Source organism: Hordeum vulgare, chromosome 7H, assembly GCF_904849725.1.
Source record: "Hordeum vulgare subsp. vulgare chromosome 7H, MorexV3_pseudomolecules_assembly, whole genome shotgun sequence".
Lineage (NCBI taxonomy): Eukaryota > Viridiplantae > Streptophyta > Magnoliopsida > Poales > Poaceae > Hordeum > Hordeum vulgare.
In genome coordinates this window covers 275,512,643-275,584,731 of record NC_058524.1, presented here as the reverse complement: position 1 = coordinate 275,584,731, position 72,089 = coordinate 275,512,643, and the positions used below count along the sequence as shown (strand labels likewise).

The 72,089-nt window shown below is 48.1% G+C and overlaps 1 protein-coding gene and 1 pseudogene across 1 annotated transcript; both read left to right on the top strand.

Moving 5' to 3' along the window:
* Window positions 1–13,093: 13,093 nt before the first annotated feature.
* Window positions 13,094–54,611, top strand: LOC123406950. The gene is made up of 5 exons (XM_045099969.1): window positions 13,094–13,547; window positions 37,091–37,128; window positions 37,328–37,595; window positions 53,604–53,884; window positions 53,956–54,611. The coding sequence occupies exons 1-5, from the start codon at window positions 13,269–13,271 to the stop codon at window positions 54,386–54,388; spliced, it is 1,299 nt and encodes a 432-aa protein (XP_044955904.1). The 5' UTR covers window positions 13,094–13,268; the 3' UTR covers window positions 54,389–54,611.
* An 8,111-nt stretch (window positions 54,612–62,722) lies between these two features.
* Window positions 62,723–62,820, top strand: LOC123414473 (annotated as a pseudogene).
* Window positions 62,821–72,089: the final 9,269 nt, after the last annotated feature.

Sequence of the window (72,089 nt, the reverse complement as noted above, 5' to 3'; positions counted from 1 at the left end):
AGCACGACATGATCGCCAACAAGTCGTGGAGGCTGCCGGCGGAGGGCGAGACGGAGCCGGCGCCGCAGGAGGGGGAGCGCGTCCTGCTGCTCAGCCACGTGTTCAGGGGCTTCTCCTTGCCTCCCCACCCCTTCTTTAGAGGTATTATGAATCACTTTGGGGCGCAGCTCCATCATTTTCCTCCAAATGCGATAGCCCATCTTGCCGCATTCGTCGCCCTTTGCGAGTGCTTTATTGGATGTCCCCCCCCCCATTGGGGGCTCTTTAAGTACATCTTCTCCGCTAGGTCCCAGACTATCAAAAAGCTTAGCCAGTCGGACGATAAAACCCATCTCCTCTAGCTCTGCGGGGGCTTAGGCTTCCAGAAGAAAACGAAGAGTAGCTACCCCCCTCTCCAGTTGTCCGAGACAGTTAGGAACTGGCAGTCGTCCTGGTTCTATTGCCAGGACATCGCTTGTCCGAATGCCGCGACTGGGTTGCCACCCTTTAGCCTAGACCGTCCGGCCCCTCCCAGGCAGCTTGCGCTCTCAAAGGTGGAAAAGATCCAGATCCAACCTCTGGTCGACGCGCTGATAGCCGTCGTCCGCAAGGGAGTCACCGGCACAGATTTGCTGGAGACTTTTCTGGGTCGGCGCATCCAGCCGCTGCAAGCCCGACACCACGCCATGTGGCACTACACAGGGCCTGAGGATTCCACTCGGACTCATCCAGAATGCGTGACCGGGGAGGTTGTGACAGCGTGGGTCCGCGGCATCACAGGCGCATGCGACAACCCCAGAGGAGCCCGGCGGGTGAAGCCCTTCCGCGCCGATAATCCTCCTCCAAATGAGGTGAGCACCTCTTGTCGAGTGCTTTCAATCTTCTTAGATTTATCGCTTTTCTTGTACCGCCGCCTGACGTCTGACGTTGCCGACTGTGTTTTGTGCAGGAGTGGACCAACTGGTATTCTCCCGTCTCGAACGGGAATCCAGCTGAGGAGGAGGAGGGCAGCCAGGAGGGCAGCGTGGATAGCGCCGAGTACGTCTCCGACAGTGGGGAGACGGAGGAGGAGACTGAAGAGGAGGAGAGGGAGATTGGGGAGCAGAGCTCGCCACCTCCACCATCAGAGCATCGAACTAAGTGCCGTCACGAACCCGCGGCTCCGCCGGCTCCTCCAGCGGTCGTGAGTGCTCCGCCCTCCTCTCCCGTGGCTCCGAGTGCTCGGAGCGTGAAGAGGACTAGGGACGCTGCTGCTGAGCCCACGGACCAGTCGTCCAAGGTGGCAAAACCTAGCGGGCCCAAGCCTCGGAAAGCTTTGCCTCGAATGAGGATCATTGTTCGAGTCGCCTCAGCGTAAGTGTCTTGTTCTCCCATCTTCCTTCAGTATCTAGTTGAACTCATGCTTATCCGTCGAGTGGATTTTACTCGACAGAGCTGCTACCTCCGCCACCTCTCTGCCGCGCCAAGACGATGATCCCATGGACACGGATAACGCTGCCACATCCCAGCAAGGTACGCTGTCATGACTCCGAGAGTTTGTATTATTGTTTCGCGAGCGCTGTCTTTAATCTTGCCCTTTTTCTGTAATTTCATGTTGTTCAGTCGGGCTTCCTTCGGAGGTGATTCACCTGGAGGACGACGACCAAAGGGGGTCAGGGCCAGCTTTGGCGCCCATCCTTGAGGTTGTCCCATCTGCTGCTCCTCCCACCATGGACGTGCCGCCAACCGAGACGATGCCGCCGACTGAGACGGTGCCCCTCGCGACGGAACCGACTGGAGCGGAACTTGGGATGCCCAAGGAGTCCTCTGTCGTGCCGGGTCCGTCGACCGTCCAGTACGACGCCCGACACCTCCCGGAAGACCAAGTGGGGGCCGCCAAGGAGGCCATGGTGCAGGTGGAGCTGATGGTGGGTGACGCCAAGGGAGCGTATGACTCCATCACGTCTTTGTACAAGAGAAGCTTGGAACTCCGGGACGATATCCGAGTAAGTGCGCTAGTAAGTGTTTACTTTCCTCTTGTCACCCACTGGGGGTTGTAGTGATAGACCCGGATACAGTAGGATGATTTTGAAGTGGGTTCACTCCGAGTGAACCCAGTGGGTGTAGTCCCTGAGACTTCTGTCGAGTGCTTGCACCGGCAGTTGTCTTTAGATGCATTTTCTGTTACCTGAGCGGATCAGAGCTGATCTGCCCGAATGGTTCTAGTGGGGGCAGTCCGAGTGCACCCACTAGGTGTAGTCCCCGAGAGTAGTGTTACTCAGGTCGGGTGATAGTAGTGTCATAGATTTGTTTGTTTGTCATGTAGCTCAATAGGGCCGGCCTGTTCGAGCTTCATGCCAGTGGGGTCACTCTTAGTGAACCCACTGGGTGTAGTCCCCAAGACCGCTGTCGATTGCTTGCATCGGCAGGGGTCTGAAGAACTTTGAGCTTTGTTTGTTTTCCTTGTTGAATGTGTCTGATCTTCCCTTTGCGCTGATTTGGCAGAAGACTTGCGAAATGGGATCCGCGTACAATGCTGTGAAGGCTGAAAAGATTCAGCTTGCTGCGGAATTGGAGGCGGCTGTGAATGACATGACTTGGCTGGTGTGAAGGGGGCTCTTGCTGACCGAGAGAAGTCTTTGGAGGAGTCCCGGGAGACCAACAAGGCATTGGTGGCCGAAATTGAGAAAATGGGCAGGCAAAGAACCGAACGGATGGGCCAGCTGAAGTTGATGAACAATCGGTGCATGGCGCACTCGGAGCGAGTTTGTACTTAGGCAATTCTGGGTCGCAACTAAGTCTCCGAGTGCGGCTTTTAGTGCGCACTCGGAGCGAGTTTGTACTTAGGCGATTCTGGGTCGCAGCTAAGTCCCCGAGTGCGACTTTTAGTGCGCACTCCAAACGAGTTTGTACTTAGGCGATTCTAGGTCGCAGCTAAGTCCCCGAGTGCGACTTTTAGTGCGCACTCGGAGCGAGTTTGTACTTTGGAGATTCTGGGTCGCAGCTAAGTCCCCGAGTGCGGCTTTTGGTGCGCACTCGGAGCGAGTTTGTACTTAGGCGATTCTGGGTCACAGCTAAGTCCCCGAGTGCGGATTTTGGTGTGCACTCGGAGCAAGTTTGTACTTAGGCGATTCTGGGTCGCAACTAAGTCCCCGAGTGCGGCTTTTGGTGCGCACTCGGAGCGAGTTTGTACTTAGGCGATTCTGGGTCGCAGCTAAGTCCCCGAGTGCGGCTTTTGGTGCGCACTCGGAGCGAGTTTGTACTTAGGCGATTCTGGGTCGCAGCTAAGTCCCCGAGTGCGGCTTTTGGTGCGCACTCGGAGCGAGTTTGTACTTAGGCGATTCTGGGTCGCAGCTAAGTCCCCGAGTGCGGCTTTTGGTGCGCACTCGGAGCGAGTTTGTACTTAGGCGATTCTGGATCGCAGCTAAGTCCCCGAGTGCGGCTTTTGGTGCGCACTCGGAGCGAGTTTGTACTTAGGCGATTCTGGGTCGCAGCTAAGTCCCCGAGTGCGACTTTGAGTGCGCACTTGGAGCGAATTTTTTAGACCGGAGTGTGCAAATGCGGAAGAATTTTGAACCTGCAAGAAATCAATCTGCTTTGTATTACTTCAATGATACTTGTTCTTTACATTGCCCCCGTCGGCGGTCACGTGTAGAAGCGCTTCAGGAGATCTCCGTTCCATGCTCGCGGCTCGTCCGTTTCTCTGTCGAGGTTGTAGAGTCGATATGCTCCGTTGTTCAGCACCTTAGAGATGATGAAGGGTCCTTCCCAGGCGGGAGCCAACTTCTAAGGCCTCTGCTGGTCCACTCGGAGCACCAGGTCGTCTGCTTGGAATGTGCGACTCCTGACGTGCCGCGCGTGAAATCTCCGCGGATCTTGTTGATAAATTGTTGAGCGAGTCAGTGCCATCTCGCGCTCTTCTTCTAGTAGATCCACTCCGTCTTGCCTGGCTTGCTCTGCTTCGGCTTCGGAGAAGAGTTTGACTCGTGGAGAGTTGTGAAGCAAGTCACTCGGAAGGACCGCCTCTGCTCCCTAAACGAGGAAGAACGGGGATCGCCCTGTAGATCTATTTGGAGTTGTGCGGAGGCCCCACAACACCAAAGGCAGCTCGGTGACCCATGCGCCGGCGGCATGTCCAACTTCTCGCACGAGTCGAGGCTTCAACCCTTGAAGAATAAGTCCATTCGCCCGCTCTGCTTGCCCGTTTGTTTGGGGATGCGCCACACATGCAAAATCCACTCGGATACCTTGGCCTGTGCAAAAACCCTTGAATCTGTCCGAGTCAAAGTTTGTGCCATTGTCGGTGATTATGCTGTGCGGAACCCCGAATCTGGCGATGATGTCTCTGACAAACTTGATGGCCGTAAGGGCGTCAAGCTTCTTGATGGGCTTGGCTTCAATCCACTTGGTGAACTTGTCGACTGCCACCAACAGATGAGTGAATCCCCCTTGGCCTGTTCTGAATGGTCCGACTATATCTAATCCCCACACAGCGAACGGCCAAACAAGAGGGATTGTCTTCAGCGCAGATGTTGGCTTGTGGGACTTGTTCGAATAGAACTGACAGCCTTTGCATCGGTCGACCATATCTTTTGCCATTTCATTCGCCTGCAACCAGAAGAAACCAGCTCCGAATGCTTTGGCGACGATTGCTCTTGAGGAGGCATGATGGCCGCAGGTTCCCGAGTGAATTTCTTCCAGGATTAACTGTCCCTCCTCAGGGGAGATGCATCGCTGAAGGATGCCTGAAACACTTTCTTTGTACAACTGGCCATCAATGACGGTGAAGGACTTCGACCTGCGGACGATCTGCCTCACTTAGACTTCGTCTTCTGGTAATTCTTGCCTCAGGATGTACGCAATGAACGACACAGTCCAATCGGGGATGAGAGCAAGAATCTCCATGATCAAATCCACCACAGCGGGGACCTCGACTTCAGTCGGATCTGTTGAGCTCTTCGGTTGTACTGGTTCCTCTGTGAAAGGATATTCTTTTACTGAGGTAAGGTGTAGGTGCTCGAGGCAGACATCACTCGGGACCGGTCTCCGAGTGGATCCAAGTTTCGCCAATTCATCAGCTGCTTGGTTTTTCAGTCGCGGAACATGGTGAAGTTCTAGACCTTCAAACTTCTTCTCGATCTTCCTTACTGCTTTGTAGTATGTAGTCATGGTGGGGTTCCTTACATCCCACTCCTTCATCACTTGATTAACCACCAGATCTGAATCGCCATAGACCATCAGGCGACGGACGCCGAGTGTGATGGCCATGCGCAATCCATAAAGGAGAGCTTCGTACTCTGCCTCATTGTTGGAAGAATCGAAATGTATCTGCAACACATACTTAAGTTTATCACCTTTTGGCGATATGATCACTACGCCAGTGCCGGAGCCATTCAACATCTTGGACCCATCGAAGAACATGGTCCAATGAGCCGAGTAGATGTGAGTCGGTTGCTGTTGTTCTACCCATTCTGCTATGAAGTCAGCCAGAGCTTGCTACTTTATAGCCTTCTTGGCTTCGAACTTGATGTCGCAGTATAACATCTCCATTGCCCACTTCGCCACTCGGCCTGATGCGTCTCGATTGTGGAGGATTTCCGACAATGGAGCATCAGAAATAACAGACACCGAGTGTTCTTGGAAATAATGAGCCACCTTCTTTGCAGTCATATAGATTCATAAATAAGCTTTTGATAATGGGGATACCTCTGCTTGGAAGGAGTCAGGACTTCGGAGACATAATATACTGGCCGCTGAACCTTGTACACTTTGCCTTCTTCTTCGCGTTCGACTGTGAGAACAGTGTTGACGACTTGATTTGTAGCCGCGATGTACAGAAGAAGGGGTTCTTTACTGAGCGGGGCAGTAAGAACCGGCTGGGTGGAAAGCAGGGCTTTGAGGTCGTCGAATGCAATTTGGGCTTCGTCTGTCCACTCGAAAGTATCTGATTTCTTCATGAGTCGGTACAGAGGTAACGCCTTCTCGCCGAGTCGAGCGATAAACCTGCTCAAAGCCGCTAGGCAACCTGTGAGCCTTTGAACATCATGTATTCTGACCAGCCGCTCCATTCGGACGATGGTCCCGATCTTTTCGGGGTTGACATTGATCCCTCGTTCGGAAACAAAGAAACCGAGTAACTTTCCGCTGGGAACACCGAATGAACACTTGGCAGGGTTGAGCTTGATATCGTACCTACGAAGGTTGGCGAATGTTTCTGCCAAGTCAGTCAGCAGGTCGGAACCTTTGCGTGACTTGACTACGATATCGTCCATATATGCCTCCACATTTTGACCGATCTGGTCAAGGAGGCATTTTTGGATCATGCGCATAAAAGTTGCTCCTGCATTCTTCAAACCGAATGGCATAGTGATGTAGCATAAACACCCGAATGCGGTGATGAAGGATGTTTTTAATTCATCCAGACCATACAGACGGATCTGATGATAGCCCGAATAGGCATCAAGGAATGATAAACGCTCGCAACCCGCAGTCGAATCAACAAATTGATCAATGCGGGGGAGCGGGAAATGATCTTTCGGGCAGACCTTATTGAGATGCTTGAAGTCGATGCACATACGGAGAGACTTGTCCTTCTTGGGCACCATGACAACATTGGCGAGCCACTCGGAGTGGTGTACCTCGCGAATGAAGTTGGCTGCCAATAGTTTAGCCACCTCCTCTCCGATTGCCTTCCTTTTGTGCGCGGCGGACTGACGCAGACGTTCTCGGACGGGCCGAGAAGCATGATCCACATGCAGTCGGTGCTCAGCCAACTCCCTGGGTACACCTGGCATGTCAGCGGGCTTCCATGAGAAAATGTCCCAGTTCTCACGGAGGAATTGGATGAGCTTGGCTTCCTATTTTGGATCAAGGGTGGTGGAGATGTTCGTCGGGGCAGCGGTGTCGTCCGTCGGGTGGATGCTGACTTTCTTCGTGTCGCCTGCCGACTGGAATGCTGACTCCGAAGCTGGCTTGTTCGAACGCATCAAGTGAGCGGGGTCGGCTGTCTTCTTGTACTCAACCAGCTCGAGGATAGCCATCTGCTGATCGACAATCCTCGACCCCTGCTGCAGACACTCCTCGGCCCGCTGCCGATTGCCCGTGACCGTGATCACACCTTTGGGACCCGGCATCTTCAGCTTCAAATACACGTAACATGGACGGGCCATGAAACGCGCATACGCCGGACGGCCCAGAATCGCATGGTATGCACTCTGGAAGTCCACCACCTCAATTGTCAGCTTTTCCTTGCGGAAGTTCTTGTTGGAGCCGAAAACGACGTCCAACGCGATCTGGCCGAGTGACTTGGCCTTTCGTCCTGGGACGACTCCGTGGAACTGCATGCTGCTCTCGCTAAGTTTGGACATCGGAATGCCCATCCCCTTGAGAGTGTCGGCGTACATGATGTTCAAGCCGCTTCTGCCGTCCATGAGGACTTTGCACAGTCGGACTCCTTCCACCACCGGGTCGACGACCAGAGCTTGCCTCCCTGGGGTGGGCACGTGTGCTGGATGATCCGACTGAACGAAGGTGATCGCAGTCTGAGACCATTTGAGGAACGTGGGGTTGGTTGGGGTTGCCATGTTCACCTCCCTGTTCACCAGCTTCAATCGTCTCTTGCTTTCCACGTCAGCAAAAATCATCAATGTTGCATGGACTTGGGGGAACGGATCCTCCTTGTCCTCATCATCCTTCTCGTTGTCCTTTTCACTCGGCTGCCCTTCGCCGAACCCTTGGATCAGGAGACGACATTGCCGAGTGGTGTGCTTCGGGAATATGGCGTTGCCTTCTTCGTCCATCTTCGTGTGGATTGGACATGGCTGATCCAGGATGGAATTCCCGAACTGTTTCTTCTTGGGGGTGTACTGAGCTTTCCCCTTGCCCTTGAACTTGGCATTGGTAACGGCTGCTGCCTCTGCCTGCGGAGTGGACGGAGCTTTCTGCTTTTGCTTCCGATTGCTGTTCCCATCTCCGTCGGCGCCTGCCTTATGCTTGCCGCTACGTATGTGGTCCTCTTCTTCGCCATTTGCATAACATGCGGCTATCTCCATCATCTTGCTCATGGAGATGTCGCCTGTCCGACCGAACTTCAGGTACATATCTCTGTACCGCACGCCTGCCTTGAAGGCGCAGACTGCTTGGTGCTCTCTGACGTTCTCCACCGTGTGGTAGAGAGTCGTCCAGCGCTGGATAAAATTGCGCAGGGGCTCATTCTTCTTCTGGACACAGTGCTGGAGCTCCACGAGACCAGCAGGGCGTTTGCACGTGCCCTCGAAGGTCCAGATGAAGACTCGGGACAGATCTGCCCAGCTGTAGATGCTTGATGGAGCCAACTGGTTCAGCCACGCTCGTGCCGAACCGTCGAGCATCAGGGGAGATGTTTCATGGCGACCTGGTCATCTCCCCCACCGATCTGGACCGCCACTCGGTAGTCGTCCAACCACGTTTCTGGCTTGGATTCTCCTGTGAACTTGCTGATCCCCGTCGCCAATCAGAAGTTGGGAGGGATGTTAGCAGAATGGATGGCCCGACTAAAGCACTCGGGGCCAGAGACGATGGTCCTGCTTCCACTCGGACGGTCTCTATCGTGACCATCACGGTGGGCTCGACTCCTGTCGACCTTCCTCTGGGCGATGTACCCTCTTGCGTTGGGCCTTGGATCATACGCGTCACCGACTGAACGCTGATTATCGTGATGTCGGGGCCCGTAAGGCCCACCCCGCGGAGGAGTGCGTGAATGGTGACGATCTTCAGGATTCATGGAACGGCTGCCCCCTTTGCGTCGCTAATGAGAGTCGGGGCTGAAAACCGACCGATGCGTGTTCGCGTGAACAAAACTGTTATGGATCATGTTGTGCGACTGGGAGACCGCCGAATTCTGCTGTTGCACCGTATGCAACATGGTGCAGATCTGCTCGATCCCTCTACGAGCCTCTGAGTCAGTCGGTTGGAGGGAATCGACTATCTTGGCAGCGGCAGCCAGGTTGAGGACGGGTGTGCGGAACACCTCGACGTTGCTCTGACGAGTGCGTCGACTGGCAGAACGGTGGTGCTGATGACGAGCACCGGATGATTCGCTGACCTCATGCTCATTCCGACCAGTTCGGCGGGGACTTTCATGGGAATCGGCCATGAGAACTTCGGCTGCAGGCCGCGACCCAAGTACTCAGAAGGTAACTCAGTCGGAACTGAGTCCAAGCACTGGGACGGCGGCGCGACCACAACCGACTCGAGGACCGCCACTTGAGAGGACGCGTTCTGTCGCGCCTGGGCGTGTCGCACCCAACGCTGGAGCCGCGGACGGCGGGACCGCTTGTTGCGGCGCGTGACGGGGGCGAAGATCGACACCGGGGCCGATTGCTGGAGAAGAAGGACGCCGCGGGAACCGGCACGGAAGTGCGTAGCCCCGCGACTGGGGAGCGCCTCGATGTCGAGAGGCGCATCCCGAAGCCATGCCGAATCATCGACGATGAAGGAGAGCGCGCCGAAGAGGATCTCATGACCCATGCACAAATCTCCGCCGAACGACATGATGAAAAGATGAAGTTGCAAACTCGCCGGAAGTCGCTTAGACGCCTGCCCCACGGCGGGCGCCAACTGTCATGGGTATAAGTCTGACAGTAGATGTGTAGGGTACGAAAGGATGGGCAGAGCCTTAGCTACGGCGAGGTTGTATGAGTTCAGACCCCTCTACGGTGGAGGTAAAAGCCCTACGTCTCAGTGCTCTTGGGAGCTTAGTGTCGAGTGGAATAACAGATTACAGTAAATGCCAACCCCCGCACCAGTGGGGAAGGGCGGCTTATATAGAGTGCACTGCCCTTCACAACGGCCCGGTGGACAGGGGTGGAATAGTGGCGAATAAATGCCTACGTTACAGGTAACGTATGCCTTAAATGCTAATAATGGTGTATGAAAACGTATGACCGTTGCCCTCCTGGGAGGTTACGATGTACAGAGTGGAATTCAGTCGGTACGTTAAATACGCTCCGAATGCTCGTCACCGACTGGATGATGGGGAAGTCCTTAGTTCAGTCGGAACTGTCTAAGGGCCTTGTCCTTTATGAAGGGTAGTCCTTGGGTAGGACCTATAGGGCAGGCCTATGACCCTACCCTAGGACTATAACCCCATCAATGCCGTTTTAGTATGGGCATAACACCTTTCAAAAGGTGATTGCCTCTTTGCGTATGTTGGCATACAATAATTCGGCGGATCTAGTTGACGATCACTTGGCCATGGCTGAGAGCCAAGCTATCATGTGTGTCAAGCGCTTCGCGGTTGGAATCATGCAAGTTTTTGGTCCGGAATATTTGAGAGCTCCCAATGCTGAAGACGCCGCAAGTCTTTTGGAGATGAATAAATCACGGGTTCCCACGTATACTTGATTCAATAGATTGTATGCATTGGAGTTGAAAAACTATCATAAGACATGGCATGGACAATTCCACGGTTAGAAAAAAGGTTTCACTATAATCCTTGAAGCGGTGGACGATCAGGAGACTTGGATTTGACATGCTTTTTTTGGAATGTCAGGATCTTTGAACGACATCAATGTTGTTCAACGGTCACCACTCATGAATAGTATTACAGACGGTGAATTTCTACCGGTGCAATTTGTAGCAAACGGTCATACATACAACTATGGCTACTATCTTGCGGATGACATCTACCCAAGGTGGCAAACATTTGTGAAGCCATTGTCAAAACCACAAGGTAAGAAAACTCTAGATTTTCACAATGCTCACGCGGCGGATAGGAAAGACGTGGAGAGAGCTTTTGGGATTTTGCAAGCCTAATTTACTATTGTGAGAGGACCGATTTTGGGATCAAAATATCCTTTGGTACATCATGAACGTGATGAGGACATGACTACCTTGGATATTATCACAATCATTGCATATGCGTATTTATTTAAGGTGATTTCTGATAAAAGTCATGCAATAATTTATTTATGTTATCCGAAACAAAAATACTTCACCTGTTTTTATTTTATGCCTAAATGCAGAATGGCCGAACACTTGCATGAACCACGTGTGATGACAAGGGAAGAGGAAATGGTTGGGTGCTATTCAAGAGGTCCTCTCATGTCAAAGGAAATAATTAGTTGCTGTTTAAGAAGTTCTCTCACGTCACTTTTAGCCCAAGAGAAGATAGAGTCCAAGTCTCTCACGTTGTGAAGTCATATTCCGACTACACAGACATAACTGTAGAAAACACTAACAACTTTTACATCCGGACTCCGAATGGGGTGATTCGTTTTGGGCTGCAAAGTAAATTTTATGTGCTTTACAGCCCAACTAGAATCACCTTCAAATTCGTCTCGAGCGTGGAGATATCGAACAAACAATATGATGTTGCACCAGAATCCGAGTCAAACAACAAGTCTAAAGGTGTTGCATCACCTACACTTGGGCCCATAGACCTTGTACGACCTAGGGTTAGTTTTAGGCTGCCTTGAGATGTCCTCCCACCTCCTTGGCCGCCACCCCTTGCTCCTATATAAGTAGATCAACCTAGTAGCTTTTTTGCTTGAGATTTGTTTAGTTAAAAGTTAGTCATTGCAACTTCGTGTACTTCGTTTGTGTCGAACGTCCAGACTAAGACCGCTTTTGGATCTCCACCCTTGTCAATACTTCATATATATTTCTAATATTCAGATTGCTTTTATCATATTCTTGCTTGTTCTTCGATTGCTTGCAGGAAGAGACCTTCGTGGTCAGGTTGATCGTGCTTCGGCGTGATCAATAACCTCTTGAAGTTGGTTTAGCGATTACTAAGGTGCAACGTCATGCACGTTTGTAGTCGGATCGTCAAAGTCGTCTCCACCAAATCGATAGTTATCATCTCATCGAAAGATCGTGACACCCTCGCCTATATCAGAACGCGTGTGTGATCATGCATAACATCATCATCGAGAATGAACATGGCCAAGATGAGTTGATGGGATGTCTCATGCGAGTGCGGAGGAGGGTCGAGATGTTGGGCCGCTTTATGGCCTTCTATCATATCGTTCGACATGGCGAAACACATGATGATCTTTAAAATGATTTAATCGAATAGTGGTAGGCATGGCATGGTCGACAAAATGCATGACGTTTTATGTTTGTTGTACTGTTTATTTGTTTTATTGGTCATAAATTATTTGTTGTATTTCTTTGAGTTGTAATAAATATTTTTCTTTGTTTCACATTGAATGTAAAATGTTGTTTGTGCTGGACCCGTGTTTTAGTTTTCAGCGCGTGTTGAAGCGGCAGGTTGATGCCTTAAAGTTTTTGGACGCGTGGTGAAGCAACTCACTAGTTGTGCGCAACATTGTAATTTTTTTAGCGTGCCCGCCTGCTGTGTTGGAGATGCTCTTAGCGGCAATTTTTGGTTGCCTAAAATCAATCCATTATGTCCGCATCATATCAACACTCAATTATTAAACAAAATATACAACACATCATATACTAACATATTCAATAAAATGCCTCAAAGGCCAAAAAAATATAAAAAATATTAAACAAACCATCTATATAATCTAACGACTACACAAAAATCCCTAAAACTAAGAAATAATCTACTTAACATCACCCATTCTTCATAAATACTCTCAAAATAAGATGTTAAAACAAAAAAAAAATGAAGGGATTGAGGGAGATTACCTCAAGGATGATTGGGTGCTTGGATCCACACACTCTGATGGAGGAGCGAGTAGATGAGGGGAGGTGGGGTGTGAGGATGAAGAGGGGTGAGAGAGAGGGCGGGATGCGTTTTTGGTGAAGGAGGAACAAGATGCACCAGGTGGGGCGACCCGAGCGGCCGAGTGACTTAACTGGGCCAGACGCCAAGGTACGCGGAGTTTGGGTGTGAGACGTCAGGGTCCCTAGCGTCTGAACCTTTGCCACGTCCGATCAAGGAGGGATCGAGCGGGCCCCGTACCAGACGTCGTGGTCCCTGACGTTTCTAGTGCAACCTAGATGTTTTCCATTGTAACCAGACGTCGAAGATGTTAGCATGACGTAAGGAGATTAGATTTGATTTTTTTAAAGTTAAGATCATATCTGGATTTTGTTGATCAAAACACAAAAATTGTCACCGAAGGAATCGTGGCCGATGACAAGGCATCCGCGCGCACTCTGCTCAGCTCAGCTCGAAGAGAAGGACTGTGATTGTCAGCAGTCAATTGGACCTGCCGCTCCGTGACCACGCGTACGAGAGACCAATCCAATCCTCGGGCAAGCCTCAGCTCCGTGCACGCCCACTCCTTCGTGAGGACCATTACCCCGCACGCTCCCATCCGAACCCTAGCCTTAGCAACCCGGCGCTTGCCATGCTCTCCACGGCATCAGCGGCGTATTCCACCTCCTTTGCCGCCTTTCCCACCCTCGCGCGGCACAGCCGCCGGTGCCGCCGCGTTCTGCTCCCGGTCGCGACGGCGACGCACGGGGCGGAGCGGTTCGCTGCGAGCAGCTCCATTGCAGATTACCTCCGGTACCGCCGCCCGGTGTCCGGGGATGTCTCTGTGGGAGGGGGTGGCGGCAAGCTGCAGACGGCCGTGGTGCGGTACGAGAAGCGGTTTCCGGGGTCGCTCCTCCACCCTTTTCTCCGCGTAAGTCCGGCATGGTGGATATCTCTCTTCTGCTGTGTGCTGCTTGCTTTAAGTTTAAAATAATTGTAGTGGAATCGGATTTCTTTAGAAATATTTGAATTTGACTATTACTTTCATGATAACTTATTTTTTATACTAGATAAAAGGCATGGATCCGACTTTATCTATACCTAATAATAAAGAGGCTATTGCTTCCGTCGAAAAACCCACCGCATCATTTTTATAAAAAAACCCCTGTAATTTTTGTTATTCAACCCGCGCTTCATCATTTATCTGCAATGCAAAAGGAAAAACGATTCGCTGCAAAAATTATACCCGTACACATTCCCTCCTCCCGTCGATCCTGGGCCACCCTGGCCTGCGCCCAGGCCGCCGCCACACCACTCGCCGCCGTGGTCGACCTCAACCGCCACCGCTGCCGATCTCAACCCACCCGCCTCCGCGGCCGTACCTCTCCCCGCTCACCGCCCCCGTTGCGGCGCTCGAGCGCATCGCGTCGACCCTGGTCCACCCTGGCGTGTGCCCAGGACGCTGCCACACCACTCGCCGCCGCGGCCGACCTCAACCACCACTGTTGTCGATCTCAACCCACCCGCCTCCGCGGCCGTACCTCTGCCCGCTTGCTGCCCCCGTTTCGGCGCTCGAGCACATCTTCTGGATCAAATCAACATGACATCTACAGTGATTGGGGATGGTGCGTCTGCTCGATGCAGAACGGCGGCGGCGCGGCGGAGCGACGTACTTGCAGGTGGAGGCGGGCCTCCATGGCTCACACGGGGAACTCCGAGGTTATGGCACGGCAACGACGACTCCTTATGACCTGATAGAGGCGCCTAACCCTTGCTCCCCTCATCGTATCCCCTCCTCCGGCAGGAACTCATCATCTGGTGAGATCTCCTCCCCATGCCTCCAACCGTGTGCCAAGCACCGGCAAGAAATTTTGTTTTGTGGGGATTTGTTTGCTGATGAATGAATGTATTGAATGTAAGATTGTATTATTATAGAGACAGAGAATGGAACACCACCTTCAGTTTGTCATCTGATCCCACATTCTCTACCCCATGAGTGAAATAAGATAACAGTCCATTGATCAATTCACGTAGCCTCTTTGTTTTGCTTTGCTTGTCCCGCTCAATTTCTCATCATGGTGTAATTAACAATTGATGGGTTGATTTCTCAACAAAATAGGATAGGATTGACTACATTAGTTAGTTAGCTTATTATTTTAATAAATCAAAATAATTATAAAAAGATTAAAAGCGTGCGATATTTTTTTTCTCCCGTTGCAACGCACGGGCCCTTTTGCTAGTATTAATAAAGCCAACATCATCCAACGTGGTTAAGCGACATTACATGAACATGAAACACTAAAGTCTCAACGGCGACAAGCGGCAATGATCACAACAGACAGGCCGGAAGAAGACCAATGAACCCAGCTAAGGAGGCGCAGTTTGATCCGCATGCAGGATGGAGTGAGCCGTAGCCTTTATCCGTGTGATGAGAAGCTCCACCGCTGCCCGGTCGTCCTCTTTAGTCAATGATCTCCACTGCTGCAAAAGGCTCGAAAGTGCTTCGAAAGAAAGGAGAAGAAACTTGAGGGTAGTGAGGCATTGCATGTTATTCTCCACCAGAGATGATCGTATCATCAACGTACTGAAGATGAGAGATGCCCGAAGGAATGAGCTCAGACACGATCGAAACTATGTGGCCAGCCACTGGGGAGAGGACCTCACCTTTAGAGAAGTTGATTTTGAGGCCCGAAAGTGCTTCGAAAGAAAGGAGAAGAAACTTGAGGGTAGTGAGGCATTGCATGTTATTCTCCGCCAGAGATGATCGTATCATCAACGTACTGAAGATGAGAGATGCCCGAAGGAATGAGCTCAGACACGACCAAAACTATGTGGCCAGCCACTGTTGCGCGATTCAAAATACGGGATAATGCATCAACCACAAAATTGAACAAAAGGGGAGAAATTGGGTCACCCTGACGCAATCCCTTCCATTAGCAAAGTACGGGCCAACAACCCCATTCACCGAGACAACTGTGTGCCCCTCACAGACAAGCTATGCCCCGTCGAAGCCCTTTAGCCAAAAGTACATCTCTAAGAAACGGCCACCTAACCAAATCATAAGCTTTCTCGAAATCCAACTTCAGAATGACGGCCTTCTTATTCGTACACTTAAGACCGTGCACAATCTCATGAAGGGTAAGAATCCCATCTAGAATGAAGCGACCCTTAATGAAGGTACGCTATTGCTGATAGCTAGCCGTGTAATGTATGTCTAGAAGCCGTGGATTTTGTTAATGGTTCAAACACTTTGGTAATGGTAAAACTTTGTTCGGATTCATGAGTTGGAAGTGTGTTAGAGCATCTTTAGCACATCCCGTAAAAGCTCGCCGGGCCGTCTTTTTCCGGCAGATTTACAAGACACACAAAAAACCCAATCCGAACAGGTCATGTAAACACGGCCCGTCCTATATTTTTTGTATGAGAGGCCCGTAAACCGGACCAGAATCCCACATACATAAATACCGGAGTGACCGACGTTTATGTTTTGCGTCCGCTTTTTCCCCTTTCTCCTCCGCCGCATTTCTTTAGCTCCGGCGACAAATCCTCGTTCCTCTGTTCGTGATTTGCCGCGCGCAGGCACAGAAAGCTCGCCCAGATGTCGAGCTTCGGTTGCGGGAGGGGTGGCCGAGGGGGCCGCGGCGCCTCAGCCGCCGTGCAAGTGCCACAACGACAGTGAGGCCGGGAGCTCCTCCCTCTGCCCGCCAATGGAGTGGAGCAAGGAACAGGCGCGAAAGCATGGCGCGCTGTCCCGCAGCTTCGACCGGCGGGCGTGGAGGAAATTTGATTGCCTCGAGCACATCTCCTCCCCCGTGCTCAAGTGACTCCGTGCGGCGGAGCTCGTGTGGTTCGAGGCAAAGGAGGCGGTTACCCCCGAAGACGAAGTCGTGGCGCGTGTGGTGGTGCTGAAGGAGGACTATGATTTGGTGTTCGTGCTCTTCAACTCCCTCGTGGAGTACCACCTCCACATCAAGAAGCCCGGTGATGATGATGATGAGTAGATCTAGGTTTACTTTCATTTAGTGCTAGTGTGAACTCTGTTTTCGTATGAACTCTGGCGATGTAATATGTGGCGTGAACTGCTAATTTAAATTTGCCGTATGTGTTTATGTTTGTTTAAGGGATCTATTCTTGCTCGATGTCCGCGATACAACATATTTGCATCTACGGGGTATCGTAAATGATATTTGCAGGATGGCGTTTTGCGGGATCTGCTAGTGATGCTCTTACACTATTGTTTGTTACATGCACATATGTATACCGCAATGCAACAGTGATGATTTCAACTCACCGAAGCTTGCTGGCTAACTTATATACTATATACTGTTTTTTTTTTCTTGAGCGAAAACAACGAAGGGTGATCGCCCACCTAAATTCCATTACTAGAAAGGCTAGAAATACAAGCAATTACATATACATACAGCAGCACCGGGACACATTTGTGCGCAAACAGAGTCCCTCGGTGGGGAGGTACAACAAGCGCACCACAACATGAGCGATATAACACACTCAAACAAGGTTGGCACACCAGAGGTTGATGGGGAAGGATCAACACGATGGCGCAACAGATTATCCCTAGTTTTAGGTGATTGATGATCACGCGATGAAGATCCTCATTCGATGACCGCATCGTGTTGAACATCATGTTGTTCCTATTCTTCGAAATACACCACAAGATTGTAGCCATGGTGGTTACGGACAGACCCCCCCCCCCCCCCCCTTGAACGTTGGCGAGATGAGAAAGTCTGGCAGGCATCCTTGATGGGATAATGCCCTGAGAGAAGGCATGCCAGGGAAAGCAATACACAAACGTACCAGTGCAAGCTAAGCAAACAAGCAAGCTGTTTGATTGATTTGCCTTGGCCCAACGCGTATATATGTACCCGACGAGGTATACACGATCCTCGCTCCGGCTGTCTACGATCGGATCGATTATGGAACTTGCGTAGCTAGTGACACGGGAAAAATAAATCAATTAATGGATTTGCTAGCCAAAGGCTCATATCTAGCCTTTTATTACTTCTCTCTTTTTGTTGTCTTTGGTGTACAAGGTGCTGGTACATGTATATATAGCAGGCTAGGCTAGCTTGTTACATGACCGACACGGCTAGGAATCCTAATCCTACTTGGACTACTAATCCTGGTTAAACACAAGGTGTGGTTCATAGTTTTTAAGGCGTCCAGGCATAAATAGAGCAGTAGACATAAATAGTCGAAATACCTTGAATTTTCTGGTTGTTGAGCCCACACAGCATCCATTTTTTCCATCTTTCTTCCCATTTCTTTCTTCCACAATAGAAATCTGCATAAAGATGGAACATACATGGTTAAAACATGACTTAAGTACTTAACAGACCACCATTGGTAAGGAAAACAGAGAGTAAATACTAAATAAGATGAGTGCAAAAGAAATAGGTCTAGCTCTCCACAACCACAAGTCCACAACACAAAATAAATTAGGTTCACAGATTACAACATAAAATAGGTTCTAAACAGGCAAACACAATGAACTCATAAGCAAGGCTGTCCACTCTCAATGCTCAATAGCCATCATCGAACTCATCCATGGTAGCATTTGTGTTGTCTTCACCCTTGGTCAGCACTAGTTGGATCTTCTTCATCATCGGTCACATCAACATCATCTTGAGGAAAGTCTGAATCATCATCCTCTCCATTGGGGATACTTGAGTGTTGTTCTTGGTCATCGTCTTCACCATCTTCATTATGAAATGGTTGTGATGGAGCAGACCTTTTGCGCTGCCTCTTGTACTGGATATTGGCATTTGAGTGCCTCCTTTCCATGGTTGTAGCTCTAGGAAAATTGCGACCTCGCAGCGACGAACTTGCACCAACAGCCTCATCAACAAGCCCCCATGAAATGTCATTGGGACACCCTCGAGCACATTGGGCTGGACGTATTGTTGGGTCAACCCACTCATTGCCCCAATCAAAATCCTCAATGATAAGAGGATCATAGCTTTTGTCACTCATCTTCTCACGCCTCTTTTTAAACCTATCCATGTTCTTCCGGTTGTATGAAACAAAGACATTGTCATTCAATCTTTGAACTTGTAAACAGTTCCTTTTCTTTGTGTGGATCTACAAATAGCAAATAGAGTGAATAAAGAGAAAGAAGTTAACTTGCTCAAATTAACTTGCTCTTGCTGAAATAAAGAGAAAGAAGCTACTCACAAATTCAAATGTGCTCCAATTCCTCTCACAACCGGATGATGAAGCACAAAGACTAACAATACGCTTTGCAAACCTTTGTAGCTCAATTGCTCGACCACCATATGAACGCCACCAATCAACTTAAATGGTAAAAAGAAAAAAAACAAATTAGCAAAGGTTCCTTGCTGAAATTAAATTGCTTTTCATGCTGAAACCTGAAATTAACTTGAGTTGACTTACGAGGTTTTTTTTTTGAAATGTTTTGGATTGCCATCACATTAGCAAAGGCTCCCCGCTTGTCCTCATAGAGAACAGATTGTGTATCAATCTTCGTGCGAGTTTCGACATCAAGTATCGTTTTTGCAAGGACATCATTGAAGTTGAAGCAACTTCTTAGCTCCCCAACTAGGGCATCATCACCCCTCTTGACAATAGAGAAGAACTTTCCAGGGTTCAAAAACAAAGCAGCCCCATACAATGGATGATCCATTTGAGTCTCCCAACGTTTATCAACAATGTCAATGATCTTCTTGAGCAAGATCTTCTTGAGCAAAGCTTGCTTATTTTGATGCGGGAAACCCAATTTGATCATCTCTTTTGCATGACGCATTACTGCTGTCATTTCTGGCATGGCTGGAACCTCATCACCATCCGCTATCCTAAGAGCTCGAAGAAGAGGAGCTGAAGCTCTAAGGCAGTCCTCAACTGAATGCCACCACTCTGCGGAAAGTATAATCTCTTGCACATTCAAACCAGCCGCTGTTTTTGCCAATTTGTTTCCAACCCATGCTTGACATGTAAACAGAGATCTCAAAGCTTGCGTGTGGGTGACCAAACTCTTGAGAGCAAGATAGGATGTGGCAAAACGAGTGGCTGCGGGTCTCACAAGATCCAGCCCACCCGTGGCCTTCCTCATTAGACTAAGAATTCTGCCATGCCTATAGATGAAAGTAGTGACTCGTCTACCCCTTGCAATAGGCTTCTTAAATGCCTTTAGCTTCCCTATATCTTCCAACATTAGGTCCAAGCAATGGCATGCACATGGACTCCAATATAGTGTAGGAATCCTCTCCATTAGAAGCTTGCCCGCTGCCTTGTAGTTAGCACCATTGTCGGTGACAACTTGGACAACATTCTCTTTACCGACATCCTCAATTCTCTTCTCTAGCAAATCTGCTATCATCCAAGCATCTTGGCATTCACTTGATGCATCCACCGACTCCAAGAAGTAAGTGCCCTCCGGGCTGTTTACAAGGAAGTTGATCAAGTGGCGTCCCCTTCTATCGGACCAGCCATCTGACATAAGTGTGCAGCCATATCGCTTCCATGCTACCTCGTGCTGCGCCCTCAACAGTTTTGTTTCCTTGACACAATCCTTAAGCAATGTCTCCCGCAGCTCATGAGGAGGAGGCTTGTAACCTGAGCCATATTGACAAGAGGCTTCTATTGCAATCTGAAATTGCCTAGAGCTTGCAACATTGAAAGGTATGCCACACTCATAGAAGAACAATGCCCACTGCATACTCACATAGTGTCTTTCTTCCGGTGTTTTTGTGCTGGACTCCATGGTGCTTTGAGAATGTTAGGTATAAGCAACTTGTATTCCCATGAGGCCATAGGCCGGTATATATACATGTACAGGTGATGGACTATATGCAGGAAACCCCTTATATATTGGGATAAATACAAAAGGGTACATGACTTATATTATAACTCTAACCCCCCCCCCCCCTCAAACTCATGGTGGATGAACAACACTGAGTTTGGAGAGATAAAAGCCATGTTGTGCTCTAGTCTGGGCCTTCGTCAGGAAATCCGCCAACTGTAACTCGGAAGGCACATACTGAAGAGCAATAACCTGATCCTACACAGCAGCGCGCACATAGAAAGCATCAACGCCAATATGCTTGGTGAGCTCATGCTTCACAGGGTCGCGCGCAATGCTAATAGCACGTGTACTGTCAGATGACAGCAGAGTCGGTGAAGTGGCAGAAACACCAAAATCCTGAAGTAGCCACCGTAACCAAGTCACCTCTGCCGTCAAAAGAGCCATCGCTCGCAACTCAGCCTCTGCACTCGAACGGGAAGCTGCAACCTGTTTCTTCGTCTTCCAGGCAATGAGAGAACCACCGAGAAAAACACAGTAAGCAGAAAGTGAACGGCGATCTGAAGGATCACTAGCCCACGTAGCATCCGAATAGGCCTGAAGCTGTAAGGAACTGGAGCGAGGAAAGAATAGACGGTGAGAGATTGTGCCCCGAAGATATCGGAGAACAGGGAGGAGATGACTATAGTGAACCGATGTGGGAACAGAGACGAACTGACTCAGAATATGAACCGGATAAGAGATATCCGGACAAGTGACAGCTAGGTAAACAAGACTTCAAACAAGATGACGATAACGCGTCGGGTCAGGCAGGGGATCACCATCAGTAGCACAGAGGTGAACATTGAGCTCCATAGGAGTCTCAACAATGCGCTTATCAGTAAGAGCAGCACGAGCAAGAAGATCCTGAATATACTTTTCCTGGGATATAAAGAAGTCATCAAAGGTAGAAGAAACTTCAATCCCAAGAAAGTAGCGAAGAGGTCCAAGATCAGACATAAGGAACTGCTCACTAAGACGGGCCTTAACAAAGGCAATATACTCAGGGTCATCTCCAGTGATGACCATGTCATCAACATAGAGAAGAAGAAGAGTCCGACCACGAGGAGAAAGGTGAATAAACAATGCTGAATCATGAACACTGGGTGAAAAACTACCGGCAGTCACCACAGAGGCAAAACGCTCAAACCAGGCGCGGGGGGCTTGCTTAAGGCCATAGAGAGAGCGACGAAAACGACATACCATGCCATCAGGAATAGAATACCCAGGTGGTGGCTGCATGTACACCTCCTCACGCAGCTCACCATTAAGAAAAGCATTGTTAACATCAAGCCGAGAGATAGACCAGTGGCGTGTAGAAGCCACGACAAGAAGTGTACGAACAGTGGTCATATGAGCCACAGGAGCAAAAGTCTCGTCATAATCACGACCATGCTCCTGCTGAAAACCACGAGCCACAAGACGAGCTTTGTGACGCTCAAGAGAACCATCGGAGCGAGTCTTAACCTTGTAGACCCACTTACAAGTGATGGGACGAACTCCGGGAGGAAGGGAAACAAGATCCCACATACCAGTGCGTTCAAGAGCAGCAATCTCCTCTGCCATCGCAAACTGCCATTTAGGATGAACAACAGCCTGATGATAGGTAGTCGGCTCAAGAACAGCAGCACCAACGGTGGAAAATCCAAATCGATCAACAGGCGGACGAGGACGAGAACGCAAGCCATAAGTAGGCTGAGACGAGGATGACGACACATCCACAGAGGCATCCACAGAACGTGAACGACGAGAGTAACACTGAGGAAAAGATGGAACAATGGAAGGAGGAATCGCCAAGGTAGAATCGGGGAGTGGCAACGAAGAAGTCACCGGAGATGAAGGTGTAGAATCTGGTGACATGCTAGGCGAGGAGACTGTGGAAGATGGTGGCGATAAATCGACTGGAGGTGGAGAAGCAGAGGGAGCGGAACGAATATGCAAAGGCGTGATGGGGGTGAGAGGTGTATCAGGAAAAGTGAGGAAAGAGATATCCTTCATTGAAAAGGTCGAGGAAGATGAGCGTGGGTAGAAGGGACGAGACTCATCGAAAGTCACATCCCGAGAGATATGCATCCGACGGCCGATAGGATCCCAACAACGATAGCCCTTATGCTCATCACTATAGCCTAAGAAGACATACTCAACAGACTGTGCGGTCAGTTTGGTGCGTTCGCGGGGGGCAAGAAGAACATAGCAAACACAACCAAACAAGCGAAGCATCGAATAATTGAGAGAACAATCAAAAAGACGCTCGAAAGGATCATCACCCTGTAGAGCAGCGGAAGGCTGGAGATTGATGAGATAGGTGGAGGTGGAGATGGCCTCAGCCCAAAAATGAGGCGGGAGAGAGGCAACAATCATCAATGCACGAGCCGTCTCAAGAAGATGACGATGCTTTCGCTCAGCCACGCCATTCTGAGCGTGAGCACCAGGACAAGAGAATTGAGAGAGAGTCCCTTGCTTAGCAAGAACACCACGCAACATCTTAGAGATATACTCGCCAGCGGAGTCAGCACGAAACACCCGAATGGGAGAAGAGAACTGAGTATGAACCATGGCAGCAAAACGCTTATAAATGGACAACACCTCACTACGAGAAGTCATGAAATAAAGCCATTTGTAACGAGAGAAGTCATCTATGAAAATAATATAGTATTTATGACCCCATTTCGAAGCGAAGGGAGCCGGACCCCATACATCGGAATGAACTAAATCAAAAGGACGCTTAGACACTGACTCACTATGTGGATATGGTAACTGAATCTGCTTGCCAAGACGACAACCCTGACACTCTGAAGAGGCATCTCCTGAGACAGACCACAGAAGCCCTCGGCGAACTAACAATGACAAAAGAGAACCACACAGATGACCAAGTCGATGATGCCACTGCTGGAAGGAACTGGTAGCCGAGGCGACCAAAGCGGAAGAACTGGCGATAGAGCGGGCAGCGGAAGAAGCTTGAAGCCAGTCCAACTCCCAAAGACCCTCAGAATCACGGCGGCGAGGACCAGCCCCAACCAGAGTGCGTGCGACGGTCCTGGACAGAACAAGAGTCAAGGTCAAGGATGACGCGACAACCAGAATCAGCAAGTTGACCAGCGGAAAACAGATTCATGGTAAGTCGAGGAACATGAGCAACATCAGGAACAAAATAAGAAGGGGTGGTAAGAGTGCCTCTATTAACGACAGGAAGGGGAGTACCATCAGCGGTGAGGACATGAACAGGAGAATCAAGCGATCGAAGGGAGGAGAGAGTGGAAGAATTAGAAGTCATATGAAAGGATGCTCCAGAGTCCAGAACCCATGGTGATGTACCTGACTGTGTAGAAGGTGGTTGCTCAGTGCGGGAAGCCTCAGTCACAGAACCAGCAGTACCCGTCGAGGAAGAACCCGAAGCAGCGAGCAGACGCTTAAGTCTCAGAATATCCTGTTCAGTCAAAGCGATGGCTGAAGCTGTCGAGGTAGATAACGAGGTCTCTGTAGATGATGAGCGCGCCTTGCGCAAGTGTTTCTTCTTCGTGTAGCAGTTGGACTCAATATGACCATCATTGTTGCAGTAGCCACAATGTGGACGGGGGTGACCTGAGCCTCCAGAAGGTGTGGGCAAGAGCGGCGGAGCACTCGAGCGTGAAGGGGTCGGTGCAGCAGATGGCTTAGCAGTAGCCTGAGCAGCGAGTACCAAGGGAACCTCCAGCAAACCAGCACCACGTAAGCGAGTCTCCTCAGCACGAATCTCAGAAAGCGCCTCCATGAGAGAGATACGGCCACGAGCAAACAAGTGAGCACGTCGGGGCTCAAACTCCTTACGGAGCCGAGACAGGAACTCGTAGACGCGATGAAACTCCAAATCGGCCTGGACAACCTGGCAACAGGGGCAAGTACGACAACCAGCACTGCGGAGAGAATCAAGCTGGCGCCAGATAGCAGAACTCTGTGCATAGAAGTCATCAACATTAGAGTCACCCAGCTGAAGAGCATGCTCCTGACGGACCATAGAGAGGTATAAGGCATCACCCGAGGGCTCATAGCGCTGACGAAGGCGAGTCCACATCTCAAACACAGTAGGAAGGCCCAAAAACTCAGAGGCAAACTGAAGCAGAACGCTAGCAGTGAGAACAGCTGCAGCACGAGCATCATCATCAAGCCACTGGGTGTAAACAGACAGAGCACCATGATACGCCTGAAGAGCCTCCTTGCTACGGCGACAGAAATCTTCTGTCGTCTCTTGAGCTTGCGTTGGTTTTTCCCTTGAAGAGGAAAGGGCGATGCAGCACAGGAGCAGTAAGTATTTCCCTCAGTTTGAGAACCAAGGTATCAATCCAGTAGGAGAATCGCGTCAAGTCCAGAGTACCTGCGCAAACACAAAAGAGCTTGCACCCAACGTTATAAAGGGGTTGTCAATCCCTTCAAGATTGATTGCAAAGTGAGATCTGAAGGCGGAAAGTGCAACGAAGTAAAAGTGTAAGGCTGAAAATATGACGTGAAGTAGACCCGGGGGCCATAGTGTTCACTAGAGGCTTCTCTCAAAATAGCAAATATTACGGTGGGTGAACAAATTACTGTTGAACAATTGATAGAACCGCGTAAAGTCATGACGATGTCTAAGGCAATGATCATACATATAGGCATCACGTCCGAGACAAGTAGACCGATACTTTCTGCATCTACTACTATTACTCCACACATCGACCGCTATCCAGCATGCATCTAGTGTATTGAGTTCATGACGAACAGAGTAACGCCTTAAGCAAGATGACATGATGTAGAGGGATAAACTCAAACCAATGATGAAAGCCCCATCTTTTTACCCTTGATGACAACAACACGATGCGTGCCTCACTACCCCTTCTGTCACTGGGTGAGGTCACCGCACGGTATGAACCCAAAACCAAGCACTTCTCCCATTGCAAAAATCATAGATCAAGTTGGCCAAACAAAACCCACAACTCGAAGAGAAATACGAGGATATGAAATCATGCATATAATAGATCAGAAGAAACTCAAATAAGATTCATAGATAATCTGATCATAAATCCACAATTCATCGGATCTCGACAAACACACCGCAAAAGAAGATTACATCGGATAGATCTCCATGAAGATCATGGAGAACTTTGTATTGAAGATCCAAGAGAGAGAAGAAGCCATCTAGCTACTAGCTATGGACCCGTAGGTCTATGGTGAACTAGTCACGCATCATCGGAGAGGTCATGGTGTTGATGAAGAAGCCCTCCGTATCCGAATCCCTCCTCCGGCAAGGCACCAAAACGTGCCCAGATGGGATCTTGCGGAGACAGAAGCTTGCGGCGGCGGAAAAGTATTTTCGTGGATCTCCTCATTTTTTCTGGGATTTTTGGAAATTTATAGGCGAAGGAGCTAGGGCAGGGGAGGCCCAGGAAGCCCACAAGCCTGCGAGGGGTGGGCCCCCTGGCCGCGCCATGAGGGCTTGTGGCCTCCCCCGGGACTCCCTTGCCTTGGTTCCCAAGCTTTCTGCGTATCTTCCGTTTCGGAAAAATTCTTTTCGGAAGTTTTATTCCGTTTGGACTCCGTTTAAAATCCTCCTCTGAAAAGGGTCAAAAACACGGAAAAAAAAGGAACTGGCACTTGGCACTGAGTTAATAAGTTAGTCCCAAAAAAGATATAAAAGGCATGCAAAACATCCAAAGTTTGACAAGATAATAGCATTAAACCATCAAAAATTGTAGATACGTTGGAGACGTATCACTCCTCATAAGCCAAAACCTTCTCATCATAAGCACGGATAGCGGCCTCATCAGCAAGCTTAGCCGCATCCTTTGCGGCCTGAGAAGCATCCGCAGGAAGAGCCGGTGGGGTCGGCGGAGTGGGAGCCACAAGAGGAAGCGGACATGGCGGACAGCAGACCTCGCTAGAAAGAAAACCCCATAGGCGGATGCCACGCATGTGAATGCGCATGAAGCCAACGAACTCGGTGTAATTAGTGCCATCAAAGATCACCGGACAACGAGGAACAACAACATAGCCGGATGAAGCAGACTTTTTTTTTAGGAATAAGTCAACGAGCCGCGTCAGACAGCAGGACTCGATTTGGCAAAGGCGAGATCAGATCGAATCCCTGGTAGCTCTTGGCGGCGCGGTGCTGGGAAGAATCGGGGAAGATCGGATCGAATCCCTCGCTGGCGGCGCGGTGCTGGGACCGGATCGCTCGCGGGACTGGATCGGGGCGGACGCTGGCGACCAACTGGATCGGGGCGCGCCTGGAGCCACGGGGCGACTGGATCGGGCCTTGCTGGCAGCAGCCGAGCTGGAGCAGACCTGCAGCGCCTCGGCCTGGAGCTGCGGGGCGACTGGATCGGGATGGGGCGACTAGATCGTGACCTGCAGCGCCTCGGCCTAGAGCCGCGGGGCGACTGGATCGAGACTTGTGGGCAGCAGCCGATTTGGAGCGGACCTGTAGCGCTTCGTTGGAAGGAAACATCAGCGGTTGGAGACGGCTTGGAGAAGGCAGTTGAACGGGGAGGAGAAGGATATCGATGACAGACTTCGATCGGGAGTAGGAGAGAAGGATCAATCACACGAGTTGCAGCGTGCAAATAATTGACCTAGCTCTAATACCATGTTAGGTATAAGCAACTTGTATTCCCATGAGGCCATAGGCCAGTATATATACATGTACAGGTGGTGGACTATATGCAAGAAACCCCTTATATATTGGGATAAATACAAAAGGGTACATGACTTATATTATAACTCTAACAGAGAACACCCGGAGCGTCTTTCATCGACAATATCCTCAGGTTTTCTCCTAAGCATGGAAACAATTGACTTGGCTGCTGTCCCTGCAACAGCTAGACACTTTTTGTCGGTGATTTTTACAGCAAAGGCCTTCTTGTTTCTCTTGGCTGCTATCCCTGAACTTGGCCTTGTAGTGGAGCATTGAACTGTTGGTGCCATGGTTGTTGAATGTACCTCCACTACATCATCATCATCATCATTTGGCTGTCTTATTTTTCTCCTGTTGTTTTCCAAATATTCTGACATCTCCCTCCTAAGTTGTGTGGTAGCATTTGGACAGCCTGTTGCATCCCCACCAGTGGCTGTAAGATGCTCTTTGTGTCTCTTGATCCCTCCTTTAGTTATCTTGCCACAAAGATTGCATACAACCATATTGATGTCCGGAGGTTTCAACCAATACCCATACTTCCATCCAGGATCATTTGACCTCCGTGGCATGCGTGTTGGATCTGTCATTGGATCATAAACGCCCTCATGAGCATCACCATCCCCATCTGCCATGACTGCAAAGTGCAACAGCCAACAACATATTAAAGAAACATCCACTAAGCTACAGCTAACAAGGACAAGCATCAATATTAAAGAAACATCCACTAAGCTACAACTAGTATAAAGAAGATCCACTAACAATATAGTAATATACTAATGATCCACTAACAATATACTAATTATCTACAGCTAACAAGGACAAGCATTCATATTTTAACCACAGGTGGCTCCAAGTTGCAGCAGCTAGCACTATATCAAGGACAAGCAACCAGGCAAGCAACTCAGCACAACAGCAGCACAACGCAGCAGCACAACACAACAGACCATTGGGGACAAGGGGAGAGAGGGCAGTCGTACCTTGTTGCCTTGCCGGGGGAGGGATGCGCCAGGGGAGGAGAGCAGGAGAAGCTTGGCCGGCGATGGGGAGGAAGCTGGATGTGGGAGGACGGGATCTGGAGGAGGAGGCGCTGGTTGCCTGAGAGGAGAGAGCTCTTCTCTCTCTCAGATTGATTTTTCTGCACCGGTGTGTTTCCCACCCTCTCTCCCCTCTATTTTAGCTCAGATTGGCCCCAAATTTCTATCCAATCCCGCCCAATTTCTGTTTCCCGCTCCGCCACTCACCAGTTCCCGTCCAACCCTGCCCAATCCCACCCAAGACGTCCAAATTGGACCAAAGCGACACCTCGCCCGCCTAGGCGACGCCTTGGACGCCTCAAGAAGGGAATCTGGACGCCTTAATCCATGGCCTAAGGCGAGCTCGACACCTCGCCGTCTTTGGGCGCTCTAGGCGACGCTTCAGGGATGCCTTAAAAACAATGGTGTGGTTATGTCTACTATTCACCCCCTAAGCACAACTTCCTCGTTATCACCTGGATCCCAAACTCGACTGTTGCTACTCGTAGGGTTTACCTTCGGCATTGTCTTTGCCCTTTATAGTATCGTCCTAGTCATCGACTGTACCGTGGGCTTGTCCTGAAGAAACTCGTCCTTGGTCGCGTCTTCAACCTTCACATGTTCTTTGGTGCTTGGTAGACTGTCTTTGAATCCCCGAGTAGACACCTTTTGAACCTGTGCAAACGGAACTTTGGTCTAAATTTGAGTTCCAAGCTCTTGGCGCTTGCTCCAACCCGTAAAGTGCCTTCTCGAGCTTGTAAACTTCTTCTGCTTCATCTTCTCATAGCCAAGGGGTTGTTCCACATACACTTCTTCTGTGAGGTCACCGTTGAGAAAAGCGGATTTAACATCCATATGATGAACCTTCCAATCCTCTTGTGTTGCCAAAGCTAGGAGCACTCTTACCTTCTCTGAGTCGAGCAACTGGGCAAACACCTCATCATAGTCAACTCGTTGACGTTGCACGTAGCCCTTTGCGATAAGCCTTCCCTTGTACTTCACAATGGTGTCCTTTGTGTCCTTTAACTTGTAAACCCACTTCAAACCTATGGCCTTTTGGTTCGAAGGTTGGGTTACCAAAGTCCACGTGCCGTTGCTCTCAATCGCCTTTATCTCCTTATCCATTGCGTGCGTCCAGCTTCAAATTTTGCTCGCCTCTACGAAGTTTGCCGGCTCCTCAACTTCGAGTAAACACAATCCGGAATACTCGAGCGTAACTGGCTTTGTTTACTTGTAGACTTTCTTGAGGGTCTTGTAGCGACGAGGCCTGCATGAGTCCGTTGTGGCTTGTGCAAGAGGCGACACAAATTGTGTCGGTGTCGATGCACTTGAGGAAGACGGTTGAGTCTCGGGTGTGGTAGATGTCGTGTTGTTGGCATCCATGTCATCGGCGTAATCGTCGTGACCGTGACCATCATCTTGACTGTTGTCGTCACTATGTGCCTCGTTGTCGATGTCATCATCGAGATCTCCGCCCGTGTCGTGCGCGTCGTTATCTCTATCACCTTGCAATCCATGCGCGTCGTTGTCGGTGTCGGCACCATGGTGATCACTACCATTGTGTTCACCTTGGTTGGGCGTCTTGCCAACCACCTGGCTGTCCTCCCCTGCATCATCATCAGTTGGAAAATCAACCGTGAATATGTTACCGTTTGGAGCATCCTCGACTGCGATGCTCCAATTCCACGCTTGGTTTTCTTAAAACACAACGCCGCATGAAATTCGTAGACGCTTGGTTCGTGGATCGTAGAGTATGCCTTGGTGTCGGAACTTCTCTCGTATCCGATGAACAACATCTTGGTGTTATGATAGGCAAGCTTTGAGAGATGCGGCTCCGCTGTCTTCACATTCATGTCCGTAGGTGAGACACATTCCGCTTACATCTGTAGATGAGACACATTCGGCTTACGTCCCCGAACGTTTGTACATGAGACACATTCGGCTTACGTCTGTAAATTGCTTCATATGGAGTCTTGCCGATCACCGCCTTCGTTGGAGCCTGGTTGAGAAGATAGACCTCCGTCGAGACAACTTCCCCCCAAAATGTCCACGTCAAGTTCTTGCTCTTGAGTGAATTCCTCGCCATGTCAACGACGGTTCGATTGCGCATTTCAACAACCCCGTTCTGCTGCGGCATGTAAGGTGCCGCGAGGAGCCTTTTTATGCCAATCTTCTCGCAGTAGTCGTTGAACTCGTTCGACGTAACCTCTTCGCCGCGATCTGTTCGTACAACACGAACCTTCAGCTTGTGTTCCATTTCCGTTGCAGCCTTCAGCTTCTTGAACACTTCACACGCCTCATCCTTAGATCATAGGAGAACGACCGACATGTACCTCGAGTAGTCATCTACCACAAGAAGTACTTCTTTTCTGCGTGAGTTGCTGAGGTGACAAGGCCACATAGATCCCCATGGAGCAGCTCGAGTGCGTCTCTTGCACGATAGGTAGACTGAGCAGGGAACGGTGGTCGATAAATGGCATCCTGGATACCATCTCGATCTTCAACATCTTCAATGCTTAGAAGTTAACGTGTCCAAATCTAGCATGCCATAACCACGAATCATCATCACTCTTGGCGAGCCAACATTCTGGTTGAGATCGATCAAGGTTGAGGATATAGAGCCTGTTCCGTGTGCGATTAACACGTGCTAGCTCGTTTTGGAGGTTGTCGAAGATCATCATCACTCCGTTCTTGATATCCACCTTCAGTCATTCGCGTCAAGCTTTTCGATAGAGATGATGTTGTTGCGAAGCCGTTGGATGTAGTACACTTCGGTGAGTATGCGATGTTCGCCTGAGACCCTCTAAGAGGACAGATCCTTGCGTGCAAATCTTCACAGCCGAACCATCACCGAACTTGACTGAGCCTTCAACATCACCGAACTTGATCAAGCCTTCAACATCATATTCCTGCTCGAGGAATTTCTCGTTGCACCCCGTCATGTGGTTACTGGCACCTGTGTCTAGATAACACGACACGTTCTGATCGCCAGATAGCTTTGGTGTCACTTTCTTCTCATGAAGCACCACCTTCTGGTTTGGTTTCACAACCGCCGTTTTGACGAGATCACAAACTTCGGCCATCAGAAGACCTGGACGTTCGCCTTCCTGCTTCGCCAAATTTTCCTTGATCTCTCGCTTGTTGGACTTCGAACAATCCTTCGTAAAGTGATCCATCTTGTTGCAGTTATACCACTTGGCCTCGGACATATCCAAGTTTCATGGCTTCCGCTCTTTAGATCGGTCCGCCTTACCATGACCTTGTGGCTTGTTTTTTTCCTTTGCCTTTTCCGGTTTGTCCGCCGCGCTTCTCGTTGTTTGAGCCTTCGCTACCGTCACACCTTCCTTTGCTACTAGGGACTCCCAATCTGCGCGCGAGTACATGAGTTGGTCACTACCTCCTCCTTTGCTTTCCCGACAGCCATGAGCATTCTCTTCCCATGTTCGCACTCGTCCAATCGCCTCCGTTATGGTCATGTCGTCGATGTCGTAAAGCTGCTTGAGCGTGCCGATGATGTACGTGAATTTGTCAGGCATTGAACTGAAAAATTTCTCCACAATCTTAACCTCCTCGAGCTTTGCATGAACCACGCGGATCTCTCCCACCAAAGTAGTAAGACGCATGGCATAGTCGTTCACTAATTCAGTTTCCTCCATTTGCAACTTGTGAAATTGGCGCTTTAGCACTTGTGCCCGAGCCTTGGTGACACGATCTTCTCCAATCCTCATCTCCTTGAGTGCGTTCCATGCGTCTCTTGCTGTCTCGAACTCCGCCAAGTTCATCAGCACGGAATCTGGCACAGACTGGGCTATGGCGGCCATGGCACCTCTGTCGCACTCATCGACGTCGTCGTCCATGACAGCCTGCGACACTAAGAGTTCGGAGAATAATCTCCATCTTCACCGCCCACACGCCATAGTTGGCGTAGGTGAGCATCGACTACTGGATGGGGATGTTGCGATGCGCCTGTACGTTGGTGCCGCCCGTTCCTCCACCACCGATCGCTGACTTGTCGCCCTTCTTGTTCGCCTTGGAACCCCTGATGCTGGGCTTGACTGACTCAGCGTCGCTATCCCCCATCATAGATTGAAGATCGTCGAGACTCTAGATACCAATTGTTGGGTTTGGAGCACCTAGCTCAAACCCTCCCAAGAGCAATACACAAACGTACTAGTGCAAGCTAAGCAAACAAGCAAGCTGCTTGATTGATTTGCCTTGGCCAAGTACGTGCACATATATGTGTAGCCAATGAGGTATACACGGTCCTCGCTTCGGCCGTCTACGATCGGATTGATTATGGAACTTGCATAGCTAGTGACACGGGGAAAAAACGATCAATGGATTTGCTAGCCAAAGGCTCGTATCGAGCCTTTTATTACTTCCCTCTTTTCGTTGTCTCTGGTGTACAAGGGCTATTGCTTCTGCCCGTCCGCCGTTGTATTATATATTTTAGTAGCGACATATATATATTGTACGTTAATGTTTTTGTTCGTTGCTAGACTAGAGGGCTTCGTCCGTCGCTACACTGGGCCGAACCATCAGTGACATCGGGTCGCATTGGGCTTGCTCCTAACTTCTAGGAAAAGTTGATACGAGAGGTGAGGATTCGAACTCACGATCAGCCTCTCCGTCCCTAAGCCAGCAGCCAATTTAGCTACGACTGTTGTTGGAGTGTAGGTTGATTAACTCATTAAATAATACCACCCCGGTCCCTTACATTAAATCTGTCTTATTTATATATGTGTTTGAGGTTCCAGGGTTTCAAGGAGGCATCTCGAGAACAAATAAAGGAAAGTGAGCCGTGGGTTTGGTTTATCCTTAGTGAAGAGGAATTAAAGAGGATTAGATGGAAGGACATACCTAATGGTTGGATAAAAAGGAAAGAGGAAAGCTCTGGCCCGACAAGAGAGGGATAACGCGAAGGAAGAGATCTATACATATGGTTGGCTCATTAACGTGATGGAGGCACATATAATGATTAGCATATGGAAAGAGATGGTCGGCTATAGGTATAATAAAATATCCTCTATCAATGAATGAAAGAAGAGTGAAGACCTGGAAAACGCTTACAAACAGCTGCCCTAAAAGCGCATCATTCGTAAAATAAAAAAATTGCGATGAAAGCCCCAGTCCTCAAAGGAGGAGAGAATCACGCCGCATGGCCCGCAAGTCCAACAATGCAACTAAGACTTTTTGCAAACATGGTCTACTTCAAAGAATAATTCTTATTCATGTTATGGATATTTGACGTGGGTTATAAATCAAATCATCATTATGTTTTAGGCCATGCTTATTGTCATCACACTTGTGTTTTAGGCCACAACTATTTTTGTTTGAGAATTCATAGTAACTAGATTAGGAGTGTCGGAGTGCGATGAGATTTTCTCTCGTTGCAACGCACGGGCCATTTTCCTAGTGTGTATATAGCAGGCTAGGCTAGCTTGTTACATGTCCGACACGGCTAGGAATCCTAATCCTACTTGGACTACTAATCCTAGTTAAACACAAGGTGTGCTTATGTTTAATAAGTTTCCTTGAACTGCTCCCATGTCGGCATGCCGAAGTCGCGCTTGACCTGTAAGTACTAGCAGTGGGCATCATTGATGAGGCGGTACGCTGCAGTCGAGACTTTATCAACGCATGAAAAAACTGCTCGCACCTATGGAGCCAACCAAGAGAATCGACCGAACCATCATACGTCAGGAAGTCGAGCTTGTCGAAGCGAGGCACGCCAGAACCAGAACCTGAGCTGAAGTGATTGTGACGCGTGTGTGTTTGTTGGGTGCTGTGGAGATAGATGATGGGCCTGGTGGATCTATAGATTGGTTATGTTGGGGGGGGGGGGCATAGCAGCGTATGAAATCGGTTGCCAGGTGGAGACGTGAAGGTTGTGGAGGTGGAGGTGAAAATCTGCTGGTAATGGTAAGGTGGTTGTTGTGGATGGTAGGTTGCTGCTGCGATGATAGGGTTGTTGCTGGTAGTGGGTGGCAAAATTGGGGTGGTTTGGGCTGTACGGTGAGGGTCGGTGGCTGTGGCGAGTGAGGAGATGTCTGGAGGTGGTAAAAGGGTACTGATGGTGGTTGGCGGCGAAAGTGAGGAGGTGGTGGGGGTGGGCAAACTGATCGGCGGGTGGAGGTCCAGCGGCGGTGGCGGTGGTGATTCCTCCGCTGGAAAGGGGACACCGAAGGCACTGGCCCGACAAGGAGCACCTGGTCCTTAGCTTGTTGGCGTGGGAAGGCCTCCAATTGCTTTGTGACGATCTTCATTTGCTCCACGACCTCGATCTCGATCTGTTTGTTCACCATCGTAGATGGATTTGATACCCAATTGGAAGAGTTTACTACTGACCTAACCCTAATTATTGAGAAGTCGATAAAAGTAAATGATAATATTCTTCTCAGCTTTATTGGGAGGGGTCAGCGCCTATATATCATAGACAAGACTTGACCAACAAGCCGATAAATCTATTCAAATTCTAATACAATCTCTAAGCTAACTGGACTCATTCCTAACAAATGCTTAATCAACTTGGACTATAATTAAGTGATAAGACTCCACATTTGATGGGCTGGTCCACATAACATGCCGGGGCAGAAAGGACATTCGAAGTGGTCGAGGCAGCCAATGCGGCGAAGGAGAGCCTGAGTTCTTTTCTTGCGGCAGCAGAGGTCCACAAGATAGTGAACTCTTAGCCATCGCCCAAGCAAGCTTGCGCACGTCCGGATCGCCTCCCAAAGAGAGCGCATCCGTGAGTAGGCTGAACTCAGCTTCTGCTCTCAAGCTTTTCCAGCCGCGTGGCGGTATCTCTATGGTGTCGAGGCGGAGGGGTTTAGAGATGCGAGCACCCAAAGGCGTACGTCGCAGGAAGTGCAGCTGCGTGGGGGCCGAGCGTGGTGCAGTTATAGTACAAGATAGAGGTGCTCAACCCATCTCGCACAAACACCGCAATGATGGATTGGTGCTCAACCCATCTCGCACAAACAGGGACGAAAATTCTCTTGTAAATTGATCTCCAAACCAATTGTGCCGATAAAATTTTCAAGATCTAACTCAGCTTCAAAATCTGTTCCATATACGCCTTCCCAGAATGAGTGTCATCCGCATATTGAATGACAGGGCAAGGCAGGTTGTCCGCAAGAGGGTGTCACAGCCTTTAAGGGATGTGCACCACCATCTTCTTAGTTGCAAGGATAGAGTGAATCTACCCACACCATCTATCCCCAAAACTGAGTGCTCGGTGGACGGTATCCAACGCAGACCAACTGACAGAATGAAACACCTTCCTGAAGTCCAATTTAAGAGCAATTGTGGTGGCGTTGCGCAAGCGACAACTTTGGTCAAGATCCATGGTGTAGAGAGAGTTGTCAGTGATACACCTCCCGCTGAGGAAACTTGTCTGCTTGAAAGGAACCAGGAGCCCAATGAAATGGTAGATATTTGACGCCAAGATCCTAATTACAACTTTCATGGCGCGGTTCTAGAGCGAGATAGGTCCGAAGCCGTCCGTCGAGAGCACTGACGCTGCTTTCGGTAGAAGCAATGAAAACTTGGTTGATACCCGCATGATCTGCACGTCAACGGTAGAATTCCTCAAGGAAATTCAGTTGATCATCTTTCACCAGGTCCCAGAAGAGCTTGAAGAAGCATGGACGAAAGCCGCCCGGCCCTAGGTTGTTGTTTGAGTGCATTCGGAAGAATGCGGACCTGAGCTCCTCCATGCCGAAAGGACACTCAAGCTCAGGCTGCCCAAGGACACGTGGCAACACTGACTGTGGAGGAACCACCCATGAAGATGAGGTAGTCGTCCCCAACAACTTCGAGAAGATACCAGTAATGGCGCCTTCTTTAACAACATGGTTAAAGTAGGGGATACCCTGGTATGGATAACATGAATCTTGTTTTGTCAGTGACGGGTAGTGGTATTTGCATGGAAAAGGGCGGTATTGTCGTCACCAAACTTGCACAATTTGAAGATGTAGAACTGTCGCCGGTATGCATCAAACTTCTTGAGTTCAATGGAGAACCGTTTTTTAATATCATGGAGGAGCGACTTTCGGGCGACTTTGGGGTGGTAAGCAATTGAGATTTCTCCACCAGATCAATCACATGAAAGAAAGGCCGACGGTTTGATGCCAATTCCGGGGGCTGGTAAAGTGGGCAGGACTATCGTTTAGACTCTTCTGGGCCCGCTTGAGGGTCCATGACAGACGACAGGCAGCTTCCGTGACGTGGTTTTGTGTCCTAGCCCAAACTGCTTGGATTAACAAGCGGTATTCCTTGGGCACGACCCACCAAGTTCAAAACAAAAAACCCGGGTGGCCGACGTGCGAGACCGGTTCAATCACCAAAGGAACATGATCGTCGGTGGCGTTCGCCACCGACTGCATAGTTGAGTTAAAGAGAAGACTCCATGGCATGTTGATAAATACGCGGCCGAGGCACATGAGGGTGGGGTCATCTCGACAGTTGAACCAAGTGTACCGCCTGTCGACGAGTGGTTGCTCCTAGAGGTTGAGGTCGTTGACCTCGAGGTTGAAGGTGTCCGCCGTGGCATAGTGGTACCGGGGCAAGTTCTTGTCATAGGGGAACCATGTTTAAAGCCCTCACGAAGATCCATGGAAGGGCGGACATGCCTGCAGCCGCACGCAGCTCTGCCACTAAATCCGAGTGAAGCTTAGAAGTGGAAGGGGTATAAACATTCATCACGACGAAGACGGCGCCCGCAACAAACTCGAAGAAGGACGTGATCGTGTAGGCAAGCACTCGTCACGGGCAAACTCAAAGAAAACACAAATACTATTGCGTTTTCACTAATTTCGTGCATATACCATGTATTTATTATGCCGTCCTTGTGAACAATGATGAGATGAAATGGAAATAAGGTCTGTTCATATATCACGTATACTAGTCCAATCCGATATCATGTATTGAATAATTATCTGCAACTCTTTATTAGCATTTGCTGATTTCTGATATAGTCTTTGTACTTTTATTTGTTGCAGGTTGATTTGGTTTCTACTGTACACATTGCTGACAAAGAGTATGTTCTGTGGCCTCATTTTCATGTTTAAACATTAGATTCTGCTGGCATTAACAACTCTATGAATTGACAAACATGTCTATCACTAACATCGTTTCCTTATCACAAGATCCCTGTACTTATTGTCTGTCGGCACATTCTATCATGGATAGAAGTTGCCAACAAAGTGAACTATCTAAGATATATTATTTCCGTTCAGATATTTCGATAAACTCCAACAAGCACTTGAAGACTATGATTGTGTTCTGTATGAAATGGTGATAAGCCGGGATAATTTAAACAACCAACAGGATCCAACGTTTGGGAAGAAGCTGACATCTTCCCGCAAAGGTTTCAGTATTCTTGGTTTCATACAGAAACAAATGGCTCGTTTCCTTTCATTGGATTACCAGCTAGATTGCCTTGATTATGGCGATGAGAAATGGCAACATGCTGACCTTGACTATGAGACATTCAAGCTGCTTCAGGTAATAAATTTAGTTACACTAGCACAATGGCCCGCACACATGCGCCGGCAATATTAACTTTCTTTATCATGATTCAAATAATCATATTGAATATGTGAGACATGTATTTAGTAGATCATAATAGTCCTGCTCGGAACACTTTTTTCTCTCGAAAAAACGCAAAAGCCTTTGCATTTCAATGCATTGATAGAGAAAAGAATTACTACAAGATCTATGAAGGACACACCCACAGTACAAAAGCCCTAAGAGAGGCACATCCGAAGTACAACAAGATGCCCCAGACGCTAGTCATGGACCCTTCTGGAATCGTAGCTGCGAGCTCTCTCGTGCCTTCCAAAGTCCACGGCCTATCCTCCCACTTAATTGTGTCGAAGAGGCGATCCAAACCGAGCCATGCTTTGTTGAAGATGATTGCGTTGCGATGCTCCATAATGCACGAAGCCACAAGCTAGATGATAGAGGAGTAGTCCGAGCCGAGGTTGGAGCCGACTAAAAACACTATGAACTGATTTATCTTGAGAAGTCAAAGATATTGCAGCAAAAAACTAATTTTATTATATTGGATAAATGAGAAGTCAATTGATAATGTTGTGACAAGTGTTCGAACAAGTGATGGCGACACTGATGACTTCCCGATTAAGATAGGACTGCATCAAGGGTCAGCTTTGAGCCCTTATCTTTTTGCCTTGGTGATGGATGAGGTCACAAGGGATATACAAGAAGATATCCCATAGTGTATGCTCTTTGCAGATGATGTGATGCTAGTCGATGATAGTCGGACGGGGGTCAACAGGAAGTTGGAGTTATGGAGGCAAACCTTGGAATCGAAAGGTTTTAGACTTAGTAGGACTAAGACCGAGTACATGAGGTGCGCTTTTAGTACTACTAGACACGAGGAGGAGGGGGATGTTAGCCTTGATGGGCAGGTGGTGGCTCAGAAGGGCACCTTCCAATATTTGGGGTTAATGTTACAGAAGGATGGGGATATCGATGAAGATGTGAACCATCGAATTAAAGTCGGATGGATGAAGTGGCGCCAAGCTTCTTGCATTCTCTGTGACAAGAGGGTGCCACAAAATCTGAAAGGCAAGTTGTATAGGACGACGGTTCGACCCGCAATGTTGCATGGCGCTGAGTGGTGGCCGACTAAAAAATGACATGTGCAACAGCTAGGTGTGGCGGAGATGCGCATGTTAAGATGGATGTGTGGCCACACAAGGTAGGACCAAATCCGGAACGATGACATACGAGATAGAGTTGGGGTAGCGCCAATTGAAGAGAAGCTTGTCCAACATCGTCTGAGATGGTTTGGGCATATTCAGCGCATGCCTCTAGAAGCCCCAGTGCATAGCCGACGGCTAAAGCATGCTGATAATGTCAAGAGAGGCCGGGGTAGACCGAACTTGACATGGGAAGAGTCTGTAAAGAGAGATCTAAAGGATTGGAGCATCACCAAAGAACTAGCCATGGACAGGGGTGCGTGGAAGCTTGCTATACATGTGCCAGAACCATGAGTTGGTCGCGAGATCTTATGGGTTTCACCTCTAGCCTACCCCAACTTGTTTGGGACTAAAGGCTTTGTTGTTGTTGTTGTTGTGGATAAATGAGAAGTCAAAGATACACAAAGCGTTTATTATATTGACAAAACAAAATAAATCATACAACACATGTTTCATCTTAAAATCTAAAGCAGGATGCATGTAATCTGTTCAACCAAAATCTTATATGTATTTCTCCATGCATCATCTGGCGAGTAAGCTGCACATCAGCATAAATATGAATTATCTTAGCCATAGTATCATTTTTGGTTGCTCTTTGTTGCTAGAAAGCATATGCTTTGCCTTTTCTATATCAACACAACTAAGTGCATCCTTTCATCCTACATACTGTCATATTTTCCACTATACTGAACTGAGCCATATTATGATGATAATCCAACAACAGTACATTGTTTTTTTGGATAGTTAAAGAGAAATATTTAAATATCAGAAGATCTTGGTCGTGAATTGATTAATTATTTCTAATATTGTTTCATACAATTGCCAAACAACGGAATTTCACCATTTTAGCAATATTGAAACAAAAGAACCAACGTCTCTAGGGTTCATAAAGCATCAAAGTGTTGAACACATAAGGACACTCTTTCCAATTCAAATGTATTGGGACTTCTTCTCAACTCCTCAACTGTATGTGAGATTAGACAATTATCTCAACTTCAAGTGTTCATTACGTTGACAAATATACCTCAGCAGGGGCACACGTCCTGGTAAGCCAAAAAGTAAAATGGAGGCTATGAAACCCTGGCCCAAGCACCGAATACACACTTATTTCATTGGTAAATAAGCTACACGGCTGCATAAAATTAATTAAGCTAGTGATGGCATCTATTTTAGTTGCTCCTTGATGCCAGAATATAAGATGCACTTTTCCTGCATCAAGTTAACCATAGCGCGTCCGCTTTCTGTGTGCTGCGTTTTGGCATCGCTGTGTGTAGACTCCAGGCCTAGTTTACCAAGAGAATTGAGAATTTTGAATTGATTTTTGACCAGAACTGGTTGATCTTTTCCACTTATAAGACGTAGAGCTCATGCTAGTTGCTTGAAAGAAATAATTCAATTATGTATTTTACCCAACTATGTAATATTACGATGATACTCCACTCAAGAACATCACCTGTACGTGCTTCTGCACGATTAGCAGTGAGATATAATAAATAAATATTACTACACATGTAAATGGAAGACGTCATGATAATTAGAAATAAGTGGAAAACTTAGGGTCATATTTTTTATTTGCTATTATCGAAAGGGTTATCTATTATAAATTCCCACATTTCTAATCCACTGAATAAACATTAAGCCATCTTCATCTTTAAGTCACTCCATATATAACCTACAAACAAAGAACACAGTAACATATTATATGTTGCCACTGTGTAGACTCCAGGCCTAGTTTAGCAAGAGGATCGAAAATTTCGAATCAATTTTCGACTAGAACTGGTCGATCTTTTCCCACTTATAATGAAGATGTAGAGCTCATGCTAATTGCTCGAAAGAAATGATTCAATTATATATTTAACCAACCATGTAATATTATGATGATACACTCAAGAACACCACATGCATGTGCTTCTGCGCTGCTACTAGTGAGACCTAATAAATAAATATTATTGCACACATATAGTAATGAAAGACACTAGGGGAATTAGAAATAAGTGGAAAACTTAGGATGATGTGTTTTGTTTGTTATTATCCAAGCGGTTATCTATTCATAAATTTCCGCATTCCTAATTTGTTGAATCAACATTAAGCCATCTTCATCCCCAAGTCACCCCATACACAACCTGCAAACAAAAACTGCAGTAACGTATCATTAAAGTTTCACACATTCCAAGAGAGCAATCTAGGCTCCAAGAGATCAATCTAGGCTTAGTAGTGAGTAATTTTGGGTGACCAAGATTTAAAGAAAAGGCAACTGAGCATTAGCAAAAGTGTTATTAAGAACATGTACATTTGCTACTGCACAATTTACTTGTTTGTGCATCTTTACCCTTGCTAATCATAAGTACGATAGCTAACCTTGGATTAGATTACTATTAGTTATTATTAGAGTTATATTCTAGCCTATATTTTTTCCTGTTGTATGAGGGGTTTCCTGCATATTTACTACCTGTACATGTATATATATATATTGACCATTGGCCCTCAGGGAATACAAGTGACACATTCCTAACATGGTATTAGAGAGCTAGGTCATTTTTTTTGCACGCTACAACTTGTGCTACTGATGCACACGCGTCGTCGTTGTCCTCCGTGGCCCTCGCTACTCTCTCTTCTAGTAGCTGCTGGCTCTCCAGATCCGCTACTCTCTCAATGCTAGCCGTCTCCTTCCCTATCCCGTCTATCCGCCTGGCCAGTGTGCTTGTAGGCCTCCTCCGCCCGTTCCTCCCGCGAGCCGCTGCAGGACTCCTTGAGCCGTCGCAACACTCCAGATCGAGCGACTGCAGGACTCCCGATCAAGCCACCACAACACTTCTCCACGCCAGATCGAGCCATCACGTAGCCTACCGTAGGATTCGATGGATCGCTCAGCCTGGTGGCCTCTGGATCGAGTTGTTCCTTGGATCCCGTCTAAGTTGCCTGCTGCTTGTTGCCTAATCTGCCTGTTGGTGTCAAGCCCCCGGCTGCACATGGTCTTCGGCTAGATCTGATCTCCGCTCGCTGCATTACATCTGCTAGTGCGCTAGCTGCTTTGTCTCGTTTGGCTGTTGGTTCTTCTCAAGCAAAAAAGAAAGAAAAAAGATGTTTTCATCGGGTCCGCATGTCTCTCACTACCCGCTGACTCCTGACGGTGTTTCCTTCACTACTCCCGTCTCACATGTGTCGTTTCTTGGTGCTTGATGCTCGTTTTCCTGTGATGTCGTCCCCTTCGGCGTCTTCTACTGCTCTGTTGGTCGCTGTACCATGGCTCCTCCCGCGCCATCCGCACATGGTGATTTTCGCTCTACACCGACACCTTTCGCGACTTTCACCGGCTGTGCTGGTGCATATGACTTCATCGACTGCACCTCGCACATGTTTCTTCCCTTGACGCTTGGTGCTTGTCTGCATAGAGCCTCGTCTGCTCCATCGGCCTTTGCGGACGATACTATTCATGCTACACCGCCACATTTAGCGGTTCCACAGGTGGTGGTGGTCATTCTTCTCGCGGTGCTACTGTGTCGACTACTTAAGCTGTGTACTTCACTGAGGAGAAGATTGAGAGACTTCGTGCCGTGCTGACTGTCTCCGACTCTATTGTCGGGTGCATCTACGTCGACATCTTTAGTTGTGCCACTGACTGAGCAGGAGATCATGAATTTTGATGCCTGCTGGCGCCATCTTTCGGCTCTACATCGATAGGTTCTGTTGGTTCTGCTACCGACTCTTCTGGCATTGTGAGACCACCTTCTACACAAGCAGGTACATCTCCATGGATTCTTGATACTGGAGCATCTTTTCATATGACTCATGATTCATCCACACTGTCCTCTACTCGACCTCTCGATTCTCCTGTTCATGTTCTTACTGCTGATGGTACCTCTCTTCCGGTTACTGGTCGAGGCACTCTTAGCACATCATCTTTTCTTGTTCCCAATGTGGCTCATGTTCCTTGACTTACCATGCAACTCATTTCGGGTGGTCAGATTGTTGACTTTGGTTGCAGGGTCATTCTCGACTTTGATTCATGTTCCGTTCTGGACCGTCACATTGGTGCTCTCCTTGGTGCTGGCCCCCGGCGTCGTGACTCTCAGGGTCTCTGGGAGATTGACTGGCTTCACCTTCCATCCGCTGCCACCGCCGCCAGTCTCTCCATCTCTGTTGCCTTGTCTACTAGCTCTTTTCAGCAGTGGCATCATCGCCTTGGTCACTTGTGTGGCTCTCGTCTCTCATCCTTAGTTCGACGTGGTCTTCTTGGATCCGTCTCCGGCGGTGTGTCTTTAGACTGTCAGGGTTGTTGGCTTGGTAAACAGGTCCAGTTACCTTATCCTCATAGCGACATTGTGCCTTGGTGTCCTTTTGACCTTGTTCACTCTGATGCCTGTGGTCCAGCTCCCTTTGCCTACAAAGGAGGTCATCGCTACTGTATTATCTTTATAGATGATTTCTCTCGCCACACACAGATATATTTTATTCCTTCTTGTAGTGAGGTCTTATCTATCTATAAGCGTTTTGCTGCCATGGTTAACACTCAGTTCCCTACGCCTATTTGTGTGTACCGTGCTGACTATTGGAGAGTATATCTCCAAGATGTTGCGTGGAGTTCTTGCTGAGCAGGGTACTCTAGGGTACTCTTGCTTAGTTTTTTCTCCTAGTGCTCATGCTCAGAATGGCGTTGCTGAGCACAAGCATCTTCACCTTCTTGAGACGGCTCGTGTGATGATGATCACCGCCTCTCTTTCGCCTCACTTTTGGGCAGAGGCCGTCTCCACTTCCATCTATCCCATCAACCTTCAGCCGTCTACTGCTCTGTAGGGTTTTGAGCCTCTCTTTGATCGTTCTCCTGATTACTCGACGCTTTGTTTGTTTGGTTGTGTTTGCTCTGTTCTTCTTGCCCCCCGTGAACGCACCAAACTGTCTGTTCAGTCTGTTGAGTGTGTCTTCTTAGGTTATAATGATGAGCATAAGGGCTATCGTTGTTGGAATCCGTCGGTTGTCGGATGCGTATTTCTCAGGATGTGACTTCTGATGAGTCTCACCCCTTCTACCCGCGTCCATCTTCCTCGAACTTTTAAGTGGAGGATATATCTTTCCTCACTTTTCCTGACACACCTATCACTCCCACCAAGTCTTTGCCCGTTCGTCCTCCTGCCCATCCTTCAACGATTGTTGAAGATCCGACGCCACCATCTCCCATGGTTTCCTCACCTTGCTTGTCACAAGATTCTGCATCTTCACCTCTGGTGTTTTCTTCGTTACCTTCGCCTATTCCAGAGATCCGTCCTCGTATTCTTTCATCTTTTCCTCAGTATTATATCGTCGTCCGCATAATGTGGATGCATCTACAGATGTGTCATCCTCCTCATCTTAGCCTACTTATGGCTTGCGTCCTTGTCCGCTTCCGCCTGTTGATTGCGTTGGTTTCCAACCATTGCGCTGTTGTTCTTGAGCCGATCTCTTATCGTGAAGCCGTTGTTCATCCCGAATGGCAGTTTGCGATGGCAGAGGAGCTTGCTGCTCTTGAGCGCATCGGTACATGGGATCTTGTTTCTCTTCCTCCCTATGTTCGTCCCATCACTTGTAAGTGGGTCTACAAGGTTAAGACTCAATCCGATGGTTCTCTTGAGCGTTACAAAGCTTGTCTTGTGGCTCGTGGCTTTCAACACGAGCATCATCGTGATTACGATGAGACTTTTGCTCATGTGGCTCATATGACCACTATTCGTACACTTCTTGCCGTGGCCTCTGTTTGCTACTGGTCTGTGCCTTAGCTTAATGTTAAGAATGTCTTTCTTAATGGTGAGCTGCGTGAGGAGGTTTACATGCAGCACCCACCTGGGTATTCTATTCCTGATGGCATGGTATGTCGTCTTTGTCGCTCTATATGACCTTAAGCAAGCCCCTCGCGCCTGGTTTGAGCGTTTTGCCTCTATGGTGACTGCCGTTGGTTTTACCGCGAGTGCTCATGATCCAGCGTTGTTTGTTCACCTTTCTGCTCTTGGTCAGACTCTTCTTCTATACGTTGATGACATGATTATCACTGGCGACGACCCCGAGTATATTGCCTTTGTGAAGTCTCGTCTTAGTGAGCAGTTTCTTATGTCTGATCTTGACCCTCTCCGCTACTTTCTTGGGATCGAGGTCTCTTCTACCTCTGATGGCTTTTCCATTTCCCAGGAAAAGTATATCCATGATCTTCTTGCTCGTGCTGCTCTTACTGATGAGCGCACTGTTGAAACTCCCATGAAGCTCAATGTTCACCTGCATGATACTAATGGTGACCCCTTGCCTGGTCTGACGCATTATCGTCATCTTGTTGGGAGTCTTGTCTATCTAGCTTTCACTCGTCCGGGTATCTCCTACCCGGTCTATACTCTGAGTTAGTTTGTCTCTGCTCCCGTTTCGGTTCACTATAGTCACCTCCTTCGTGTTCTTCAATATGTTTGGGGCATGATCTCTCATCGCATGTTCTTTCCTCGCTTTGGCTCCTTACATCTTCAGGCCTATTCGGATGCTATGTGGGCTAGTGATCCCTCATATCGTTGTTCACTTTCTGCTTATTGTGTTTTTCTTGGTGGTTCTCATGTTGCACGGAAGACGAAGAAGTAGATTGCAGTTTCCCTTTGAGTGCAGAGACTGAGTTGCGAGCTATGACTCTTTTGATGGCAGGGGTGACTTGGTTATGGTGCTTACTTCAGGACTTTGGTGTTTTTATCACTATACCCACTCTGCTATTGTCTGACACTACAAGTGTTATTAGCATCGCGCGTGACCCTGTGAAGCAGGAGCTCACCAAGCATATTTGTGTTGATGCTTTCTACGTACGCGCTGTTGTTTAGGATTAGGTTACTGTTCTTCAGTATGTGCCTTCCGAGTTAAAGTTGGTGGATTTCTTTACGAAGGCCCAGACTGAGCGTGGCATGGCTTCTATCTCTCCAAACTTAGTGTTGTTTATCCACCATAAGTTTGAGGGGGTGTTAGAGTTATATTCTGGCCTATATGTTTTTCCCGTTCTATAAGGAGTTTCCTGCATATTTATCACCTCTACATTGTTAGAGTTATAATACAAGTCATGTACCCCTTTGTATTTATCCCGTTGTATAAGGGGTTTCCTGCATATGTTCCACACATGTACATGTATATATATTGGCCTATGGCCTCATGGGAATACAAGTTGCTTATTCCTAACATGGTATTAGAGCTAGGTTAACTTTTGCACGCCGCAACTCGTGCTGTTGATCCGCTCCACGCCGTCGCTCTCCTATCTGGCTCGTTCCTGTCAGGCAGCGACTCCTCCTCGTCATCCTCATGTCAGCGCCTGCCTCGTCGCCAGCTCCCGCTCGGAAGACGGATCCGCTCCGGCTCGGATCGATCCAGGACGGGATCGGATCCGGTTCCAGCGCCTGCCTCGTCGCTTCTACCCACGATCCAGGACGGGATCGAATCCAGCTTCTGCTCCCGCTCCGGCTCGGATCGATCCAGACGGGATCGAATCCGGCTCTTTCTCCTGCTGCCGATCCTATAGGATCCTCGCCGCCGCCGATCCCCCTTCTCTCGCCCGCCCCCAGTCCGCCGCTTTTCCCGCTGCTGCTGCTTCCCGAGCGCCTCTGCTCGAAGTCGCCCGCCTCGTCGCAGGCTCTGCTCCCGCTGGCCCTGCAGGATGGAAGCTCGGCTCCCGCCGGCCCCGCTCGAGGTAGGAGGCGGCTCTGCTCCCGATCGTCAGATCCTGCCGGCCCTCTCTGATCTGCAGCTGCCGTGTGACCTAAAAAAATGTCTACTGCGTCGGGCTATGTTGCTGTCCCTCGATGTTCGGTGATCTTCGATGGTACTAACTACACCGAGTTCATTGGCTTCATGCGCATTCATATGCGTGGCATCCGTCTCTGGGGTGTTCTTTCTGGCGAGGTCTGCTGTCCGCCACGTCCGGTTCCTCCTGTGGCTCCCACTCCTCCGACCCCACCGGTTCTTCACGCGGATGCTCCTCAGGCTGCGAAGGATGCGGCTAAGGTTGCTGATGAGTCTGCTATTCGTGCTTATGATGAGAAGGTTTTGACTTATGAGGAGGCTCTTCAGGTGTATCATGGTGCTCTGTCTGTTTACACCCAGTGGCTTGATGATGATGCTCGTGCTGCAGTTGTTCTCACTGCTAGTGTTCTGCCTCAGTTTGCTTCTGAGTTTCTGGGCCTTCCTACTGTCTTTGAGATGTGGACTCGCCTTCGTCAACGCTATGAGCCCTCTGGTGATGCCTTATACCTCTCTGTGGTCCGTCAGGAGCATGCTTTTCAGCAGGGTGACTCTACTGTTGATGACTTCTATGCACATAGTTCTGCTATCTGACGCCAGCTTGATTCTCTCCGCAATGCTGGTTGTCGTACTTGCCCCTGTTGCCAGGCTGTCCAGGCCGATTTGGAGTTTCATCGCGTCTACGAGTTCCTGTCTAGGCTCCGTAAGGAGTTTGAGCCTCGCCGTGCTCAGTTGTTTGCTCGTGGCTGTATTTCTCTCATGGAGGCGCTTTCTGAGATTCGTGCTGAGGAGACTCGCTTACGTGGTGCTGGTTTGCTGGAGGTTTCCTCTGTGCTCGTTGCTCGGGCTCCTTCTACGCCCCCTGCTGCACCGACCCCTTCTCGCTCGAGTGCTCCGCCGCTCTTGCCCACTCCTTCTGGAGGTTCAGGTCGCCCCCGTCCATATTGCGACTACTGCAACAATGATGGTCATATTGAGTCCCACTTCTACACGAAGAAGAAACATCTGCGCAAGGCGCGATTATCATCTTCAGGGACTTCGTCCTCTACCTCGACAACTTCAGCCATCGCTCTGACTGAGCAGGATATTCTGACACTTAAGCGTCTGCTCGTTGCTTCAGGTTCTTCCTCGACGGGTACTGCTGGCTCTGTGACTGATGCTTCCCGCACTGAGCAACCACCTTCTACACAGTCAGGTACATCCCCATGGGTTCTGGACTGTGGAGCTTCTTTTCATATGTCTTCTCATTCTTCCACTTTGTCCTCTCTTCGATCGCTTGATTCTCCTGTTCATGTCCTCACTGCTGATGGTACTCCTCTTTCTGTCGTTAGTAGAGGCAATCTTACCACTTATTCTGTTCCTGATGTTGCTCATGTTCCTCGACTTACCATGAATCTGTTTTCTGCTGGTCAACTTACTGATTCCGGTTGTCGCGTCATCCTTGACGTTGACTCTTGTTTTGTCCAGGACCGTCGCACGCACACTCTGGTTGGGGCTGGCCCTCGCCACCGTGATTCTCAGGGTCTTTGGGAGTTGGACTGGCTTCATGTTCCTTCTGCTGCCACCACTATCGCTAGTTCCTCCGCTTCGGTCGCCTCAGCTACTAGGTCCTTCCAGCAGTGGCATCATCGACTTGGTCATCTGTGTGGTTCTCGTTTGTCGTCTTTAGTTCGTCGAGGTCTTCTGGGGTCTGTCTCAGGAGATGTCTCTTATAGTGTCAGGGTTGTCGTCTTGGCAAGCAGATTCAGTTACCATATTCACATAGTGAGTCAGTGTCTAAGCGTCCTTTCGATTTAGTCCATTCTGATGTATGGGGTCCGGCTCCCTTTGCTTCGAAAGGGGGTCATAAATACTATATTATTTTCATAGATGACTTCTCTCGTTACATATGGCTTTATTTTATGACTTCTCGTAGTGAGGTGTTGTCTATTTATAAGCGTTTTGCTGCCATGGTTCATACTCAGTTCTCTTCACCCATTCGTGTGTTTCGTGCTGACTGCGCTGGTGAGTATATCTCTAAGATGTTGCGTGGTGTTCTTGCTGAGCAAGGAACTCTCTCTCAATTCTCTTGTCCTGGTGCTCATGCTCAGAATGGTGTGGCTGAGCGATCCTGGTGCTCATGCTCAGAATGGTGTGGCTGAGCGAAAGCATCGTCATCTTCTTGAGACGGCTCGTGCATTGATGATTGCTGCCTCTCTCCCGCCTCATTTTTGGGCTGAGGCCGTCTCCACCTCCACCTACCTCATCAATCTACAGCCTTCCGCTGCTCTACAGGGTGATGTTCCTTTCGAGCGTCTTTTTGATCGTTCTTCTGATTATTCGATGCTTCGCTTGTTTGGTTGTGTTTGCTATGTTCTTCTTGCCCCTCGCGGACGCACCAAACTGACCGCTCAGTCTGTTGAGTGTGTCTTCTTAGGCTACAATGATGAGCATAAGGGCTATCGTTGTTGGGATCCTATCGGTCGTCGGATGCGTATCTCTCGAGATGTGACTTTTGATGCGTCTCGTCCCTTCTACCCACGCCCATCTTCCTCGACCTTTTCGATGGAGGATATCTCTTTCCTCACCTTTCCTGACTCACCTATGACCCTCATCGAGCCTTTGCCTATTCTTTCCGCTCCCTCTGCTTCTCCACCTCTAGTCGATTTGCCGCCACCATCTTCCACGATCTCCTCGCCTAGCATGTCACCGGATTCTACACCTTCATCTCCGGTGACTTCTTCATCGCCACCTCCCGATTCTACCTTGGCGATTCCTCCTTCCATTGTTCCATCTTTTCTCAGTGTTACACTCGTCGTTCACGTCCTGTGGATGCCTCTGTGGATGTGTCGTCATCCTCGTCTCAGCCTCCTTATGGCTTGCGTTCTCGTCCTCGTCCGCCTGTTGATCGCTTTGGATTTCCCACCGTTGGTGCTCCTGTTCTTGAGCCGACTTCTTATAATCAGGCTGTTGTTCATCCTGAATGGCAGTTTGTGATGGCAGAGGAGATTGCTGCTCTTGAACGCACTGGTACGTGGGATCTTGTTTCCCTTCCTCCCGGAGTTCGTCCCATCACTTGCAAGTGGGTCTACAAGGTTAAGACTCGCTCCGATGGTTCTCTTGAGCGTCACAAAGCTCGTCTTGTGGCTCGTGGTTTTCAGCAGGAGCATGGTCGTGATTATGACGAGACTTTTGCTCCTGTGGCTCATACGACCACTGTTCGTACACTTCTTGCTGTGGCCGCTGCACGCCACTGGTCTATATCTCAGCTTGATGTTAAGAATGCCTTTCTTAATGGTGAGCTGCGTGAAGAGGTGTACATGCAGCCACCACCTGGGTATTCTGTACCTGATGGCATGGTATGTCGTCTTCATCGCTCTCTCTGTGGCCTTAAGCAAGCCCCTCGCGCCTGGTTTGAGCGTTTTGCCTCTGTGGTGACTGCCGTTGGTTTTTCAGCCAGTGCTCATGATCCGGCATTGTTTATTCACCTTTCTCCTCGTGGTCGGACTCTTCTTCTTCTCTATGTTGATGACATGATCATCACTGGGGATGACCCCGAGTATATTGCCTTTGTAAAGGCCCGTCTTAGTGAGCAGTTTCTTATGTCTGATCTTGGACCTCTTCGCTATTTTCTTGGGATTGAAGTCTCTTCTACCTCTGATGGCTTTTTTATATCCCAGGAAAAGTATATCCAGGATCTTCTTGCTCGTGCTGCTCTTACTGACGAGCGCATTGTTGAGACTCCCATGGAGCTCAATGTTCACCTCCGTGATACTGACGGTGATCCCTTGCCTGACCCGACGCGTTATCGTCATCTTGTTGGCAGTCTTGTCTATCTAGCTGTCACTCGTCCGGATATCTCTTATCCGGTTCATATTCTGAGTCAGTTCGTCTCCGCTCCCACATCGGTTCACTATAGTCATCTCCTTCGTGTTCTCCAATATCTTCGGGGCACGATCTCTCACCGTCTATTCTTTCCTCACTCCAATTTTTTGCAGCTTCAGGCCTATTTGGATGCTACGTGGGCTAGTGATCCTTCAGATCGCCGTTCACTTTCTGCTTACTGTGTTTTTCTTGGTGGTTCTCTCATTCCCTGGAAGACGAAGAAACAGATTGCTGTTTCCCGTTCGAGTGCAGAGGCTGAGTTCCGAGCCATGGCTCTTTTGACGGCAGAGGTGACTTGGTTACGATGGTTACTTCAGGATTTTGGTGTTTCTGTCACTACACCGACTCTGCTCTTATCTGACAGTACAGGTGCTATTAGCATTGCGCGCGATCCTGTGAAGCATGAGCTCACCAAGCATATTGGTGTTGATGCTCTCTATGTGCGCGCTGGTGTGTAGGATCAGGTTATTGCTCTTCAGTATGTGCCTTCCGAGTTACAGTTGGTGGATTTCCTGACGAAGGCCCAAACTAGAGCACAACATGGCTTTTATCTCTCCAAACTCAGTGTTGTTCATCCACCATGAGTTTGAGGGGGGTGTTAGAGTTATAATATAAGTCATGTATCCTTTTGTATTTATCCCGTTGTATAAGGGGTTTCCTGCATATGTTTCACACCTGTTCATGTATATATATCGGCCTATGACCTCATGGGAATACAAGTTGCTTATTCATAACATACATGTATATATATATATTGGCCATCGGCCCTCACGGAATAGAAGCTGCATATTCCTAACAGTTATGCCTCCTATATCCGGTAGTGAATAGTATTTTTTGTCATAATTAAATTAATGCAATAACCTTTCTTGCACCATACCAGTGCTTAGAGTGTTAGACCTATCTAGCCATCCATAATCATGTTAGCAATCTTTCCTTTGTGCGTCATGCCTATTCTTAATAATGTGCATGGTTGTAGGTCACTTCCTTGCTTGCCATGCTTTGATGTTGCATAACTCTATTGGATTAAATTTAGTTAAAGCTTCAATTCGGAAAGTCAAATGATCCTTATATTACTGAACACATTTTAAGAACTAACTCACATTTATGGTGTAACTACAAAGTTGAGAACTACTATAATATTGCTCGCTTTGTTCAGAAATATAAAATAAATTCGCTGTCCAAGTTCAAGCAGTAACTGCAACTTTTTTGCCCTCCAATCCATATTAATTGTCGCTGATCTTATATGGATTGGAGGGAGTAACATCTTTAATAGTTAAGAAGTCAGAACCATATGGAAGTTTTTTAATACAAATTGAATACAAAACCAACTTTGTATAACATAATCCACATACTAGTGGATTAATATTAGTCAAGGCTTGAATTTTGATAATCAAGTACATATCATTAAGGTAATATATATTGTGATACATAATGCTTTGTTTGGATGTATGTATTGAAAGTGAACGAATTGCATTGGGTCCAATATCAGATCAACCTTGTTTTGGAAATATGCTACAATACCAATCTATTGTTTGGTTCCGGATGAAACTGCTTGTTAGAATCCAACAATGTAGCAATGCCAATTTCATGTTTGGATGTTATGTTGATGAATTGACCTAGACGTATCCATCCTTCCGCAGCCGCATGACCGGCTCCCTCTGCCTCATTCCTCGTTGCCGACATCTACTTTCCGCCACCGTGTGGCATCCCCACTCCAATCTGGCTGTTGGCGGCCTCTCACTCAGCCTGGTAACCTCCCAGAATACGACCAGATGGTTGGTGTCCACAGGCATCATCAGATGTGCAAGACCAAGAGCGCTATGGCCACCGCGCGCCGTCCATGGCCAGCTCCTCCATTAAGTACTCGCTCCTGGACCTGCCCCTCCCCACCTTCACGGAGTTCGTCGCCGCCAGCGCCAACTTCTCCACTGTGCACCGCCTAGCCGTGTCCTCCTCCAACTCCTTCCTTGCATGCTCCGTGACCAACCGGTCGCCGTCTTCTGCGCCGCACTGTGGCGCGACCTGGTCAAGGTCTCACCTTGCTTGGCCACCGTGCGCCTCTAAGGCACCACGGCCTCCCCCGACGACTCCCTCTTTCTTTCCTACGAGCTTGTCCTAAGCGCGCAGCCGCTTTACGAGCTACTCCGCGGCGCCAACAACCCCTCCTTCACGCCGCTCGCCTCCTAGCAAGCGCGGCTTGCCTCCCCGCTGTTCCGCGACTCCCTGGCGTTGCTCCACCAAGGGCATGTGATCTGGAGATGCAGGGCAGTAGTGGCCAGTGTGGGAGGAGGAGCAACTGTGGTAATAGGGGCAAGGGTGTCCCTATCTTTCCATGAGATGGTAGCTATTGATTTTGGTGGAGTCGACTTTGACGATCAGACTACAACATGTGACGACGTTGCGCCTTAGCAATCTCTAAACCAACTCCAAGATGTTATTGGCCACGCCGGAACGCGATCAACTGGACCACGAAGGTCTAATTCCTGCAAGCAAGCAGAGAACAAAGAAGAACCAAGATTTGCAATCTGGATGTTGCGGATAAAAGATAATTGATTAATGATGAAAGCTGTGGTTTCATAAGCGTTCTTGGCATGATCCTTGGACACAAATGAAGTATGTGAAGTTGCAGCTGTGACTAACTTTTAGCTAAACCAAGGGCTACATTTATAGAGGGAGAGGGCAATTTCATCCAACCCTTGGAGGGGGGGCCGAAACCCACCTTATCTTGTATTCCTTCACTATTATGGCCAGAACAAACTTAAACCTAGAAGAGCTAAAATGGTAACAATGCTAGCAACAAGTCAACAGACCAGGACCGAAGTTTATTTGATTAACGCAGCCACACTCAAAAGTACAGAAAAAGAGACTCCAGCTAAACCACAACAGCCTGTTCACTTGTTGTCGTCATCAGCACTGCCATCTTGGACTTCATCCTCCTCCTCAGAAGTACAGTTACCATATAATAGTAGATTATGTCTTTCCACTTATTGCAGTTTTCCTTGTGAAACTTCTCAAGAGGATAAGTTTCAAGGTGAAATTGCGTTATTATGGTTGGAGGTTGATGGGTGTAACTTCTTGATTTGCAGATTTCATAGCAAAGAGCTTCTGAAGCTCATGTGTGCACTGCTCTGTACCTCCTCTTTCTGTCGAGGCCCTCCAAAAAATTGTGGACTAAATGTATTCTGCTTTTTATGGTTTTCAGACTGAAAGAGGTGAAAGCTTTCTCACATTTGCAGTGGACATGACCCTGAAATCAACTAAAGCCTTAGTACAACCAAATTCTCCAGATGGTCTTGATTTCTGGAGATCCAAGTTGCTATGGGCCTCACGTGTTCTACCGATGCCACTTATTGGATTATTTGTTATCACCGGGCTTTGTTTGCCAGTGGATAAGCAAGATGGATATCCCGAGCTCAAAGCATTATCCAAACTAGATTTAGGAGCTGCTCTTAAGATTTTTCTGGCTAAGCAATTGACCTCCGAGTGAGTATATTCACACAAGTAATGCTAATTATGGGTCTTCATTTACTAATTCTTATTTTTCTCGTATACAGTTTCACCGCCATGACTGCACCTGCCGAGGATAAGTCGGTTATAATTGGGGAGAGGAACAGAGTTGCAACTGAGAAGATAAAGGGTGCGATAAACCGAGGGTACAGGAGAATAGCGGTTCTGTACGGAGGTGGCCACATGCCAGACCTTGGAAGACGTCTTCGAGAAGAGCTGAATATGGTCCCATCCAATGTGCAATGGGTCACTGCATGGTCAATAAGAAGCCGGGAGCTAGATAAAAAATCGCTTCCATTCTTGAAGACGATGGCTGAGGTTTCAGGGTGGCCTTTGAATAGATACGAAACACTTGCTTTGCTCATCTTTTCTTCAGTTCTTGCAGTGGATCTATGGTTTTGGGAGTTTCTTGTGGAAAACAGTCTGAATTGGGTATCTTTGGCTGGTTCCTGGATTGATCAATTTAGTGCTCCATTTTGACAAAGAGTTTGTCTGAAAAAGGGGGGAAATGAAGTTTAACAACACACTAGTGTATAGCGACAGTCCAAAGAAAAATACAGAACTATTTACTGTTGCAGTTAGTTCGAGATATTAGTTGAAGTGCTGTCTATGCAAAATTGTAGATAACAATTTATCGGATCAACTTGGAATGAGATTAGTGAGAAAGTCTAAGCCAGTGGTTTGGTTGGACTTTTGCAGCCAATTTCTGTCTTTTCAAAGTCGCTTCGTTCCTAAAAAGTATTTTCAGAGATTTCACTACGAACGAATGCATCTAAATATTTGTAGGTAAACACTTCCTATCTGTGCTCTGAAGAAACGCCAGCGACAGACCATTCGAAGGCCGTCGATTCGTTTGAAATCTATGCTCAAGATTGTGCCTCATATATATGGGAAAAAATGGGAACAAAATCAAAGAAAACCATCAGCGTAAACCCTGCACGTAATCCCCTCCCAATAATCACTCGCGAGCCTATCATCCATAATCGGTCACCCCGTTCAAGCTCTGCCCCCACCTTGCCCACCTCACCGCAAGCTCTGCGTTGCCACCAAGCTCTCCTCCAGACCTGGCCAAACGGGTCGGAACATCATCCATAATTGCTCGCCCCGCCCAAGCTCAGCCCCCACCTTGCTCACTCATTGTCAGCTCTGTGTTGCCACCAAGCTCCCCTCCAGACGGCCCGGCCCGGCTCGCCCAGGCACGTTTATTAGTCGGGTCGTGTCGTGCCGGCCCGTGGGCTGCGTCTCTAGGCCCAGGCACGATCCGATTATTAAACGGACTGGCATGTTGGCCCGATTAGCACGCTGGGCCATATTTTTTTTAGCCATATGGGCTTATTTTTTAGCCTATTGGGCCATATTTTTGTATATATATATATTAAAAAAATCTAAAAATATATATATAAAAAATAAACGGGCCGTGCCGTGCCGACCCGCGTGCCCAGCCTCCAGGCACGGCCTGAGGCGTGCTTCGTGCCGGGCTCGAGCATGATTAGCTCGTGCCAGGCCGGGCCCGTGACGTGCCAGGCACGCGGGCTGTTGGGCCATCCCATTTACCCGGCCCATTTGGCCAGATCTGCTCTCCTCGCCAGATCCATTGCTCCATCGGACTCGCAGATCCACCTTGGCGGCCAGGTCGATGTGCCTACCACTTCCACCTCTCCGACCAGCTTTCGCCCCCAGTTCCTCTTTCGATCCTCTCTGTGGAGCATCACGGCTGCCCCTAGTCCTCTCCACCGATGCATACCTTGGGAGGCGATGCTTCATCCTGGCAATAGCAGTTCAAGGCCCAAATCAAGGCCGCGATACGTACTTCGCTAGGCTCCACCACCGATCGAATCCACAGCATTGGGGGTTTCTCCTGCCGGCCGTAGAACGGGCATCGGACTGCACAAATTCTGCCCTATGCAGAGCGTCCAATCTCCAAATCCAAGGTATTTGAACTGCCTCATTTAGGGATTTTGTTTGTAATTCATCCAACAACCTAGTATTGTGAACATTTTTCCTTAGTTTCAATTTTTTTTCAGTGCTTCCATTGAATTTGACGAATCTTCTGCCACTTATGCTTCAATGTTCCTATATACGATGCAGCCAATATATATGTACCCATCGTTGGCGGTAATTTTGTTTTGTTTCCTTGGTTCCATCTAATACTAAAATTGCAACCTCTGTAGTTTGTCTCAGGTTCATACACTCATGCTTCTAAATTGTGGCCAATTTGCAACGGTAGTCTAGAAAAAATGCTTTCGCTTTTAGTTCCTACATTTTAAAATGTGATCAATTTTGACCAATTTGTCACCCTCATCTCTTAATCGCTCACAACAGATTCAGATACGTGTGGTGGCAACACAACAGATGCATCCTCATAATGGCACCAAGCTTACTAATACCAATGTAATGTTCTGTATAGTTGAGTGTCCATATTTCGTGCTTCCTACATTCTTGATCTCATCAGACAACAAATACACCTTTGTTAGTTCTGATGTAATGCTTCCATACAACTAATTGTCACCACACATCGAATATATCACTTTATTTTCTTCTAACACTTCTTTCAGAAATGCTAACACATTATATTCAGTATGTTCTGAGATCACACTCAAAAATGACTAAAAAAGAACTTCAAAGTCGATATGTAGCTGGTCGGTTACATGATCTTGTCCTACGTCTCCCGAAGGCGCGGAAAGACCCCATTCGTCAAAAAATGGGGAATCTTCTCAATGTTGGCACATTCTCAGCCCGAGAGGGTCTCCTAGAATGGATCATTGACATCAAACTTGTGCTTGTACATTGTATTCAGTATTGCTTCGTCTCGATGCCTCATACTTGTCATGCGTCCTAAACTTCACATATATGATGGAGAAGATGCATGTCACCCCCTTTATTCTCTTAAGTTGAACGACTATGCATAAATCTTTTATATCTCCTTTTGGAAAAATGTGCTTTCACTATGTTGAGGTCACGTTGAGATTCCAGGAATATAATGCATGAGATTTTTCATGATTCATTTGTATCATACATGTGCTTCTTCACAGTGCACAGTTTGCTTCATATGTGCCATAGTTTATGCTTCAACATTGTGTACAGTTTGCTTCTTTTTTGCAGGTTATGTACTGTACGGTTTGCTTCATATGCTTCACACTTGTGCTTCTAAGTTGTGTTCAGTTTGCTTCGTTTCCATGCTTCATATTATTTCATAGGTATCATGTTCTGTATCGTAATCTAACTATTGATGCTCCCTAAATTTTTGCAGGGCTAACGAGAGTGGAAGATCATGCTTTGTTGATGATGAGCATGCATGTTAAGGTCATCGATGGTGGCGACCTGAGATCAAGCATATTAATGTCATCATTTCAAAAGGAAAGTAGCAAGATACACTCGGTGGTTGAAGGTCAAGTGTGTTGTCCCCCTTGATGGGGTCAGCCTTGCCACTCGACGCCGGACTCTTGTGGATCACGATGTCAACACCCATAGATTTGGACGACAAAAGGAGGTCTTAGAGGCTAGCCGGACATGGTAGATGGAGCAGGGAGGTACTGGGACATGACCTAGTGGTGGTGCGACATAGTAGACAGGAAGTGTACATATTATTTGTAAAGAAATTAAATTGCTAGTAAGCTAAAAATATGCAATCATAACACATGGAATGATATCAGCTGAAAAATTAAAGCACACCACACGAGACCACTTGGAAAGAAAAAAACTATGGATTATAAAGCGTGGTTTGTAATATTGGAAGCACGATTTGTGTAAGATGAAAGCAAATTGAGCACATTTCTATTTCTTTGAACCACTTACCTAATATGATTGAAACATGTGCTATACGTACTTATGGAAGAAGATCATAATAATTATTTTTTTATAGAAAGGAGGTCTTGTTCGGTTAGAGCAATGCTCTAGTTGATTGGATTTTTTTCATTACATAGAAAATAAATTTCTATTCAACATAACAAGTTTAATTCACCGTGGAAGCAAATTGATTGATAAACAGAACCAGGTTTATTTTCGCATATATTGAACAAAAACGTAAGCAGTCACACACAACTCAAGGAAGCAAATTTAAATAGGGCGCTGATCTGCGCCGGCGAGCGACCAAAACTTTCGTCCGGTCGCGCGCATAAGGTCAGATCGAACCCTGTTTGATCGTCAGATCAAGCCATACAACAAAAAACATTGATGATAGCAAAAACAACCAGCGATGTAGTAAATTTATGTATATATGCAACAAAAACATGGTTGCGGCAAAATCATCGTCGTCGTCGTCGCGAGGTTGCAACACCGCCTTGATGGATGTAGCAAAAAAGATCGCCGGTATTAGCAAAATGCACTATGGTTGCAGCAAAAAATCGTCACACCGTCGTTAGGTCGCAGTTCCACCTTGATGGATGTAGCAAAAAAGTTCGCCGGTATTAGCAAAATGCACTATGGTTGCAGCAAAAAATCGTCACACCGTCGTTAGGTCGCAGTTCCACCTTGATGGATGTAGCAAAAAAGTTAGCCGGTAGTAGCAAAATGCAACTACGGTTACAGCTTTTCTTGGTGGGCAGAGCCGACTGAAACTTTCTGTGTCTATAGTTAAAGCTTTTTTCAACAACGTTTGAAGCTGCCTTAGATGACGGTTGCAACACTTGTATACGAGCGAATCCGGCCATGGCAGCAGGCGACGAGGGCGACAGGCGGAGGCTGGAACCGGCGGAGCGGATGATCGTCGGGGACAAGAACCAGTGATGCGGGCGGTCGCAAGGGCAGGCATCGGCGATGCGGGCGGCAGCAGCGCAGGGCCGACAGCAGCGCGGGGGCGTAGGGACCGCCAGATTTAGAGGGATCGCACGATTCGCACGCGACCGGTCCGAGAGTTCAGCCGATGCATTGGCTGTAAACGTAGATATGCTTCATAAGAAAGCAAATAGCCTAACGTGAAAAATAAAAAGTAAAAACTAGCCTTATTCATGGAGGTTGGTACGGCTATGGAGTACTGTTAGGAAACAAACCGATCATATTGCTTCCTATCTTCCTACCTTTTGCTTTATTTGAAGAGCCATGCAATTTGGAAGCTATGTTTATAGAAGAAGAAATGACGACTCGAGAGAGAGGCAAGCGTGAAGGCTGGAAGCAACGTTTAAGGAGGAGGTTGGAGAGAGACCGCGTGAGAGTTCACGTCGTGCTTCGTCGAAGCAGTTAGGAAGTAGCAATAAATTAGCGAGTTACCCAATTTTTCTCGTGGGTTAGTTATCAAATTGGACGTACCTCCTTCTTCCTATCCAACGGCTCCTACCGGTCTGATAGATGTAATTCATCTATAGTCTGATGCCTAGCGATATCCATATTTGTATCCATGTGTAGTCCGTAATGAAATTTCTGAACACGAGCTCAAATTTGTGGGTTCGCTCCTAAATATTAACCTCCGTATTCGAGTCATATGTGAGGCTATATTCGAGACCATGACCCACCCACCAATTACATTTATTGCGACGCCCGCCGTCCCCCGCACGAGAGCGCCAACGTCATGGGAGCGTGTGCCGTTTTCATAACGATTATCGGCCCATTTATTGCGAACCAAATTGGCTCGCCGCTCCACCGTGTTTCCTTTTTTATCAAAATTAGTTCAGCTTTCATGACTATTTCCTTCGTCACACTTTACAAGGCACGGTTAAATTTACGTCCATTTTCATAATGAGGTTTAAGACGCATTGCATTTATTCCTAGCAGCTAATTAGTACTTCGTTGTATTATTTCTATATGCATGCATAGAATGAATGTTATTTTTCACTTCATCTCACAGCCAATTAATAATCCTTTACGTTTTAATTTTTTTAAACACGTATTCTAAACCGTGACAGAGGGAATACATCTTCTTTCGCCCCGAAGAGATACTTCCCTTTGTCCCTTTACTGATTGCGACGGCTCCTGAGCTGGGATTCGTTTTCACAAGTGCATCATGCAATGTTGAAGTCTTCCATCGCAGCAACAACTACTCCCTCCATTCCTAAATATAAGTCTTTAAAGAGGTTTCATTAGTGGACTACATACGGATGTATATAGACATACTTTAGAGTATAGATTCACTCATTTTGTTTCGTATGTAAACTCTTAAGAAAATATCTTAAAAAACTTATATTTAGAAACCGAGGGAGTAGTTGTTTAGGGACTAGTTACGGAGGATCTAAAGTTGTCTATCCTTCTCATGCATCACAGGCTGTCCGATGTCGATTCATGAGACCCAAGGGCAGCCGGACAGCTACCTCCCGGAGTTCAGTCGCCACGTGGATTAACAGTGGTACGTGCTGGTGCTGCACCAGCCCGTAGTTGCACACCCAGCTGCAGACCTCCATCGGAGAGCCCGCTGGCAGCACGCACTCGCCGACGTTTACACAGCCAGAACACCAACAAGAACACATACGTGCTTAGTGTCTCAGTCACCAAACCAACTGACCGTCTCGCCAGAAGGAAACTTTCCCAAAGGACATCAGAACACCATCAACCAACGTAAACCTTGGTTGGTAGGAATTGATTGTGCATATGAATATATGATAACTTTGGTGACCATATCCCATACTATGATCATCCAGCCTTGTGGCCATGGAACATTGAGGAACTGCATGAGAAAACATAATGATGATCACGACCGGATGGTATAATGTAAGAGAATTTTGAGTGTGCGATGCAACGCATAAGCATAAGTTATGATTACGGCTGAATCACATCATGAAAAAGGATAATAGATTAGTCATTCATAATGCTATGTGGTACAACTTTGATTTATCAAAGTTCAAGTGATCATATGCGAATAATTAGCGAACGGGGGTATAAGAAATGCAAGTTATGCTTTCAAACCCAGTTGAATTTGACATGTCTCAGAAACGAAAAACATGTATCACGATCGAAATGTTGTCCCGTTGACTTGGCCATGCTATATGATCCAACGCCGATAGAGTTATATTTTCCAAAAATCTAAAATGTATAGCATCCAAAACACCGCAAATGATCCAACGCTGATAGATTTATGCTCTCCAAAAATCTAAAATGCCTAGCATCTCAAACGCTACACATCTCCCTCAGTGATGCACCATTTTTTGCTTCAATCGTCTTTCATCATTAGACACCAACATCATAGAAAGTGCCAACACATTAATATGTAGGGCGCAATAAATTCAAGATCACACTAACTTGATTCTTGCATTGATATGTTTACACGATGGCAACCAAACTGGGATCACAGTAACCTTCACACCTAGCATGTGGGATGGAAACTAACACTCTCCTTCAGCCCATCATCATTTGCGAAGTTGAAGTGTCTCCGCTACAACACAAGTACTCGGTCATCAGAGTCTGGTTACAAGCAATGCCACACCATCTAAATGTGGTGAAAGCTAAAACAAGCTAGTTGCTCCATCAAAATATCTCACTTCTCGCATCAGTGCACCATGTAGTCTTCGTAGCCCAAACCAAAATGACACACAACAGACACCTGCATATCCATCGTCTCCAAAACATGAAATCCTATATCATGAAAAATGGTAGTTCACCCTTGTGCCCCCTCATCGAGAAAACCTCATAAGCAAAATTGCCTTGCACAGGTAATCAGCTGCCGATGCTGTAGTTCTGTTTTGTTTTCATCAACCAATCAGCTCACCTCGGTGATGTAGCATTCAAGGTTGGGACCGTTGTACTCCTGATGTAGTGCGTGTCATAAATCCAATTGTCATCACTACAACGGACACGACAAGCAATAAGACCTCAAAGCCCACAATGGATATACGTAAATCATATTGCAAGTGGCTAAGGACTTACATCTCACAGTTGTCACGAGGTTATCTTTCACCCTGTAGTAAACACATACCAGCCAACGATGTTGTCATGAATGCACTTGTGAAGGCCATCCAACACCAACTATGCATTGTCCTCGTGTTTGATAGCATTTAAGGGAGTCATACCCGGTGTGGAGACCAAATGCATGGGCGTCGTCACACTGCAAGTTGTTTTCGGTTCCTCTGACAACTTTCGATGCGAGAACTTGATCTCCGACATAGTCCCCTTCTACAGTGGTTACTGTTAAACATTGTAATCTCGATGTTGTATAAATCGAAGCTTGTTAGGGTGCGTGCGTGTGTTTCCTTCTGTTGTAAATGTGTTAGGCTGTTAGGATTCGATCTCCTCCTTCTGTTAGTTTCTTGGAGATCAATCCTTCGTCTAACCAACCTGTAACTCTTCTCTATATTACCACGTAAGCGTCCCTGCCGAGAGGTATACGCTTCAGCCTCGTTTTTTACATGGTATACAGAGCTCTCTCTTCCCATCGCATCTGCTAGAGCTATGTCGTCTTCATCCTCGGTTGCTATGGCCGTTCCCTCGCCTGCCTCGCTAGGCCACACCGTGACAGAGAAGCTGACCAGGGAGAACTTCCTGGTGTGGAAGACCCAGGTCATGCCGCACATCAGGGCCGTCGGGATGATCGGCTACCTGGACGGCACCATCAAGGAACTAGCTCTGATCCCGACGACAGAGAAAGAGGTTTCTGGCAAGAAGGTGGTGGAGGAGGCTGTCAATTCAGAGCACACCATTTGGGTGACCCAGGACGAGTAGGTCCTCACCTTCCTCCTCGCCACCATGACTCGAGAAGTTCTGCATCAGGTGAACAACCTCGACACTGCAGCAGCTGTTTGGGCGGCTATTCTGCAGAGTTTTTCGTCGCAATCTCGAGCCAAGATAAGTCAACTTCGTTCCCAGATTGGTCGCACCCGCAAGGGGGATCTCTCTGCTGCTGCATATTTTTGCAAGATGAAAACTATTGCTGATGAACTGGCGGCTGCTGGTAAGCAGCTTGACGAAGATGAGGTAGTCTCGCATATTTTGGAAGGTTTGGATGAAGATTACAATCCCTTTGTCTCTGCCATATCCATGCGCGTGGATCAAGGGGTCGGCCTGAATGAGCTCTAATCCCTCCTGCTCTCGGCCGAAGCCCGCATCGAAGCCCAGAGCGCCTACAACAACCCTAGCGCCAATCTGGCCTCCAAGTGAGGCAACCGTGGTGGCTTCAGCCGCCCATCTCGTGGCAACTCCAGAGGGGGCAGCAACACCCGCGGCAGCAACAACAACTCTGGGGGCGGGAGTCCTCGCTCCAACAACACCTCCAACAACTCCGACACTCGCCAAGGTGGAGGAGACATGATCAAGTGCCAACTCTGTAAGCTTGAGGGCCATGGAGCTTGGCGCTGCAAGAAGAGGTATGATCGCGACAACAACAACTTTTAGCGTCAAAAGGGAGGTGGAGGTGGCGGTGATCGTTCTGCCAACGCTGCTACAAACTCCTATGGCATAGATACCAATTGGTATCTTGACATCGGAGCCACGGATCACTTGGCAGGTGACCTTGAAAGGCTTGCGGTTCGTGATCGCTACACCGGCAACGAGCAAATCCACACTGCAAGTGGACATGGTATGGATATTGCACATGTTGGTCATTCGGTTTTAACTACTCCCCAAGGCTCACTTAAATTGAACAATATTCTTCATGTTCCATGTGCATGCAAAAATGTTCTTTCCGCATACCAACTTATGGAAGATAACCATGCTTACCTTGAACTTCACCCTCAATTCTTCTTTGTCAAGGATCAGGCAACACGGAGAGTTCTCCTTCAAGGCAGGAGTAAGAGGCACTTATTTCCTGTCACGGGTCACCACGTGGCTCCTAAGCGAGAAGTGCTTGGTGTAATCAAACCCTCTACGTCTCGATGGCACAAGCGCTTGAGGCATCCTGCTTTTCTGGTGGTCCAACAAATTCTTCGTAATTTTAGTCTTCCAGTGTCTAATAAAAATATCATCTCTTAGTTTGTGATGCATGTCAGATGGCTAAAAGCCATCAGCTACCATACTCTCGATCAACTAGTGAGTCAAAAGCTCCTTTAGAGCTTGTTTTTTGGATGTTTGGGGCCCTGTGCCTATTTCTATAGGAAGACATAAATTTTATGTCAGTTTTATTGATGATTTCAACAAGTTTAGTTGGATTTATTTGCTTAAACATAAGTCTGATGTGTTTGAGAATTTTCGTATTTTCCAGCAATACGTTGAACGTCTCTTTGATCGTAAACTTATTGCTATGCAAACGGATTGGGGTGGTGAATACCAAAAGCTCAATTCCTTTTTTGAGCGTATTGGGATCACTCATCATGTTTCCTGCCTCATGATCATCAACAGAACAGTTCCGCGGAATGCAAGAATAGACACATTGTAGAAGTAGGACTATCACTTCTTGCTCATGCATCAGTGCCCTTAAAATTCTGAGATGAGGCATACCTCACCGCCGTATATATTATTAATCGCACACCCAGTCATGTTATAAAAAATCAATCTCCACTAGAACGACTCTTTGGCACTAAACCTAACTATAGTTTTCTTCGCATTTTTGGGTGTGCTGTTTGGCCTAATCTCCGTCCTTTCAACAAGCATAAGCTTGAATTTCACTCCAAGCAATGTGTCTTCTTAGGATACTGATAGAGGCGAAGTTGTCTCTGTCTTTCGATGAGATCGCGGGTATCGTTTTTGTCACATCCCTAACCCTTAAGCAAGATAGCATTGTGCTCATGTTTTCTTTGCATTTGCATCTAAGAAGTTTCAACAAAAACAATAAAGTGGCAAAGGAAAAACTCAAAACCCTAGCCACCATTTCAATTAAAGGAAATCTCAAACTAGTTCAAAATCAATGAACCCAAAATGGCCTCAAGAAATGTTCAAACTTTCTGATAAATCATGAAAGTAAATGAGCATTGGAGAAAACTATTTTCTTGACACTTTAAGCATTTTAAATAAATGCAAAAGCCACTGGTTTCAAATTTAAAAATTGAAATCAGAAACTATAATTTTCCAAAAATGTTGAAAACCTTGGAAATGAGTGGGGATATTATAACAAATATTTCAGGAGGTCTAAAATAGTTTTTACTTTTTGTTTTGGAGATGAATTAATTAGCAAAACAATAATTAGCAAAACAGAAAAACAAAAACAGAAAAAATAAGGAAAAACCTTACCTGTCGCCTATGCCTGGCCCGACCCATCTCCCCGCTCGTCCCCTCCCTCGCGCCAGTAGGCAGCAGGAGGTGGCCGCCGCCCCCTCCGGCGCGGCCACGCACCTGCGTGTCTGCCTGGCCGACGCCTCGCGCTGGCGACGACGGGGATAAGCTCCCCAGAGCCTCCCCTATCCATTCCCCGCCTCAGTTCTCCTCCTCCTCCCGGATCTCCTCCTCCTCCTTGCTGCCGCCATTAGAGCCGAGCTCAAGCTCGAGCTGCCCGTGCCCCTGGCCATAGGTTTCCCTCCCAGAGCACGCCATTAGCTCCGCCTCCTCGCCCTGGTCATCTTTGCAGAAGCCGAAGCTTCCTCGAGCCCTGCAACGCCCGCAACGCCGTCGTCTTCCACCTCCGGCCGCCGGACCTCTCCCGTCGATTCGTCGCCCCCAGGCCTTCCCCGAGCCGTCTAAGCTCTGCTCTGCACTCCCCGTGAGCATGCGGTCGTTTTCCCTAAGTTTTCCCCCTCGATCCCCTCCTCTAGCCCTAGTTTCACCGGAGCCTGACGAGGACCGCCGCTGCCGCTCGTCGCCGGTAACCCTCTGATGATCAGCCCGTCCTTCCGAGGGCACCAACAGCTCCAGGACGACGCGTAGATGCCGTAGCAGCTAAGAACCGAGCGTAGATCCCCCTGATTCAAAGACCCCGATGACGCCCGAGCTTCGGCCGCCGCTCCGGCTCGTCGCCGACGCCTCTTCCGGCGACCCTAGCCTCCCCAGTTGGTCCTGCCAGATCGGCCACTTCGCGAGCATGCTGTAGCTGCCAACCGCGTGCGTTTTGGTGCTGTGCAGCGCCGTCTAGGTCGCCTCCGGCGAGCCCTCCGCCGCGGGTCTGGTCGCCGGCGACCACCCTCCGGTGGGCGTCGACGTGGCCGACCATTAGGGCGTAATCGCCCTCCCCTCAGTCGCTGCCAGAGGGCCCCACGCCTGGTCAAACCCCAATTAGGGGCTGGTCAGCGCGGGATTAGTCCCAGAGAGGCTGACCAGTGGCCCCCCTGTCAGGTTTGACCTGAACAGGTTGGCTGACCTGCTGACGTCAGCCTGATGCAATAAATAGAATTTCCAGTATAAAACTAATTCAGGAAATTGCTAAAATTTGTAAAAATCATAGAAATTAATCTGTAACTCCAATGAAAATAATCTATATATGAAAAAGTATCAGAAAAATTCAAGGATTCTGATTATGCTATTTTCAACCATGTTTAAAAAAGTTACAGAACCCTAAATTGTGGAATAAGGAATAATTCAATTCCTTTAACCACTTTATAAATGGAATTTGCAAAAATATTCAAATTTCATTATATATGCAATGATCACACTGCCCTAATTACAAATGAGTACCATAACATGACATTTCATGCATGTTAACATCAAGTTGATCTGAGCATCAGGTCGAATCAATTAAACCGGTATCCGAGAATACCCCGTTTGAATTGCTATTCAAATGTGATTCAAATCAACTCTAAACCTAATACATGTTGAAAATAATAACTTATCACCTTGCATTCTCATGCCATGCTCATGCATCATTTTGAGTGAATATGATTGTTATTGAATGTTGCCATTCGTTTCGGTAGGCTCCGCACCCCCGGATTCCACCGAATATCCGTCCGACGGATATCGTTCCTCCTCTGAGCAACAAGGCAAGCAACCCCTTTGATCATTCCGATAACTCCCATGTTCTTGCTCCTGCACCTATTTATTGCATTAGGATCAAATGCTTCAACTGCTTTTGCCACGATAGTTGGACCCACTTCCTTTGCATGACTTAACCTTGTCACAGTAAATAGCCGAACCTTGCAACCTAGCATACCTGGTAGTTGCTTGAGCTATGATGTGCCTTATCCTGCTATGCATGCTATGCTTAGAGTTGTGTATGGTCTGTCATCTGGGAGATGAACAGAAATGTGGAATGTGTTCGGTGAGCAAAGGTTGTGTGTTGAACTTGATTTGGTAAAGGTACCGGTGAAAGGCTGTGTAGGAGTACATGGCGGGTTGTTTCATTGGAACCGTCCTTAGGAACTGAGTTCCGTGTATGTAATCCAAGACTAGATACTACCACATGCTGGGCCCTGAAATATGACCCCGCTCGGCCTATTAATCGCGTAGTACTCGGTCCAGGAGTTGCAAGTAGTTTCTGGTGTTTATAGTAATGCTGGAGGCCGTGCATGGTGCTGACCTGAGAGGTGGACCGTGATGCGGTAGGCAGTGGCACGGTGTACCAAGTGGCACCCGGATGGTGGGCTTGGGAACCCTGCGCACATCGTTTGAGGCCGTGGCGGAAACCTCGGCCGGACTTCCGTACGGGTTACTCTCAGATAGGCGATAAACCTGGACTAGGTACTAGTGTGGTTAACGGTCGTGGCCGACTCCCTCGCTGGGCTTCCGCTTGAAGGTTGCCGAGGTGCATGACGTGCACATGGCGATAAGTGGCGAAAGCGTGTGTGACGAAGTACACCTCTGCAGGGTTATGATCTATTCGAATAGCCGCGTCCACGGATATGGACTACTTGGAGACATATGTTGTTCATAGATAACTTCAATGGCTACTCATAAAATTGTCAAGATAAGCGTGAGTGTCGTGGACGGCATTTCCGTATGGAGACGGAATGATTCCACGATAGTGTATTGTTGTGGTGTTAGTGGACTCGTGTGCGAGAAATCAAGTTGTCAAAACTAATTTCAAAATGCAAGTGGTCTAGCCACGAGTCAAATGCTGGCTTTCCGCATGAAACCCCACAATACTCTTTGATACCTTGCATGAGTAGTTAGTTCTCCTAAAGTCTTGCTGAGTACCTTCGTACTCATGTTTTCTTAATAAATGTTGCAGAGGTTGCTAATGACCCTAATGGAGGGTTCTTCGTAGACATCGACGACGACGAGTAGCTGGTGTCCCAGCTACGATCTGGCCCTACGTCGGCTCTGTAGTATAGTCAGCCCATGTGCCTTCTAGTTGCCCTGTCTGTACCCAGACAGTTTATAACTCTTCCGCTAGCTTGTATTTGTATGACTGCTATTATGGGTCGAGAGACCTTAATGTGTAATATTACGCGTGTGGCTCTTCCGAGCCTCTTAAATAAAGGTTGTATGTTTATGGTTATGTTGTGATGCCATCGATGTATCTATACATATCGGTATGCCATGCGTACGTGTGTCTTACTTGATATGTATGGGGTTCGAATACCTAGTCGTGAACTTTAGTAGCACTCCTTACAAGGAAATGCCCCTTCGTGATCCAACGAGCCTTGGTAGTCCGCTACTGCTCCGGACACATTGGTTGACCGGCATGTGTCCTTCTTAGCTGCTGTGTCTGTCCTCTTTGGGGAAATGTCACGCGACGTAATGGAGTCCTTGTAGCTTGCTACGACTCGTCTATGTTCGCTGATGACCGACACCTGCTTTGTTGGGTCATGTATGCCTGTTCTTGTGCGGAACTGCCACTTTGGTTTATGACTAGACATGTCGATCCGGGTTCTTTGACATTGGATTGCTAGCCACACCTATCGCATACGTGAGTCAAAAGACGCAAACGGTCCCGGCTAAGGTAAGGCTGCAGCCGTGGAGTTAACCGTGCGTGAGACCACAAAGAGATGCGATGTGTTACAGGCTGGATTCCTATGGCTTAGGATCGGGGTCCCGACAACGTTGGTATCAGAGCCTGACTGACTGTAGGATTACTAAGCCAAATTGGTCGAAGTTGAGTCTAGAATTTCTTAGTTATATATAAGGGAATTGTTTGTGGAAGGGAACGTAACACTCCTGTTCTCCTCTCAAGATATTCTATCCTGGTCATCCTCGTCTTTTCTGCGGGAATTAAGGACTAGGTTACTCATCTTCTCCTAGGCTCGTGTTTCCGCTCGACAGCTTATAGGACTACGGGTTGAGAGATATTGGGTTTGTTTTACTCCTAGGAAGCAGGAAGTACGTTTGGTGACCAGAGAGTTGAACTTGATAGTTGAGTGGTTACGCTATTCCATTTTGGGTTGTCTCAAATTTGTTTTGAGCATTTACAGCTGTTATGCTGCCCAATTTTGCATTCAGAGCTCTAATGCTTTTACATTACTCTCTATTTACAGATGCCAAGCCGTCCTTCCCGTAAGGTGGTACGTCTGACCAGGTGCATTGATGTGCCGGGTCATACGGCCATGCTGGTCAGGGTGATGTCGGTGTGCGGCTACAGCTGGTACCCCGAGTACACAGTGGAGGAACAGTATCGAGACTTCAACCAGAGCCAGTACATCTGCACTGTTACGGTATTTCCAGACTACCCTGGAGCTGAGGAGCCAATCCATTGGTCCTATGGGTTGGGAGTCACTGTTGACATGGCAGTACAAGATGCTGCCTATTCAATGCTGACTATTATGAGAGCGAGACATGCACTGCTGCAGAATTCAGAGTTCTGCTATGTTCCGACCTCTCGGCCTGGTGAAGAGGGATACCTCAGTGGAGTCTATTTTGATTCTTCTATGGAGGATCCACTTCTGCAGTCCACTGTTGAGATGCTAGAGAACAGAGACAGGGATGCTCGTGCTCTCCGCATGGAGCTTTATGCTACCCGTGCCCGTCTGTGGACAGCTTTGACGCAGCTGGCACCGGTAGTCCAGACAGGGTATGGAGAGATGGAGATGCTGAACCCTGTTAGGACCCATCTTCCGGCTCACGTTGACTGACCAGCTATAGGAGGAGTCACACCTCTTCGGGGACCCCTCTTACCACCAGTCAGGGGACCAAGGCCACATCCGTGCCCTTATGGATCCCAGGGATCTCAGGCTAGAGTGTTTCCTGATCCGCAGGTTGAGCTTCGAGGTCATGGAGGTAATATCTATGAGATGTTCTATGCGGATGCCTGAGCTGTGAGCGGAAGGATAGTATGGTAGTAGCCGTACGTTCACAGTCCTGCGTGACTTGTGAAGTATGGTAGTAATGTGAAACGAATTCCGGAGGCCTAGATAAATAATGTATAGGAAGCTTGTAAGCCTCTGGTGAGTAGTTCCACCATTTCAGTAGTTTGCTCTTCGGGTAAGTTTGTACTGAACTATGTAAGGGTGTGTATGAACCATGGTGTATATATAGCAGTTGCTTGTTACCATGTTGTTTGGATATTCATTTCCGCATTCCGTGTGTTCAGTACATTCTTAATCCATAGCTAGTATTGATATGATATTGGTCTAAGCTATGAGTTTGTTTGTCAGGATGGTGTTCACCAGGTTGAACCGTGCCCCTGCTCATGAGCAAGGTGAGGGTAGTCAAGCGTCGCAGGAAGATCTGCCTCACCCACCTTCTCTGGTAGAAGTGATGCTTGAGGCAGAAAGAAACAAAAGGGAGACCAACCGACTGCTAGAGCGTATTGAGCAGAATACGGCTCGACAGCCTAGGAATGCTGCAGTGTCCCTCAATGACTTTGTGAAGCTGAATCCTCCAAAGTTTCATCATTCTGTCGATCCCCTCGACGCTGATGACTGGCTGTGCAGCATCTCACGCAAGATTCGCTCGGCGAATGTGTCTGAGGCCGACAAGGTGACCTTTGTGGCGAATTTCCTGGAGGGACCCGCCAATATGTGGTGGGAGAATTTTGAAGCTATGCGTCCCGCTGAACCAGTGGCCACATGGGCAGACTTCAGTGCAGCCTTTCGGCTGCACCATATTCCAGAGGGCCTGATGGACAGAAAGAGAGAGGAGTTCTGTGCCTTCACTCAGGGCAAGTTGTCTGTGGATGCCTATAGCCGCGAGTTCGGTAACCTCGCCCGCTATGCAACAGAGGAGGTGTCTACTGACGCCAAGAAGCAAGCAAGATTCCGTAAGGGTTTGAGCCCTGAGCTCCGTCGAGACCTGCGCCTCCATGAGTGTGCAAGTTTTCAAGCCCTGGTCAACAAAGCGATCAGTGCGGAGACTGGTCATTCTGACTTCGAAGCCACAAGGAAGCACTCTCGTGACTTTGGCTCATCTTCTGGTTCCGCGTTTCCAAAATGCAGGCTGTGGGTTCCAAACAGTTCTCTGTCGCCAAGATACACTCCGAGACCATCCTACGTGGCGCCTCAGACGAATCAGGCCAACCCTCCAGCAAAAGCTTATGGTGGCCCAGCTAGCAATGCTGCACCACGTGCCAACCAGGTGATATGCTACAAGTGTGGGGAACCAGGGCATTATTCCCGTGAGTGTCCTCAGAATGTGGGTGCCAAGCAACCCGGAAAGTCCGTTGGGCAAGCCAAGTCGGGCAAAGCTTATTATGTGAAGCCTACTCCTGCACGTGGCCGTGTGAACTATGTGTCAGCAGAAGAAGCTGCAGAGGATCCCGACGTCATGCTGGGTACGCTTCTTGTTAATCATCACCCAGCGTCTGTTCTCTTTGACACTGGGTCTTCTCATTCCTTCATTTCAGAAAGCTATGCACAGTTGCATAACATGTAATTTTGTGATATGCCAATCCCATTGGTTGTCCAAACCCCTGGTAGTAAATGGCAAACCTCTAGGATAACCTATGATAATGAAATTCTAGTAGACAGGCTAGTTTTTCTAGCCTCATTGATAGCATTGAAATCTTCGGATATTAATATCATCTTGGGCATGGACTGGATGTCAGCTCACTATGCCAAGATTGATACTCACTCTAGAAATGTCCAGCTTACCCATCCCTCGGGTGAGATAGTAAATGTCTCTACTCGAGTTGCCAAATGCCAGCTCTATTCCTTAAATGCCAACCCTCTTCCGGAACTTGAAGACATTCTGGTAGTCCGTGACTTCCCGGATGTTTTTCCAGAGGAACTGCCAGGAATTCCACCTGACAGAGATGTAGAGTTTGTGATAGATCTTGTTCCGGGAACTGTTCCAATAGCCAGAAGACCATATAAGATGGCACCCCTGGAGCTAGCCGAACTTAAGAAGCAACTATTTGAGGCCTTGAACAAGGGTTTCATTCGTCCTAGCTCTTCTCCTTGGGCTTGTCCCGTCCTCTTCGTCAAGAAGAAAGACGGAACGGATCGGATGGTTGTAGATTACCGACCAGTTAACCTGGTCACCATTAAGAACAAGTATCCGCTCCCCAGGATCAACGATCTGTACGATCAGCTCGCTGGATCCTCAGTCTTCTCCAAGATGGATTTGAGGTTGGGATACCATCAAATCAAGATTA

Coding starts and splice junctions, on each gene's coding strand:
- LOC123406950 (XM_045099969.1), top strand. CDS start 13,269: ATGCTCTCCACGGCATCAGCGGCGTATTCCACCTCCTTTGCCGCCTTT. Junction 37,596..53,603: donor AGACATTCAAGCTGCTTCAG/GTAATAAATTTA, acceptor TATGGTTTTCAG/ACTGAAAGAGGTGAAAGCTT. Junction 53,885..53,955: donor GCTAAGCAATTGACCTCCGA/GTGAGTATATTC, acceptor TCTCGTATACAG/TTTCACCGCCATGACTGCAC.